The 72,089-nt window shown below is 36.7% G+C and overlaps 1 protein-coding gene across 6 annotated transcripts; it reads right to left on the bottom strand.

Annotated features, from left to right (window-relative positions):
- Window positions 1-20,615: 20,615 nt before the first annotated feature.
- LOC129895723 (probable galacturonosyltransferase 13) lies at window positions 20,616-65,801 on the bottom strand. 6 transcript variants are annotated; one of them, XR_008767835.1, is made up of 7 exons: window positions 65,023-65,801; window positions 63,903-63,958; window positions 63,613-63,771; window positions 62,609-63,202; window positions 57,341-57,643; window positions 56,276-56,680; window positions 20,616-20,823 (listed from the first exon to the last, which is right to left on the bottom strand). XR_008767835.1 is itself a non-coding variant. In XM_055971477.1 (6 exons), the coding sequence occupies exons 1-6, from the start codon at window positions 65,240-65,242 to the stop codon at window positions 56,399-56,401; spliced, it is 1,614 nt and encodes a 537-aa protein (XP_055827452.1). In that variant the 5' UTR covers window positions 65,243-65,801; the 3' UTR covers window positions 55,765-56,398. The 6 variants fall into 6 exon arrangements, 2 of the variants coding, with proteins under 2 accessions (XP_055827452.1, XP_055827453.1); XR_008767837.1 differs by lacking the exon at window positions 20,616-20,823 and adding an exon at window positions 22,562-22,634; XR_008767834.1 differs by lacking the exon at window positions 20,616-20,823 and adding an exon at window positions 55,765-56,093.
- Between the last annotated feature and the right edge of the window lie 6,288 nt (window positions 65,802-72,089).

Here is a 72,089-nt window from a genome sequence, read left to right as displayed (position 1 = left end):
CTTATATATTCAAATTGCAATAAGTTTAGCTAGGGAGCTTTATTTTGGTTGATTTTCATGGCGTATTTTTGGTATTTTGCATGGATATTTAGTGAGATCATCGGGAAAGTGCAGGGGACTCATTTTGAAGGTTATTTCTCATTCCAAAGACCTTTCTTGCCTCTTTAATGTTGAATTCTTGTGAATTTCTTGCATGGGCTATTTTGGCCCATATTTGAGCTCGGATTGTTCTCATTTTTCGGGTACAAGTTCTTTGAGATATTTTCAACCATTTTATGGAGTCAATTTTGGGATTCTCAATGTGGGTCCCATAACCCATTTTTTACCTGGTTTTGGGTATGTCTTCAATTATTGCAAAATGGGTATCAAAATATCTGTATAACGTCGTGAGTAATATTTTGATCACATGACGGTGGTCAGAGGTGTTTTAGAGGTTCATAGCTTTGGATTCGTTGATTTTGGAGAGCGCGTGATCGAGTTTGAGGTAGGCCAACAATCTACTTTATTTTAGATTGTGCTTCAAGAGATAATATATAGTATTAATTGCATGTGGGTTAGGATTGTATATGGCGGGTATAGGATTGCTTCCTTGAATCTCGCAGAAGCCTTAGGCTAGTATGGTATTGCGAAAACCTTAGTCTAGGGCGGAAACTCCTTGCTTATGGATTAGTTTGATGTTGGTAGCCTCTTCGGAGTTGAGGTTTGTGACTTTAGAATAGTTTGGTGATCTAAGTGCCTTAGAATGAGCTCATATTGATTCTTTAACTATTCTTTAACTATTATAGTTGCTCCTTTTAGTAGTTGCTGTGGTTTGGTGTGCTCCGCTAGTGCATGGGAATGCGAGTTTGCTTTTGTACTACGAAAATTTTTCTTAGTTAGACTTGTAGAATTGACATTGATCCCTATCTTAGACTAGTCTTTGGAACTTCAATTTCTTGTTGCTGCAGTAAGTTCACATTAGCTTTTCCTAGTGTTCATTTGAGTAGCATCGTTAGGTAAAGGTAGTGATCCTTGAGTAATTCTTTCGGTTGTTTTATTTTTTGCAATACCCTTCATTTCTTGAGTAGTTCTTTTCTTATTACAATTTCACTGTTGAGAGTGTTAGTTTACTTTTGGGCTCGAGGTCTTGGTTGAGGACCATCTAGATTTTAGGTTAACTTTCTATCATCTAGGAGCAAGATATTTTCAGTTATGTATCTTAGGTCGTTATAGGCTATTGTTTAAATGCTAGTGATGGCATGCATTACATTGGAACTCATTCTCATGTGTTTTGTAGTATGAACCCGATACATGCATTGGTTAGTTCATCATCATTTTTGGAATTCATACTACCTTTACTACTTGACAAATAAACTTTTGAGATAAAGAGGCATCGAGAATGTGCTCACATTTTACTTGATCGATCAGAGAGTCACTGACCCATTCTATACTATTTTGGTACTATACATATTCGGTCACAATGACTAAGCATATTCAAGCGATCGATAGGAAAATCCTGAATCGGTACTAGACAGATATATACAGGCTTCTCAAGCCACCTATGGATTCATCGGTCCCTGTGATCTACTGAACAGGAGGAGAGACGCACACTAGTCCTACCTAGTATGTCATAGGCAGGATGTAGGTTTATATATTTGTTATGAGGAACTTGTCACTATTGCATTACTGATTTTATTGCATTCATATGCATCGCCTATCACCAGTATAATTGGTTGTTGTTTGCACCTACCGATCATATGAGCGCCCGGCTTGACAAGGTTATTAATTGATTGATTGTGCATTTGTGGAAGTATGATGGGTAGTCATATCATATGGTAGATATTTCCCTTGTTTCCCTCTATTTGATACTTTTAGACTGAGTTGGTTGGTTTAACTTTATTGGCTCTTATGGTATTTTGTAGTTATCTTCAGTTAGTAGACTTTCTTAGTAGGATCTTTCCATGAATAGGTTTAGATTAGCACCTCCAAGTACGTTCTTTTTTCTCAGTTACCTATTTATCCTATGTTGTTATCTCTGTTACTGATAGTGTTGTTCTCTTTTCTTCAACTACTTGTGATATATGTTCTTTTATTCCTTGCTTTTTATACTTACATTGTCTTTAGAGATCATACGACCTATGCCAACTACGTATCATTTATTTGGTACTCATACTATACTTCTGCACCCTGCAGATCATAATACGAGTTCTCGCCATTGACGCATGCCTTGTGTGAAGTAGCATTTGGATTCAGCGATTTGTGAGCTCTTGGCATTCGGATCTCCCTCTTTTTTGACTAGGTCTGGTCTTTATTTTGTAGTCGAAGACAATTCTGCATATATTTGTATTTACCTTGTACTTATGTTGTAATAAGTAGCTTCAGTACTGACTGATGCTAGGTTTTGAGGTATTCTTGTTTATTTGCTTTTATCTCTTCTCCTGTTGCTTTCTATATTTGTTATGCTTTTTCTTTAATATTGGTTTTTTTCCTTACTTTCACTTATTTTATCTTCTTTGGGATATCCCCTTGCTTCGGTTCCCGGAATATGGATTAGTCTTACCTACTGGTGGGATTTATTCAGTGTCATCATGACATGAGAAATAGAGTCGTGACATATATATAACATTTATATTTTGATAGATATCATGGTGGCCTTGACATCCCATACATAACTTATGTGCTAGTTAGTTACTATTTAATATGAAATTTTGGGAGTAATTGTTTTCATTTTAAGCTTTTAGATATCATGGTGCCCATAGTGGCCCAAACAAGACTTGGGTGATAAATGGTTACTGCTTTATATAAACTATTGGGTTATCTAAGATTGTTGATTTGGTGTGATGTTCATATTGTTTCCTTACATACATACATATTTTCATATTTATTCCTTTTTATGATCTTTGAGGCTAGGATCGGGGTGTATGGCTACACCACATGCATTTCATGCTCTTTAGAGGCTAGGATCACGGTGTTTGGCTATATCATATGCATTTCATGCCCTTCTAAGATAGGATCGGGGTGTTCTCCTACACCGCATGTATTTATTTTCTTGAGGCTACGGATTGGGGTATTTGCCTACACCCATTGCATTATATTTAATATTGTTGTGTACTATGGCTTGAGTTGTTGTGGTTACCTGAGTATGAGATCTCTGACTCTTGGTATTTTTTTGGTACTATGGTGTCGTAAGATAGGCAGAAGCAGGTATAATTATATGTGAGTTATCGAAAACATGCAATTCTTGTTGTGTTTTCTAGGGTTGGTAACATGAAGAGGGGGAAGATAAGATCATTTTTTGTTGTAGTTTTTTTTGTTATGATTGTATTGCATTGCATTGCATTAACTATCATGTGATTATGGGTGACACCTGTCTAGCTTCTCAAGTCTTGGGTAGGTGGTTGTGTGACAGATGAACTCCTAGTTATTTATGTAATTTGGAATTGAGGTAGTTAATACAAACTAGTCGGTGGCCTGGTTCTAGTGAATTTTCAGATTTGATTATGTTGTCTCTTTTGTCCTATACCCTCACATGCTTGGTACATAATTTAATACTGATAATTTCATTATTTTGGGAACTCTGCATTCATACATGCAGTTTATCCGGTACACAAGGAACCTCATGCGTCTGGTTATATTCAGCTGAAGATGGGTAGGCTCTGTTCTTTCCAAACTTGTTGAGTTTAGATTCTTCTATAGCTTTACACTTGTAACTGGACCTTTTCCCGACTCTTAAGTAGTAAGTTTTAATATTAGAGGCTTGTAGACATATATTGTGGGATTTGCAGTCTAATTGGGCTTGTATTATACTTCTATATGTTCAACTTTGTTTACTTTGCATTTTTTTATGTTTGACTTGGCCTTAATGGCCCATGTTTGTTGTTGAGTTGGTTTCAGGTGGTAGCTCATTCAAGTGCGGCACCGGGTCGCGCCTACTTGGGTTTAGGGTATCTGTGTAATGTTGTGTCCTAAGGAGTGTACAAGCCATATTTAGTAGAGTCTTGCTTATGGGTCTGTTATGCAGCACACTTATAATGAGGAGGCTAAATGGCATTTAGGGTTGGTTCATATTCTTTCATCTCCATCTCATGCTTTAAAGATGAGCCTTTAGAGTTGAGTTATTATATCGTTTTATAGGAACTCACGATAGTTAGACCCCAACAAGAATTGTGGGAAGGTCGATTTTGACTCCAGACAATAGAATTTTCAAGAATTGAGTTGCTAAGTTAAGGTAAGTTTTGATTCCTGTAATGAGACTGTCTTGTCCCTGATTGGGTGGGGCCTGATGAGTTTCTGGTAGCTGCTAGTGGCCTTATAAGGCATGTGTCTTGTTATCTAGGCTGGTTTGCAAGTGTGGTATAATCGATGTATAAGGGAGTTTTTGTCGTACATTCGAGAAGTTGTCGGTGTTAATCATGTGTCCTATTCTACATTCGAGGGTGAATTTTTCTAAGGGGGGAAGGTTGTAACAACCTGGGTGTTTATGGTTGGGCTTTGTTCCGTGTCGAAGGCTTACAAGCCAAAATTTGAGTTTTTTTTTAATTAACATTGTGCGCGTTTAGAAAAATCATTCAAATTAGAATTTGAAAATAAATATATTTTTATTTCATTCATAAAATGTCTAGTATATTTATGGAAAATTCCATAATTACAATATATTTGCATATGAGTTTATTGTGATAAGAGTTCTATAAATTCTTAATATTTCAGGAGATAGTAAGTCTAGTTATGTTGAATAAATTATTAGTATATGTGATACACTTTACATAAAATCATTTTCTAAATATTATGATTTATTAAAAAAATTATATGTATTTTACCACAACATATGCAATACCCGAGTGCATACGTAATGGGATTAAACAAAGTAAAGTGTTAAAACAAACCCACTTCTACGTGGAAATGCAAGAAGGGGTACAACGCTATACGTCAATAAAGTGATGAGGACATATTCAATCACTTATCATATTCATTAATTACTAACCAAAGTCGTGTAGATATATGTTAGAATTCAGCAAATTATTTGCTGATATTTTTCATTTGTTGCTGCAAGGCATACACCTATATACACGGCTTCAAAGACACCTTTTCAACCATTGTACTTAGTTGGCTGCCATATTGGAATTATGTATCTTGCATTATATAGAATATTCATAAGAGTGTCAAGTTGGTTTAGTACGGGACAATAAGTTGAAGCTGAGTTTCAAATTTTGTCTGTTAAAATAATTACTTTATGGATAAGCTGCTGCAAAGAGAGGATTGTTTTTACCATCATCTTTGTGTAAGTTTAAGATTTCAAATCTCTACCTTCATATAAAGGTAATTCTTATCGCTTGATTATGACGTTCTTTACAAAGTGAAGATAGAATTTTGATTTTATTGTGGTAGCCACAGTGGGTGAGGGAGTGGAGTCGTGGTGGCTTTGTGAAGTGAGTGTTACGGTATGTGAAGACTATTTCTTTTTGGGGATGATTCCATACGATTTGTGATATTTGGGTCTAGTATGATATAAAAGAATTGGTTATTAGATGTCACTAAATGATTGTTGGTGTCAATCTTGTTAAAAACTCTTATCTGGTGGTGTTAGATTCATGTCAAGTCGGTGAGTAGGCAGTGGTGGTATATATTATTGGGATTATCAGATTATAGTGATTATTGGGTAAATCTTGGATTTATGGTTGTGGTAAAGAGAAGGTATACTTGTCGGGTTGCTATTTTGTGTATATAGTATTTATGTTTTTACAAATATCATGATGGCCTCGACGATTCATACATGACTTGTGTGCTAGCTAGTTATTGTTTTATATGAATTGTTCGGTGTAGTTGGTTTTTTTGAAAGCTTTTAGATATCATAATGTCCTCGATGGTCTAAATCATATTTATTTGCTAAATACTTATTGCTTTATATGAATTATTGGGTTAGTTGAGATTGTTGATTTAGAGTGATGTTCATATTATTTTCCTACATTCATACACATGTTCATTGCATTGCATTTCATGTCCTTTGAAACTAGGATCAGGGTGGTGCCACCACATGTATTTCATGCCCTTTGAGGCTAGGATCGAGGTGTTTGTCTACATCACATGCATTTTCATGCCTTTTGAGTCTAGGCTCGGTGTGTTTGCCTACACCACATGCATTTCATGGCTTTTGAGGCTAGGATCGGGGTGTTCCCCTACACTACATGCATTTATGACCTTGAGGCTATGGATCGGGGTGTTAGCCTACCTACTCTACATTACATTTCATATTGTTATGTACAATGGTTGAATCGTAGTGGTTAGCTGAGTTCAAGATCTCTGAGTCTTGGTATGTAGCTGCTACGTGGTGATGTAATATGGAGTAGAATCAGGTATACTTTCATGTGAGTTATCAACAATAGGTTGTTCTTGTTATGGTTTCTATGTTTGGTAATCATAAGTAGGAAAATGTAAGATCGCTTTTTGGTTGTAGTTGGTTATGTTATGATTGTTGTGTATTCAATTGCATTCATTATCATGTCATGGTGGATGACACATGTCGAGCTTATGGGGGCTCAGCTAAGTGGTTGTGTGAAAGATGAACTATTCCTTAACATACACCTTGTGCTGTAAATATGAGTCTTTAGAGATGAGTTATCAAATCTTTCCATAGGGATCAACGATTGTCAAACCTCAAAAACTGACAAAAATCTTTGTAGGAAGATCGACTTTGATTCGAGTTATTAGCTTTTTCAAGAATGAAGTTTCTATGTTAGAGCAACTTTTGCTTCCAGTGATGAGACTATCTTGTCAACAGCCGTGTGGGGTCTGATGAGTTTCTGGTAGTCGTTAGTGGCCTTGTAAGCCAGGTGGTTTGTTATATGGGTTGTTTTGCAAAGTGTGGTATAATCCGATGTATAGGGGAGGTTCTGCTAGATATTCGAGAAGTTGTCAGCATTATCCATGTGTACTATTCTGCATTTGAGGACAAATGTTCCTAAGGGGGGAAGGATGTAACACTCTGAGTGTATATGGTTGGCGCTTGTTCCGTTTCAAAGGCTTACAAGCCTAATTTTGAATTTTTTTTAATTAACATTGTGCGAAAATATCTGATTTAAATTAGAATTTGAAAATAAATATATATTTGTTGTCTTCATAAACTGTCTTGGATCTATATGGAAAATTCGTTAATTACAATATATTTGAATATGAATTTATTTTTTAAAAAAGTTTTATAAATTATAAATATTTTAATGGAGATAATAAATCTAGTTATATTGAAAGAATTATTATTATATAAGATAGGCTTTATTGAAAATAATTTTTTATTAGTTATGATTTATTCAAAAAAATTATATATATTTTACCACGACCTATTCAATATCCGACTTCATACGTAATGGAATAAAACAAAGGAAGGTGTTAAAACACCTCCACTTACACGTGGAAATGGAAGAATGGGTACAACAAATCAATAAAGTGATGGGGCATATTTATTAATTACTAATCAATGTCATATGGATATATGTTAGAATTCAGCAAATTATTTGCTCATATTTTTCATTAGTTGCTGCAAGCTATACACCTATAAGACACTTTTTCAACCATTGTACTTCAAGGTAGTTGGCTACCATATTGGGCTTATCTATATACGTATATCTTGCATTATATAAAATATTCATTGGAGAATCAAGTCGGTGCAGTATGGGACAATAAGTTAAGCCACGATTTCAAAATTTTATGTGTTAAATTAAATACTTTATGGATGACCTGCTGCGAGGCGAGGATTGTTTTCACCATCGTTTTTGTATAAGTTTAATATTTCAAATCTCTATCCTGCATATAAAGGTAATTCTTGTCTCTTGATTATGTTGTTCCTTCCAAAGAGTAGTTAGAATTGTGATTTTCTTCTGGTAGCCACAGTGGGTGAGAGGGGAGTGGAGTCATGGTGGATTTGTGAAGTGAGCACTTAGGTATGTGAAGGCTATCTCTTCTTTTTTTTGACATGATTCCATAAGATTTGTGATTTTTGGGTGGGTCAACACCAGTGACCGTGAAGATCAAAGAGAATGGTCTTCGCAAACGCGACGCCAAGCCTAGATTAAAGCTTACATACGTGAAGAACATAGTTTTGTGCACCAGCAAATGCTGAACCAGCTTAAACTTGAAGTTGGCAAAATGCCCCAATGGGAGCTCAGGATTCATTCGGAATCCGATGCACGTAAATAAACTATGCTATATATCCCATCAAATTTGATATTCCAAACTTAATAGAGATGTCAAAACTTCCATCAAAGGTCATTTCAACAAAATGTGGGTCCCACACCCACTGCTCCATTTTAGCATTAAGCCACAATGTTGCTCCAAATGAGTCGAGAAACATCGAGACCCAAACCAAAGGTCCATCTATACAAATTCAGCATTCTAGAGCTAACAAAACCATTAGAATTGGATTATGAGGTCGTTTACTTAAAGTTTTGACCAAAGTCAACTGTAAAACTTTAAAAGCTTCAAAACACACGAAGTTGCATAAAAATCAAATGAATGATCAGGTGATTGAACTATCAGTCCCAACAAGTCATAAATGACTTGGGGTCGATAGGAAAGCTCTAAATACTGAAAATACCAAAACAACAGAAAAAATGACCAAGAGGGTCATTACACAAATGCATTGCATTTCATGCCATTGAGGCTAGGGATTTGGGTGTTCGCATAAATCACATACATTGGATCAGGGTGTTTGCCAACACCACATGTATCGGTCAAGGAGTTTGCCTATACCACATCCATTGGATTGTGGTTTTCTCCTACACCACATGCATTTATGCCCTTGAGGATAGGGTCGGGGTATTTTCCTAGACCACATGCATATTTACTTCTTTCGCCTTTGAGGCTATGAATCAGGATGTTTTCCTACACCACATTGCATTGCATTGGATTGCATTCCATATTGTTATATACTATGGCTTGAGTTGTTGTAGATAATCGAGTATGAAATCTTTGAGGCTTGGTATATTGTTCGTACTATTTTGACATAAGATGGTGCAAAAATAGTTAGATTTAGCTGCAAGTTATCGAAAACAGGTTGTTCTTGTTATAATTGCCATGGTTGGTGACATGAGGTATGGGACACTTAGATTTTTACGGTTTATTTGGTTATGTTCAGATTGTGTAGCTTTGCATTGCATTTATCATGTGATTGTGGTTGACACTTGTCGAGCTTATGGGGCTTATGGTAGATGGTTATGTAATGATTGAACCGCTAGTTATTTATGTTATTTGAACCAAGAATAGGTTAAGTGGATATGAACCACACAAGTAGTATAGTTTCAGCTTTGGTTAAGTTATCTCTATTATTATTTTGCCTTCTATGCTAGATACATGATTTCATACTAATGTCCTCATTGCTTGGGCGGTGTTGCATTCATACATATAGATTTTCAAGTAGACATGGATTTTCATTGTGCGTGGTCGAGTTTAGTTGATGATTGGTAAACTCAATTCTTTCTGAAGTTGTTGAGTTTGGTGTATTATTTTGTTTTGTGTAGCTGACGAGTATGTCAGGGCCCTATATTGTTAGTGGTTCTGAATCTTAGAGGCTTATAGATGTTTGTTGTGGTTCTTGTATTCATTTGTGTTCTAGTAAGCCATGTTTTTAGTCTTGGTTTTCACATAGAGGCCTAGAAGACCTTATATTGTACTTTAATTATATTTTGAGGTTTCCATTTTGTTTTTTTATTTAGTTTGGCCTTGACAGTCCATGTGTGTTGTTTGGTTTAGTTTCAGTTGGTTTGCTCGGTCCAGTTAGGAACCGGTTGCCGATCATGCCTCTCGATTTTGGGGTGTGACGGTATATACCACTGTCTTGCAAGATTGTTTTAGGCCATAATTAGACTTTAGAAGCCTACAAACCTTTTGTTCGTGACCCTTTTCAATGAAATATGACCCTTTTCAATGAAATATTAGGTTGTTACATATAAATTTCTTCATCTAATTCTCCATTGCGAAAAAGGGTCTTCACATCCATCTGATGTAAGTCAAGATCCAAGATTGCAATTATAGCTAGAATCAAGCAAACAAAGGTAAATCAGACAACAGGTAAGATAGTCTCTTTGTAGTATGTTCCTTTCTATTGTGCGTAACCTTTCTCCATAAGTCAAGCTTTATATCTCTCAATTATGCCATCATCCTTGAGCTTAATATTGATTACCCACTTGCTCCCAATGGTCTTGCATCCTAAAACAAGGTCAACTAGTTTCAAAACATTGTTGACTCTCATACACTCCAATTCATTGCTTTTGTCCATTTATCTGTAGAAGGGCATGAGAGAGCCTCTTTTACACTATTGGGCTCATTTTCATCTTGTAGGAGCATCATAAATAGTTTACTGCCTTTAATGTCAAATCTTTGCTGGGGAATGTTTATACAGGAACCATGTTGGTAACCTCCAAATATACTTCTCAAAAAGAAATATAAACAGTTGTTTGCAATATAGTTGCCCAACTAAGATTCATGGTCGATCTCATAGAGAATATGAAAGAATGTTATAAATAGCATTTATTTACTGGATAGTCGTTATTTAAAAGGAGGGGGAATTTGTTTAACAATCTATCTTTATGTTATTTGAAAGTAAACAAGTATCAAGTAAATATATTTTTAAATCAATAAGAAATGAAACTAGGGTTTTGTGATTCCCATAAATTTATAACACAGTAAGACCATATATTAGTAACTCCATTTGGTGCGTAACATGCAAGATTGGTAAGTTATGTTCACCTAAGTGGTTGGTCCCCTAAATAGATGAATTTCACCATGCAACTTGGTTCGTATAAGGGTGTTTGCCTTACTAACCCTTATTTATATAATTATTATTTTTACTTTAGTTGTGCTCCAAAATTTTTTATCTTCAGACCATTTTAATTCTACACATAACATACTCAATATAAGAATAATTCATAAAATTCAAGCTCAAAACGATAATGAAAATATTAAATGTGAGGCAATAATGATTAATATATATAATTATAGCCTCACATAAACAATCCACACTTAAACTTTTGCTTGCCCTCGAGCAAGTATTAAAGCTCTAAAAAGTATCAAACTTAATATACCACCACTTTGGTTGATACAAACAATTAAACCATGTAATAAATCACAACATCAAGTACACTTTCTGATCATTATGCACAATATTCAACAAAAAACAAATGTTTGACCTTCTAGCCACAAACAAGGACTCTAACTTATCAAATTATGTTTGCTCACCTACTCCATCAAACAAAGCTAATAAAATCACCTATCTATCCTGAAACAAATGCTCTCACAAGAAAAACTAGTCCATGCACTCAATTTAAAGAATTGAATATAAATTAAGGACTTAACATCAAAGAACAACTCTCACTCTCATAAAAGAATTCACATGTATGCACAAATAATCATAGGCTTTTCCATTATGTACATCTCCACTAATTGAACATGCTTGAATGGAATCAAATAGGACTTTAACATATTGAAATGTTGGCTAGGGAACAGGTAGGAACTATATAATAGTGATTAAACTTCCCTAAGCACTTTGTACTTTTTTTTAACTTCATCCACTATTTTCATCACTTTATCTTTTCAGCCCTCTCTTCAATAATTTTTACAAGTAATCCTCATCATATCAAGAATGCTTCAATCATTTTTTTTTCAAGCAATTTTTTCATGTCACAAACTTTCTAAGAGGGCTTTTTCATCACAAGTAACTATCATTGGTTACCTTTTTTTACTCAACAATTCGTTTCTTCAAATTTAATAATTTTATCACAATTTATGCAACAGTGCTCAAAAAAGTAGGGTGCAAAAATTAGGGATTCAAAAAAATGGATCAAGATAAATATAAGGCTACCAAACCAAAGGATACATGCTTAAACGGATTACTATGATATAAGAGCTGAAAAGGTTAAAATTTACAAGACAAATCGAAGAAATTCCATTATCATCTTCTGAACAACGAAATACTTTTTTTTTGATTCAATAACATGTAGGGAACGTTCTAGGCTATGATGAAAAATATGGAATATATGCAAACAACCTCATTACATGAGGCACAACCCATTATAGCGGGAGGCCGTGAATTAGTGGCCTCCTAGCTGGTTTGAGTAGGAAATTTTCCTATTTCTAACATGGCTCCCAATTTTGCAATGAGTTCTAACATATACAATCATGCAATTGCAGGTTTTTACCCACAATGGAGAAGTTAAACTAGGCAGACTAACCTTTTGTTTGATTCCCTTATAACGCCAATCGGAAACAATTTACATGTTGAGGGTCGTGGAGAAGGCACTTACTTTTCATGCCAGGCTGGAGGAGTTGGCCTGGGGCCCACAAGTGGAGGCTTTACCCGCTACATGCTCAGGATGGGTGAGGGAGTTTTATGCCGTCCTCCCCACTGTACATTGGGATGATCCCAACCCTACAATCTATATTTGAGGGGTGGATGTTCCGTTGAGCACCCAAATTATAAATGCAGTGCTAGAGGTATCGAAGGTTTCTAATGCCAAGTATTCTGTAAAGCTAAGGGAGATGAATCTAACATGGCTACGGGACACGCTGATCAAAATGGAGTTTCGAGATTTAGTCTACTAGTCCACCACTGAGGGCATCACTAGCTCGTACTTCTCAATCGATGCTAAGAAGTAGCTGACCTTGGTGGCTTGGAGGATCCGTCCGTTGGGAAATCTCATCGATGTGGCTTATCCGCGGGCTCTGGTGGTGTCTTGTGCCATAAAGGAGTTAGGTTGAATATGGGGGCACAAATAGTGTTCGAGTGGAATATCTTCTAGCGAGGAAACAAGAAGACATTCTTCCTACTAGGGGCGGTAATGGCAATGTGCAAGCAAGTAGGGTGCCACTGAAGAACACTGACGAGATATAGCCTTTGGACCCTCCCTTTCACCCTATTTTGGTCAATATGACCTCTTCCAAAGGGAAAAAGAAAAGTAAGTTAGGCGAGGTCGGAAGCAGCCAAGTAGCGGTAGAGGCAGACAATGAAGAGGATGTTGATACCCCTTCCTCCTAGACACATCACCCATTCTCCAACCGCCGCATGTAGAGGACTTGGCTGCCGTTTAGAGATCTATGGGAGGCCCCTCTACTGGACCTACTGCCTAGGATAACGAGATGCTCTGTAGAGAACTCGCTTAGGAGAAGAATAACCTAGCGAGAAACCGCTTAATAGACCGGATGTGGAAGACCATCAAGGTTATCTTCCGTTACGTCACCCCCCAATAAGAGCTTCCTAGAATTACATTGGAGGACTTCACAAATTTTCCCCACCTGAAAGAGGCTTGGTCAAGTGAGCACGCTCCAGAAGATCTCCTTTCTGACTAGAACATCCCCTCCCCTTTGATTAGTTAGAATATACTAAACTTTGTTTTGGGTTGCCCCGTTTGGGCATTTAAAAAATAATGCTCCTATTTCCTTCTTTCTTTTCTTTTTTATAAGCATGTGGATGCTAGATTTTTTATTCCTTTTGCTATAAATAAATGCTAGTTTCTATTTAATTCTATTTCTACTATTATGCATTGATTTGAATGTGAGACTTAATGGTTAAACATCTGAAAAAACATGGTGGAACAGGGAAAAACCAGACTAGACAGGACTGAGATTTTGTCTCACTCTGTCCTTCTATGGAGAAATAATTCGGCTATAGCAGGAAGTGCTATAATGGAATCATACCGCTAAGATGGCCAGATGGTGGAACTCCTAAGATAGCTATTGACCTCTGTGGTTGCAATTAAGTTCGATACTAAATTCCCTATCCAGGCTCGACGGAGTTCACCCCAAGATAGAACCTATCAAAATACATGTACGAATTTCTCATCAGTATAATTTGAACACAATCATGTACACCCATAAAGTTATTCATCATATCATACTACTCATCAGCAATTCATTCATTAATCACATTGTAGTTTATCACTCGACAACCGCGCACAATCAAGCATGGCTCTTTTTCATACCCCGACGTCACGGAATCCCAAGAAATCATATGTTACGTAATTTCAAGTATTCAGGCAATTGCACTTCACACATTTACAGGCAAATACACTTCACAAACTAGTATATACGAGGCAACACCATGCACCTAATCACGAGCTCAAGCTATATCTCAAGCAAATTGGATTTATTAATTTAATTTTCTTTATGGATGACCATTAGTCGATCATCCATGCTTTTACAAAGTATCAAGGGCCATATACCAATTGAAACCTTCTCGGTTCCAATTTCATTTGCATGTGTTCCTTCAGCCGCAACAACGACATCCAGTTTACTTCGATGAGATACCAATTGGAATCTAGATATATCAATTAGACTCAATCCATACCACAAGCGACATATAACATAAAAGGAGAGAAGAAATGGAACTACTTCCTAGAATGCTTTATATATTTTCGAAGATTAGATGTGGATGTCTACGTACCAAATTGCACAAGTCTATACCATATTTGCTCCTATATTGGGAGACTGGTAACCTGGGCTTTGATACTAATTTGTCAGGACCCAACCCACTAGGACATGAGGGTACCTACTCAAGCACCTAGGTAGGAGAACCCTTAACCACCAAAACAGTTATAACATTCAAAAAATAATGAATCATAAAATAACAGCATGAAGAGTTCTGAAATTACTATATATTAATTTTAAGATGCAAGTTAATTTATAAGAGAACATATTGACACCCCAAGGGACTAGACTAAACAGGTACAAAAGTTTCTAATAATAAAATTTATACAATAAGTAGAGACACAACTCCACCATAAGGAAAGAAGAGTAAAAGTTGTCAAAGATTATCGTCATCTTGACCTATGAAACATCACTGACCCTATAACCAGACTGTGCCAAGTTGTATCAGAGTAGTATCAGTACAAACAACACGTAATGATAGGAATCATCATTCATCCCGAGTCCTAGCGCATAATATAAAGTAATCAACCAAAAGAAAGAATGCAACTAAGAAAATGCACCACCACAATTACCCTAGTTACCACCAACACTCTTGAACTCGTCCCTTATCTTATTTCTCTATGCACTTTGATATTTATCATACCACTCACATGACCTTCCAATGTTTTTCAAGCCTTGCACATATTTGATCATAGCCTAACCCTTCTATCCCATAGAGGAGTTTCATAAGTAGAGGCCACCCCTAACTCTGTCTAACCACCATTATTATAAATAAATGTACGACCACCACATAATCGGCCTCTAAGTTGCCCAAATTTCAAGGTAACGACATGTCAAATTCCCTTCACTTGATCACAAATAAACTCTTACCCAACTATATGAAATATGATAGATAGCCATGACATAGCAAGGCAACATTATATATAATTGTATCATAATTATGACTACTCTTAGATCATTATACATAAGTATTCTCAATCACAATTCAATATCTCTCATGGAACTCACACCCAAACTATTACTGTATCGATGTGGTACCTGATCCTAATATAGTTATTGTACTGGCATAGTACCAAAACCGATTATGTGCCGGCGTGAAATCCGTTCCAATAGTTAGTATATCGGCCGAATTTCGATCCCAACATGAATTCACACTAACAATCACAACCACAATGAATAGGCACACACACTTGCATAATCAAGTATTACATTCATTGTATACAAATTGATCACAAGATGTCACTTCGATTCTTGTTCTTTTCTTTTTCCCAAATCATATATTATACATGCAATACTAGTGAAGTAGTCAACATGCATATATAACAATCATTCCCTGAGTATGTGTTACACAAGTAGTTCACATAGGCAGTCACATAAACACATACACATATATACATATCTTCATGTTTACACATAGCCATAGACTAATAATGGACCCCCTTATAGACATGCCTTTGTTCTCAAAAATTTCCAACCATTTCAGAAGGAGTTATTCATATTATCAATCAAGAACAAATCACTTACTCCTAGTTACTAAGAAGTCATACCTACATAACTCACTCTTGCTCTAAGCAACAATAACAATATATTCATCCACCCATACACTTTGCCAGAAGACCTAGACATGAAATCTCCCATCAACCGATGATGAATTATACAAGGGAAAATAGGTATATACCCACTTAATTAAGCAAACCTATCCCACCTCGGCGCCAAGAAGTTGATAAAGAACTCCAACCTATGTTCTGACTTCCGAGAGGCAAAATAATGGAGTTAGGCCTGAAATCTATGGGTTGTAGCCTCCCTTGCACTAAGATCCCTTCTCTCCCTTCTTTCCAAGTCTAGAGAAATTTTTTGAGGGTTTTTGGGGTGAGTCCTGTCTATTTTACCACTAAATAGGAGAAGGAGAATAAAATAATTCGCATTTTGGAGTTTCTACCCCCAACAACCCCACTATGGCCGCCACCCTCTAGGTAGGACGGTACCGTGATGGATGAAATAATCCCCCTATGGTGGGATGGCTCTGGTTCATATCAAGCTTAATTCACAAAATTTTTGTCCCTTCGTCCCTAGTTCTTTCGCATGAACTCCTTTTTAAATAATGATGGTTTGGGTCGTTACAATTATTTGAAAGTAAACAAGTAACATAGTATCAAGTAAATATATTTTTGAATCCATGAGAGATGAAATCAGGGTTTTGTGATCCCCATGAATTCACAACTCAGTAAGACCTTATATTTAGTAACTACTTTTGGTAGCATGCAAGATTAGTTAATTATGCTCACCTAAGTGGTTTGTCCCATAAATAGATGAATATCTCCATGCAAAATGTGATGTCTATAGTTGTTTGCTTTACTAAACCTTATCTTTGATCTCAAATTAGCTATTTTAGGACAAAGTGAAGCTATTAGATTAGGGTTGATAGCCTCAAATCTCCATTATATAATCCATTTTTCCATTTGTTACCTCCTTGATCTAGAAATTAAGAATAAGATGATTTCTAATGTTTGCAACTGTTAAAAAGCATTCAAAGCAAAGGGAAAAATAATACACGCATGCACACTTTTAAAGAATTATTAGATATTAGGTCTACTTTGTTAATTCTTCATGGTTAGCACAACATTAATTGTGGGTTTAACTACTCATTATTTGAAAATAACAATTTAAAAATTATAGACAGAATTTTAATTATGAACTTACAAATTGAATAGATTAGATTCGCAATCTTGAATTCATGAAGAAAATTTCATAAATATAGAGAAAAAAAGAATAAATTAATTTTTTTCAGCCTCTACGGCGGCTCTTCCAAAGTTCCTAAACTATAAAACTTTAAGTTCTAAGTTATGTGTTAATTCTTAGTTCTAAGTTATGGAATAATTATTTTTATGAACTTTATAGATGTTAAAAATCTTAAATAAAATAACTAAATCCAATAAAATTGGAAAACCTAAAACCCAAAGAATTGTTTCTGCGTTTGTTATTTCTGAAAATTTGTTGCCACAACCTTCTATTTTTGTGGATAGCCTCCTCTCCGGCTACGTGTCCTGCTGGACAATTTGAATTCCTGTATTTGTGAATATATATAAATAATAATATTATATTCCAACTTCTTGGATTCCTTGTATGATTTATTGCTATTTATTTTATTTGTGCTTCAAATTTCTTCATATTCACATCATTTTAATTTTGTACATAAAAACCTCAACATAAGAATTATTCATAAAATTCATGCTCGAAAATGATAAAGAAAAAATTAAATGTGAGACAAATAATAATTACCATATGTATCTTTAGCCTTAAATCACACGTCTAATTTTAGATTCATCTTTTTTCCCGTTTGGATCAATGTTGCTCCACTCAGATCAAGAACATTCATCCTGCTCCCACTTGGAACAAGATCAGTGCCCATCTCACTATCACTCAGACCAAGATCAATTTGGTCACTTTCATTATGTGTAGAAGTTTTACTTTCTTTCGCATATGATTACAGAATAAGTTGCTAATGAGAAACTAATTCATCATCTACTAAAATACTCCCACTCAAATGATGCGATCCTTGCACTTTTTGATCTCTTATCTCAAACCAGGACTTGTTTTCACCTCTATCCCTTTCAAGAAACTCATTCTCTAAGAATGTGATATCTCGTGATTCAAATTCAGTTATACTCTCACTGATTTGCTCACTTATATATACATAACCTTTGGAGCTTTCTGATTACCTTATAAAGATACTTTTCTTTCCTATTAGACCTAAATTTCCATATTTATGAGAGGAATCATGTGTATAGGTAGCACAACCCCAAGGTCTTAGTACACTTAGGTTAGGATGTCTTTCGGTCCATAACTCATATGGAGTTGTTGTAGCTAATTTAGTAGGCACTCGGTTAACTACAAATGTGGGAGTAAGAAAAACATCACCCCAAAAATTAATTGGCAGGATGGCTTATGTCATCATTGATCTAACCATCTCTAGGACCATTCTATTTCTCCTATCTGCAATTCCATATTGTTGTAGAGTGTTTGAAACAGTCAATTGATAAAAAAATCCATTTTCATCATAATTGTAATGATACCTTTGGTTGTTATGGGTAGACCCATAGTGAATGATGTTGGGCAAGAAAACCTTTGTGTAGTAACTTAAAAATTTTAGACTAGGTCAGTCTCAGATAGAAACTGAGTAAAGTAAAGTCTAGTTAAATTCGAGAAAGTATTGGGGTTAATGCCTAAGTTTTTTATGGATTTCTATTTTCTAAGACGTTAAGGAATTCATAGGGTATTTTAGGAGTGAATTCGGATGAGTAGAACTCCTAATATCAAACTTGACGTGAAATAGTTATTTTAGAACGTTAAGGTTCAAGAGTGTGTTACAAATTTAGAACTAGAGGAAGAATTTCTAACATTTCATCTCCATGCAAGCCGTTATGGCGAGGTAAATCCCGCTATAGCAGGCTGGGAGCTGCTAAAGTTGCTCAGTCATGAGAAAAAGAAAGGACGACCTCTGGAGTTTTTCTTTAGTTTTCAACCAATTTCATTGGTAAAAGTAAGTTAATTATTTTCCTAACTTGTAATTTGACTCTTAGGTCTTAGAATCTGTCATGAAACTTTTAGGGGAGGGGTTTTCCATGAATTAATGGTGGGGAACCACTAGTTGGGTGGGACGATCATGAAATTATTCTGGTTAGGACTAAGTTATCATACAAGTTTAATTAGGTCATTTTTTTATAAATTATGTTATTTTATAATTGTTTTAGACCAAGAACAAGTCAAGGCATTACAAAGGGGGAAAGCTCAAGTTCTTTAGAACATTTAGTCTTGTTTCGAGGTAGGTGATGGTTGTTGTTTTCTGGTTTATGTTATATGTGCTTGTCAACATCTTCGTTAGTATTGCATGCATGATATATAATTAGGGAAAATGAAAGAATATGATTTAAGATGATAAATGTTGTCAATTGCATGCAAAGAATGTGTTTACTTATGTGTATAAGTGTGATTGTTATTCATTGTGTTTGTGATTGTGATGTGTGATATCCGGTTGGATTAGGAAATAGGTCGTATACTAACAGTTTCCTCCTTGGATCGAGTACCATGTTGGTACACTAACAGTTTCACGGTTGGCACGAGTACCACGTCTGGAATAGGGATATCCTTATATTGTTGGCTCGGGTACCACATTGTTACAGTAACAATTTGTGTGTGGGTTTCATCATAGAACCAGGTTGGTTTATTATGTTGTGGTTTTTTCATGCTTGTTGTGCACATCAATTCAGAGTAAGGACTAGGAGTCTAGGCTATGCGATAAATATGATTTAATTGTATATTATATGTTTTACTAAGTTGTGGTTGTCTGTAAATATTTCACATTATTGAAACTAGTCGTGCGATCCTATCAATACATTGTGTTTGTGTTGTGATAATGATCTTGATTTTTCTTTTTTCAATATATGGCATATTCAGGAGACTATTTGGAAACCTTAGCTTTGATCTACGCAACTTCTAAATTCAAGGGTAAGCTATTTCTCTTGGGCATCCATAGATTCCTCTTATTTTTTGTCCATCTTTTCGGACTCAGACATACATATACTTTAGTTTATTATTTTATTATTTGGGGTTACATCCCATTATTCTAGATACTTAGAGTTTTGGAACTATGAAATTCAAGTTCTAGGGAGTTATTTTTTTGCAAATATTTTTGACAATGACTATGTTAATGGAACTTAGTCTTAATTGTTTTAAACATTTTCTTTCGCGTTTTAATAACAAGTTTACTTCTTAAAAAAGGTTTAATAGGTATGGTTTGGGTTATTAACTGATTCTTCCACCGAAAGGTTAGTATGGGTTACATTCACGACAGCCTAGATCTTGACAAAGTTATTATCAGAGCTCTAGGTTTGTTGGTCTCATCATACCAAAATAAGTCTTGTTGAGTCTTGTGGTATGATATCGAGATGTCAGTACTTTTCTTTGAGAGGCTATAGGACTGTAGGAAAACTCACTTCTTTCTCCCTTAGTGATGTGACTATATGTCACGACCCGATTTCTCAGGTCATGATGGCAACTACTATAACACACCAGTAGGTAAGCCAACCCGTGAACCCAAAACGACAAGTAATGAGTTTGAGGGAAGAAACTAATCAAGAATGGAAAATGCCAAAGTAAATAGAATAAATAAGCAGACGTAAAACCAAAATACGATATATGCAACTAAAGATTCCTCCCAAAACCTGGAGGTCACAAGTACATAACTATTACAAAATAAAATACGAGTACAAGTCCTAAAAGTGGACCGAAAATATATACATCAACTGGATAGTCTCAAAAAGGCAAAAGACGTGTCATCCACACTGAAGAAGACAGATATGAAATGTCAAGTGCTCACCCTAGTCTCGAAGCTGATTGCAACAGGTTTGATTTATCCGAGATGGTAGCTGATGCTCGGTCCTACATCACGAAAGGAGATGCAGAGTGTAGTATGAGTACCAAGACAACAGGTAACCAATATGCATCATAGGCCGATTGAGCAGAAAAGGTAAAAACATTATGAAAAAGAAGAATAAGCCAAAATAGGGATCATGACAAGTATCTAAGTAGAGACAGTACTACCTAAGAAGACTATAGCTAACTACACCTAGCTGGGGCCCCATAAGCCCAGTTAGGAAACTCGTGCGCAAATTTAAATAAAAATTCAAACGAACCCCCATAAGTCTGTTGGATACACAAAATAGCTACAACTACCAAGAATCTGAGATGCCCAGAATTAAAGAACCGTGTCATTTCTGACCAAGAGTCAATGAACCAGGAATGCTTTAGTGATCGAGGCCGGGACTAGGACCCAAATGCTCGCCCGAATAATCATTGTGGTTGAGGCAGGGCTGGGTACCCGGATGCTCGCCATAAAATATTGGTAAGGTTGAGGCTGGGCTGGGTACTCGGATGCTCGCTGTAACACACCAGGACGATCGAGGATAAGGCTGGGTACCTAGATGTTCGTCATACTAGCAAGTCGGTAGTGGCCGGGGCTGGGTACCAAATGCTCCACGATGGAATTTCAAATCGAAGGCCGGGACTAGGTACCCGGATGCTCATATATAATTTATCCCATGTTGCCGAGTATTCCCCATCCCAACTGGACGCTAATAGTTCCAAGAATCTCCTTCCCAATGAGTCAACAGATAACCACTAAAGCTTGAACCAGAGCCGAAAAAAATAATCATAAGGTCTAGTATCGCCGACACATTTCAAAAGTCACAATTATGCTGAGTTATGGATAAGGCTATTCATAAGAGAAAACCTACCACCTAGCTAAGGCAAAACTATCAGGCACTAGCCCGCTACATAATTTTACAAGGATTTAAGCCCGCTGGAGTAACGCCGGGGCAACTAAGAAAAGTTTACAACTTATGCTAAGGCCAACATACTCCATAATATCAACAACATAATCATTCAACTCCTCTGAAAATACTAACAAATATAAGAAAGGGTCACATACATTCAATTACCCAAAAACCAAAATAAAAGCCTAAAACATGATTTATAACACCTAAGATATAAAACCAAACTACCCAATCCCAATTCCAACAATCTCAACATGTTTTCACACATTTTAGCTCAATCTAAAAAAAAAAGAAAATCGTAGCCTGCCTGTAGGCTGAACACGCGGGCTTGAAATCACTATGCTAGAGCTTTTCCCTTCTGAACGGCCTCGGAATGTTGTCACACTGAAAAATAGAGTCACAACATTGTTACAGACTTTTAGACACTAATTTCATAATTTTTGGAGATGGGCAAATTTTGGGATCTAAAACTAGAAATGTGGGACCTGCGTCCAAAAATTCTAGAATTGACTCCAAAAATAGGTTCTAAATAGTACCCCAAGCTCAAGGATCAATTTACAATACAATGCGGGATTGGAAAAATCAAACAGTCTATCATGCAATAAATTCCTAAATTTTAAGCTAAAAAGATGAATATGGCAGCATCTATGATCAGCAATTTCTGACAAACGAAACCCCTACGACTCAAACAAAACATACTTTGATGTTCCTTGCAAAGAAAAACCACAACTTAGCCTCAAAAATCACTAAAAACAGAGCTAAAATGGCCAAGATACAATCCCCCACAATTCAACATAAATTAAATCCAAAAATGACTAAAGGCAACAACTAGATTCGAAACTTTACCTCACACAAAGCCTCCCCTCAATTTTTGAGCTAACCAACGGATTCCCCATGAAATTCTCTTGAATTTAGACCCTTGAATCACCAAAATCAGGTTTATATAGACCAAGAAATAAATTCTCAAAGTTCTTCAAAAATTTACTCAGAAAATGGACATTGCAACAACTAGAATCAAAATTTTACCTCAATCAAATGCCCCAATTTAGTTTCTGAGCTCCCCCATGTATACTCGAAATATCTCACAAGTTTTTCTTTTGAATTACCCAATTTGGAGCTCTAGAACTCAAGTTTTGAGGTTTTAAAGTTGAGAGAAACACCCAAAAAGGGGATAATAAAGTTGCACCAGCACCTTGCTGCAACATCTAATTTTGGAAAAGTCCAAAATCTCCGACGGGGTGCTCAGGAATCGTTTGGAACTCCGTGCACGCAAACAAAATATGCTACCCCAACAAATTTGACGTTTTGGGCTCAATGGCGCATACAAAATTCTCATACAAGGTCATTTTAACAAAAAGTCGATCCCACACCCAAGTGCCATTTTAATCCAAATTCCATAATGGGCCACGAGATTAGATCGAAAGCCTTAGAAAGTGAACCAAGGGTCGTTCTAGATCAAACTCGACATTTTAAAACTTACTGCGTTGTTAGAATTTTCATCTGAGCACATTTTCCAAGTATATTGACCAAAGTCAATCATAGGCTAACTTTTAAAGTCAAAAAAACTAAATAATCCCAAATTCGTATCAATTGCCTCGAATCTCATGTCGACCATGCTTCGAGCATAATTTGAATTTGAGGTCTCTTTGACGCGAAATTTAAAAAGTCTCAATTAACCCAACTTAGGCCTTCAAAATACCCAAAATGGTCTAGGGACTTCTAAAATTCAACCATCACTTCTTCTAGACCAAAAATCATCCCCCGAATCCAATGAAGTCGTCAGAATTCCATTTCGAGCATTGGATATCCAAAAGTAGACTAAAGTCAAACCTTAGCCTAAAATTCCTCAAATTCCCAACTCAAGTCCTCAAATCTTTGTTACAACTCAAAACTGATTCTGAAAACACTCCTAGGAAAATTTCCACATTTCGGAGCTACTAGAATTGACGAAATTTTATTCCGAGACTCATAGCTCTGATTTACCCCAAATACCACTTTGCAACACTTAAAGTTTTATGAAAACTAAAATTTCCAAAGATTCAACTTTTCATAGGATTTTCTAAAAACCAACACCCGATACCAATCAGTAACGACTCGGGGCAACTAAAGGGAGGGGTAAAATGGTCATTTTAAGAAAAAATCCAAAAATGACCTTCAAGGTCATTACATCATCCACTACTAAAAAAACTTTCGCGCGTAAAAGTAAAGTACAGTCACGGCCTGGAGGAACGAAAGGACGAGGATTCCGAGCCTGCATGCTTTGTTAGAACCTTGGACACCCTCTTGGGTCGAACAATACCATCAGAGCACTCACGCTGAGAAGAAAATCCTCAAATTCACTTCCAACTCCCAAAACTCCTCCAGTCATTTCTTGGGCTCCAACTCTCGCTCGCTTAGCCCAAACTTGGCCAAAAACACCCGATTTCAACAAAGGATGACCAAACTAAACCAAAACCACCAAAATGAGCAATGCAGGACCATAGCGGATACAACTCGCTCAAAATTCCACATACTTGTCCTATACTTTCAAATCTTTTTTTCTAAGCCACTAAGGGCGTTCTGCTAGTCCTTAGCTATCCTGAAAACCTTCAACGCCATCCGAAAAATCGTCTACTGAACCATACAACACCAGCCTCGAAGGAGTTACATACTCTATCTAAACATTAAAGGGTGAAAACAAACAAAACAAGGAAACACCCCAGGCAAAGCCCGAAATCCCAATCTCAACATGAAAAACCAAGAACCCAAACTGAAACTCATCTTTTAGAACTGAACACTCTGCTCCAAAGGATGATGGTACCGTGAACGACAAAACTCCACTGAGTTCAACCCCAGTGACTCACTTATACCATAGAAACTTCAAAAAAACTGGCATTGTGTGCCCACAAAACACTCTGCCGCCTTAAGTCTGAGTCAATCATCCTAGTCCAAGGGAAACCAATCTGGTAGGAAGCACACAAGCATGGACTACCAATCAGTAATAGTCCAAGGGGATCTACTCCCACTCACAGAGTTCTACATGGGAAGAGAAAGCAGATATGATGAAGTTTTACCCTCATCTCTTTCATTCGACTCAAGCCTAAGGTACTAAGTGATTCATGCTCAAAATGTTTAGGACTCCTATGTTTCAGTTTTCCTGAGTATTCATATGCATGCATGTTCATGAAGTTAAATTTTAAAGTCATATTTTATGCTAAGTTTAAGGATCTCATGTTTTATGCATTTCAAGTATCATTGTATTCATGATGGGTTGCTAGTCCTCGTGCCATGTCCTTTTCTATGCTAACGATTCTCATTTGAGGATGAATGTTCCCAAGGGGGAACCCCCAAAAGTTGGAAAGTCCTAAAACAAGGGACAGAGGATGAAATCTCAGGAAAATGCAGAAACTGGCACCAGTGATGACCACGTAAGGACATCATGGGCCATGGTGAGAATCACGGACCGTGGTGAGAAACCGTGGTGGAGATTAAAAGACTCAAACCTATAAGTAAGGGACTACGATGAGGGACCACAGACTATGGTGAGAACACAAACCGTAGTACCCTTCGTGGTGGACCCTCCCCTTAGGCCCAAGAAACTTCTAAGGCAAGGACCATCTATATCAAATGATTAATGACTTGGGTCTTCTTAACGTGCGTCATTTGACGACTCAGTGCGTACCCGATGAAAAAAATGGGATCACTTCTTATGTTCTCCCACGGGGCAACCCTGAAACAAGTTCTCAAATCAATCTATTCGAGCCCTTGAAAGCTGTATAATTTCATGTGTGAAGCATAGTGAGAGTGACACAGATCTCCTTTTTTCAAATAGGGAAAGCAAATCCTAATCATCAGGTAAGACGGGATCATTAGAATACGAAACTGCCTAAAAAGACCATGGTGTGTTTTCCTGGTGGTCACTCTGTAGGCCTCCTGTAGGACCTGCACCACATTCGACGTTCACAAACTATGATGCCCTCCATGGACTGTGAAAGTCTATGTAGAGGAAGTTCAAAGACTTTTCCTACAATCCCAAGAGTTTTTCCCTCCAATACAATCATTATGGGACACGACTGTGGTGGGAACCATGGGCCATGAAGGGTCCCCATGAAGCCCTTTCCAACTAGATTTAAAAGGGGCATTTGGGTATTTTCCTATGTGTTAATATTGAAGTGTGGTCATTTTGGAGACTGAATTGACCCTATCTAAAGATCTTAAACCTTCTAAAGCCTTCATTTCTCACATTTAGACTTAAACACAAGATTCTCTCCTCTCAAGTTCTCCCAAGGGTTTTCATCTTTAAGACTTAGGGTTTCATTCAAGGATCTTCAAGTCTCCATTACTTTTAAGCTTGCATTAGGGTTTCATTCCTCAACGTATGTAGGTCTCATTCATTGGTTATTCCACCCATGGAGCCCAAATATTTTTCTCAACTTAATAGTTCAATTTCAAATGGTGAAATCTTAGGGGTTTCTATATTATGATTCCAAATGCATGGTTTGATGTTTATTTAAAGTTTATTTAACCATCTTAGTCTATATTGACTCTTAATTTCATGAAATTGATGATTTTATTAAAGGTCCTTATATGAAGGAATGAAAGGGTTTCAAGGTGTTTTGGTGGGTTGTTTCAAAGACATCTTAATTGATGCATTTTATTTCCCTCATGCATGATAGCATTGTTTTAAATAATTTAAAGGTTTAAGGAATAAAACCCACCTAGAATTACTATTATCTCAATGAAATTGAATTGAAAGCTTTGACTCCAAATGAAAGTTTATGAAAGCAATATTTATGATCAAAAGAGAGTCTTATGAAATGAAAAAAAATGATTGAATGATGATGAAAGGGATTCTTAGCCAAAGAATGGATTCTTTATGTGATAAGGACAATTCTCACATAGTTGAATCAAAGATAGGTTTTAATGAGATATTCTACCCAATGATGCTTGATGATCTAAAGTTATGTAAATGATGATATTCTAACTATATGAACTATTCCGTGGGATTTGACTTAGCACCGAATGTAGCATGTAGATGGGGACTCAACCTAAGGAGTCCTTAAGTAAAGTCTCATGTTGCATTAATTATGCGCCAACATAAGAGCCCTTGTAGGCTTAGGCTAGTGGATCCACAAATAGCCCTTAAAGTTAAAGTTAAAGAAATGAATGAAGTTGAAGGAGTTCTACTTGGCAAGTAGTCTCCTCGTGCCAACGTAGGGCGCTATGTTGGATTCCATGTAATAGCTTTCATTGTCTTAAATGTCGGTTACAGTCATCTTCCCACAAAACTGAATGTTTAAAGGTTATTCATATGAATGATTTTGCATGCATTGCACTATGTTTCATATTACACAAATGTTCTAATGTTTATTTAATGTTCATACATGCCTACATACTTAGTACATTTAAAGTACTAAACGCATACTCTATTGCCTGTAAGATATTAACATGTAGGGACCGGTGTTGCTCCACACTCACCTCCATGTGGCTAGTTGATTACGTTGAAGGCTACTTTGTTGGTAAGTTCCCATGGTTCGGGAACAACATCCTTCCTTTGTAGCTTTGTTATGTAAAGTCTTTTGGGATACTTATCACAATACTTATTTCTATTTATTATGAGGTTGAGCTAGGGACATATATTATCCCCCGCCAAGTCTAAAGTAATAGAGGTATTGTTAGGAAAATAGACGATGTTGATGTTGTTAATTACTCTTATGCTATGTTGTTTTACCTTAGTCACATTCCCGTCTTATTTCAACTTGTTGTTGAATGACATTACCTATGAAAAGCTAAATTAATTCTAAGAGACTTGGGTGAGGTACCTCCGAGTGTCTCATTCGTCGTGTCACGTCTAGGTCCTAGGCTCGAGTCATGACAAAAGGGTTGGTCTTGATTGTATTTTGATGCAAATGGTAAGGTGATAGCTTATGGAGTTAGCGGCATTTGTATTTTCTTTGAATATTTGGAGACACTATCTTTATGGTGTCCATGTTGATGTATTTACCGGCCATAAGAGTTTGCAATATGTTTAATCAAAAGTACTTGAACCTTTGATAATAGAGATGTCTTGAGTTGTTGAAGGATTATGATATGAGGATGTTGTATCATTCGGGTAAAGTGAACATGGTTGCTGATGCTCTTAGTAGATTGTCCATGAAAAGTGTTGCCTATGTTGAGATGAAAAGGAGTTAGTCTGTGATGTTCATAGGCTAATTGGTTTGGGTGTTTGCTTGGTTGATTCAAAGGATGGTGGTATTGTTGTTTAGAATGGTTTTGAATCATCTCTTGTGGTGAATTTTAAGGCAAAACAAGATAGTGATCCTACTTTGGTTGAGTTGAAGAAAGTGGTTGCCGAAAAAGCCATAAATGCTTTCTCCTAAGGGGGAGATGTTGTACTTAGATACCAAGGTCATTTTTCTGTTCCCAATGTTGATGGCCTAAGGGAAATGATACTGTCCAAAGCTCATAGTTCATGGTATTCTATTCATCTGGATTCCACAAAGATGTATCGAGATTTGAGGGAAGTGTATTGATGGAATGTCATGAAGAAAGATATTGTAGAGTTTGTGTCAAAATGTCTTAATTGTCAATAAGTGAAGGTTGAACATCAAAAACCGGGAGTTTAGCTCAATATATTGAGATTCCTCCTAGGAAGTGGCAAGACTTGAATATGGACTTCATTACAGGTTTGTCTTATACCCATAGGCAACATGATTCAATTTGGGTGGTTGTTGACCGAATTACTAAGTCGGCTCATTTTCTTCCTGTTAAAACTTCTTATTCAGTCGAGGACTATGCTCAACTTTACATTCTGGATTTGGTTATACTTCATGGTGTTTCATTATCTATCATTTCAAACCGAGGTACTAAATTCACTCTGAGTTTTCTTATAATAATAATTACCACTCTAGCATCTAAATGGCTCCATTTGAGGCCTTATATGGTAGGAGGTGTAGGTCTCCTATTGGTTGGCTTGAAGTTGGTGAAGATGCCGTGATAGGACCCCAGTTGGTGCATGAGGCTATGGAAAAGGTTGTACTCATTAAATAAAGATTGAAGACTGCCTACAGTCAACAGGAGTCCTATTCAAATATGAGGAGAAGGGTACTTGAATTTGAGGTCAATGATTGGGTTTACTTAAAAATTTCACGTATGAAGGGTGTGATGTGTTATGTAAAGAAGGGAAAGCTGAGCCCCCTCTATGTAGGCCTATATCAAATTTTGAGGCAGATTGGTAAAGTGGCATAAGAGTTGGATTTGCCTTCGGAGTTGGTATCGGTACATCTGGTGTTTCATATGTCATTGTTGATGAAATGCGTGGGTGATCCTAGCTCCATTGTGACCTTGGACAGCATTGGTGTGAAAGAGAGTCTATTCTATGAGTAGGTTCCTATTGAGATTCTAGATCGGCAAGTTAGAAGGTTGAGGGATAAGGAAGTCGCTTCCGTTAAGGTGTTATAGAGGAACCAAGAGGTTGAAGGTGTTACATACGAGGCTGAAGCTAATATGATGTCACGATATCCTCATCTCTTTTCTTCCATTCCTAGTATAGGTATTGAGTTCCTTCATGATTCCCTTCTTCCAATCCATGTGTTCCAGTCATTCCCATGTTTTCATATGGATATGTTCATGAAATAATTTTTATAGTCATAGTTTAGCTTAGGACTGAATATTCTATATTTTTATGCATTTTTGATATGTTTTGCATTCATATTGGGCTACTATGTCTTTATAAAACCATTCATGCTAGTTTGATTCTCATTCAAGTATGAATATTTACAAGCGGGATATATTGGAAGACCCCCAAAAGCTGGAAAGTAGGAAAATGAAATTTAAAAGACAATTCTCAGAAAACTCAACTTTTGCACCGGATGGATTTTACAGGCCATGTACACACACCGTATAACTCACCATGGACCGTGAAAGGCACCATAGGAGTGAGTTGGGGAAAAGAGGAATAGAGGGAAAGGTCCACGACAGGGTTTATAGGTCATGGAGGTCTCCAAGGACCATATACCCTTACGTGAACATGATTCCCCAAGATCCCAAGTTCAATTCATGACCACATTGGGTCTATGAGTCGTAGAGCACTTCATGCGTCGTAGTCGCTTCCATGGAAATCCCACTCTCAGAGGCATGTCTAAGTCCCTCTTTACGAATCACACCACAACTTGTGGAACAGTTCACATGGCATGATGAGGCTCGTAAAATATGACTCCTCGGGTTAGTTTTCCCCTCCAGGTTCACGAGACCCTTCACGGACCGTGAAGAGCTATACCATCTGTGAACACCCTCTGTTCAGGTGGCCTATTCAGTTATTTTAAAAGGGTATTTTGGTATTTTCCCTATTATTTCATTACTATACTTGGACGGGTTTTTGGGAACAAATCATATTCTATTAACTACCCTAAACCCTCCTAACTCCCTCATTCACCCTAAACACAAATCTTCTCCCTAAAATTTTCATCTAGTGTCTTCTTTTTCCTCAAGCAAGGTTTCAAGTGAATTCAAGTTCAAGTCTCCAATTCAAGTGCATTTAGGGCTCTAATTGTCTAAGGTGTGTGGGAATTCATCCATGGAATCCCAAGGTTTTTCTTCAATTCTTATGTAAATTCTTCTTCTAAGCCCTAATTCTTATGAAATTGCATTGAGTCATCTCAATTATGGTTTGTTTCATTATTATTGATCTAATTATGCATAATTCAAGTTACATTGCATGATTTCAAGTTGATTTTCATGGACCCATGCACTATGCTATTTTCACGTATGAATTTAAGAATTATGATTATGATTGATAAAGGATTTCTATGAATAATTTATGAACGATTATCAAGGTATTATGAATGACTAGTAAAGGTAATGAATTATGATTCCAATGATGTTTCAACCGAAGTATAAAGGTTGTGAAGGATTTTTCTCACACACTAATGTTTAAGATGGTGAATGATATTTTCTCACCTAGTCATGAATTCATAAGGATTGAAAGGTTTTCTCATTTGTGTATGAATCAATCATGTTAATGAGTTACTCTTATGACTATTTTATGATGTTGGATTGGTATCTATTATAGCATTTCCTAAAGATGTTAATGACTATATTTTCATGAATTCTGTTGGGATAATGACTAAGCATCGAGAGGACTTTAAGGTGGGGTTTGTTCCGGAAGCTCAAGTAGCGACCCAAGGGGAGTCCCTAACCGTGTTGTCCATGTAGGTTTGTCTTTATGGCCTAGCTAGTTGATCCACAAATATATCAAGTTTATGATGTTCTCACGGATCTCATTGGCAAGTAGTCTATCTCTTCTTGATGTAGGAGTTACATCAGATTCCATGTTATAGCTCACATGGTCTTATATGCCGGTTAAGTTCTTATCCCACACAAAAAGGTATATGTAATGATATAAGTTCTCATGATGTTTATGATCCATTCACCATATGATTATGATTATGATATTTAAATGTTTTCAATCTATACTCATATTTTCAAGATACTGGTCATGTGTCTCATGCTCATATTGCCCATGTCCTATAATCATTGTCCATACATGCTTCTAATATACTTAGTTTTTCCCATGTACTAACGCATACCTATTACCTAATATTGTATCATAATGTAGGGACCGATGATCACGCACCTTCCACTTGTGGCTAGAGTTTGATTGCTACTTCCATTGTTGGAGAGTCCTCATGTTCTAAGGATGTGGAACTTCATGACCTCTTATATTCCTATGACTTTTATTTTCATGTTGGTGAGCTAGAAGCATGCCATATTCCCCTTCTAGACTAGTAGACGTATGTTTAGACATTCATTGACTATGTATCTCCGATTATTTGGATGCACTGTTTTAAACTTTCCTTCTATTCAAGATTTTAGTTTGAGACTTATCTTTAGCTTAATCTTTTATTTATGTCTTTCACTTACTTTATGTATGTGATGTATTGTAACACCCCAAAAAAAATCTACGCCAAGACCCGATGCATTTTTCATATGAGTATAGGATCGAACTCGATGACTTCTAGTTGGATATATGAGTTAGGATCAATTCCTAAGTATTTGAAATGTGTTTGATGTGTTTAGGGGTCATAAGAGATCTCTAACACCAAGCCGAGTCCAAAGAATTTCTATCGGCTAAGTTTCTGAAAGAGTTCGTATAAGGGTAACCTTCAAACGACCATATCTCTTAGTATATAATGAATTGGGTGTCCCAAACCTATCAAATTAAAGATTTTTGAGTCCTCTGTCCAACGCCATCAAGTTTGCCTCATTTCGAGTTCGAAGTCAAAATTTATGATCTTTTTACCACAGACTATCGCTGCAATGGGGTTTGGCGCGGCGCGCCAGCAGAGCGCCAGAAACTAGCCTCAGTAGTTTGGCCCCTAGCGCGATGCACCACTATAGCGCCAGCAGGGTTTTTAGCCCATTTTCTAGATTTTAGGGGAATTTTAGTCTTCTCTTGTGTTATAACCAAAAGTGAGGTCGTTTTGTAGGTATATTTCACCTATTAAGATGCTCCCAAGTCTTCTACTTTCATTCACTCTCACTCACACTCTAAGAACAAAAAAGCCCTAACCTCCCAAGTGCTTTCAAAGACACCTTCTTCCTCCATCTCCAAGAAGATCAAGCCTCCATTTCTTTTCAAGTTTTTTATTCAAGAGTTGACTCATCGAGGTATGTGGGTTTTCATCCATGGGTTCTTCAACCCATGGAGCCCAAATATTTTCTCAACTTGATATTTCCAATTCTAATGGTGAACTTTCATGGGATTTTACACAATGACTCTTAATGTTTATATTATGATATATTTTGTGCTTATTGACATATATTGATGTATATTGACTCTTAATTTCATCAAATGAATGATTTGTTAAAATGCCTATATGAAAGTTTGAAAAGGGTTTAAGGCATATATGGTGGGTTGTTTTAAGATGTGTATCTTGATGCATTTTCATCACCCTTATGCATGCAAGTATTCTTTAAATGTATTTGAAGGTCTTTATGAATTGAACTCACATAGTCTTCTCATATTGAATGATGACGAAAGGGCTTTTAGTCAAAGAAAAGATTCAATGTGAAGGGATAATTCTCACATATTTGAATCAAAAGAAATGTTTTAATTAGCTATTCCACCGATGAAGATGTGATGTCTAAAATTATACAATGCCTATGTCATTATGATACTTAAATGTTATTCCATGAGATTGACCTAGCACCGAATGTAGCATGTAGATGGGGACTCGACCTAAGGGGTCCTTAAGTAAAGTCTCGTATTGCATTAACTATGCACCAACATAGGAGCCCTTGTAGGCTATTTAGGCTAGTGGATCCACAATTAGCCAATATAGTTAAAGTTAAAGAACGTTAAGTTGACGGAGTCCCACCCGGCAAGTAGACTCCCCGTACCAACGTAGGGGGTTATGTTGGATTCCATGTAATAGCTCCATGGTCTTAAATGTCGGTTAAGGTCACTTCCCCACAAAAATGAATGCTTTAAGGTTGTTGTTTTTTATATTCAATGCATGCATTCATTATGCATATTGCTTACTCATGTCTCTCTTATGTTCTTCATTTCATATCATACTCACATACTTAGTACATTCAAAGTACTAACGCATACTTTTGCCTACATGATATCACCATGTAGGAACCAATGTCACTCCTCGACCCCCTCCACGTGGCTAGCTCGAGTTAGTTTGAAGATTGCTTGTGGTGAGTTCCCATGTTTCGGAAACAACATCCTTTTTATTCTAAGCTTATGTTATGTAAAATAGTAAAACTTTTATTAAGGCATTTCTTGACACTTATTTTGAGGGTGAGCTAGGGACATGTCTTAGCCCCCACCAAATCTATTAGTAGAGGTATGTTTGGACACAAAAATGAAAAATATTTTTAATTTCCGCTTGTTATTATTTACCTTTACCAATGAAATACTTAATGAAAGCTAAGAGGCTTGGGTAAGGTACTTTCGGGTGTCTCATTCGTCGTGTCACGTCTAGGACATAGGCTTGGGTCGTGAAAAACTTGATATCAAAATACGAGGTTTTGAAATGGTCCTCGGAGTCCAATATACCGCGTCAAATAGGTCTTGTTCATGGTTGTGAAGCGCACCACAATTATGAATAGGAGACTTTGAGGCATTTAGGAAAGTTTTTCACTTCTTTCAAATTCATGTCGTGCCTCAGAGTCTCCTAAGACTTCCTTTAACTAATGACTTGTTTCGTGTTTCCTTAGATGATGCCTCGTGGAAGAACACCTCGAAGGGCAAAGGTACCACCTCGAAGGGTAAGGGTTGATGATGAGGACCAACCTCATCTGGTTCCGGATATCCCACATTATGAGGAAGGGATATCCTATGCCGAGTTCCAAAATGTCATCACGTTGTTGGCTCAAGCTATGGACAACCAAGGGCGTCAATGTGTTCCCCCTACCCAAGTGCAAAATCCAGCCACTAGGATTCGGGAGTTTCAAAGGATGAATCCACCGGATTTTGATGGTTCTAAACTAGATGAGGACCCTATGGAGTTCATCCAGGAGGTGTATCGGATTGTGGAAATCTTGGGTGTTCCATCAAATGAAAAGGCCGAACTAGCGGCCTATCAACTCAAAGGTGTGGCTCGAGTGTGGCACGAGCAATGGGTTATGGACAGGGGTGAGGAAGGGGGACTGATTAAATGGGAAGAGTTCAAAGGTGCTTTCTTAGACCGTTTCTTTCCATTGGAGTTAAGGGAGGCCAAGGTCCAAGAGTTCATCAACCTCCGACAAGAAAGCATGAGTGTGAGAGAATATGCCCTCAAATTTACAAGGTTGTCCAAGTATGCTCCCATCATGGTCTCCGACTCCCGGGCAAGGATGAGTAAGTTTATTTTCGGTGTTTCAAGCTTGGTGTCCAAAGAGTGAAAAACGGCCATGTTGGTCAAGGAGATGGACATCTCCCAGTTAATGACTTATGCAGAACAAATCGAAGAATAAAAGTTGAGGGAAAGGTCTAGAGGTTTCAAAAAGGTTAGAATGGATGGTGGAGGGTTCAACCCTCAAAGGTCCTGTTATGGTGGCATTAGCAAGGGCTAAGATGGTCAACGGTTCATGGGGCAAGGTTCTACAAATGCTCCTACTCCCAAATTCAACAAAGATAAGGGTCCTAACTTAATGGTCCCAAGAGATAACATTGGTACCCAAGCTTTTTCCTTATGTGGGAAGTGTGGGAAGACCCACAAAGGGGAGTGCTTGGCGGGCTCAAATGCGTGCTTCAAATGCGGCAAGCCGGGTCACCATGCTTGGGATTGTAGAAGTGGTGGTGGTGGTAGGCCTCAAGGCAAAGTTTCTCATGGCCAACAAGTTCAAGGAGGTGGCCAACGCACCAACTATTTCTATGCATTGCAAGGGAGGCAAGAGGTTGAGGAAGCACCAAATGTTGTTACTGGTATGTTAAAGGTCTTTAATTTTGATGTATATGCATTATTGGATCCCGGTGTGAACTTTTCATTTGTTACCCCATTCTTAGCGAATAGGTTTGATGTGTCACCCAAAATGTTATTAGAGCCTTATTTGGTGTCTACTCCCATGGGTGAATCGTTTATTGCTAGAAAGGTCTATAGGGGTTGTCCCATGTTTATCTCACATAAAGTTATTCCTTGTGATCTCATTGAGCTTGACATGGTAGATTTCGATGTCATTCTTAGGATGGATTGGTTACATGCATCTTATGCTTCTATAGATTGTAGAACTCATTGAGTCAAGTTCCAATTTCCAAATGAGTCCGTTATTGAATGTGAAGGTCGTGATTCGGTGGTGAAGAGTAAGTTCATTTCTTATATTAAGGCCCAAAAATTGATTTCTAAGGGTTGTATGTACCACATTATGAGGGTTAGGGATATCGACTCCGAAAGTCCTCCTCTTGAGTCGGTTCCCATAGTCAATGAATTTCCTGATGACTTTCCCGGTGTCCCTCCCAAAAGGAAAGTTGATTTTGGTATTGATCTCCTCCCCGATACCCAACCTATCTCTATTCCTCCATATCGGATGGCCCTAGCAGAATTGAAAGAGTTGAAAGAACAATTAGAGGACTTGTTAGAAAAGGGGTTCATAAGACCAAGTACTTCGCCATGGGGTGCTCCCGTGTTATTTGTGAGAAAGAAGGATGGGTCGCTTCGTATGTGCATAGACTACCGAAAATTAAATAAGATGACCATTAAGAACAAATACCCACTCCCTAGAATAGATGACTTGTTTGATTAATTACAAGGGGCAAGTCACTTATCCAAGATCGACCTTCGGTCTGGCTATCACCAACTACAGGTGAGGGAGTGCGATCTCCCCAAAACGTTTTTCGAACAAGGTATGGTCACTTTGAGTTTGTGGTGATGAGTTTTGGGTTGACGAATGCGCCGGCGGTGTTCATGGACTTGATGAATAGGGTGTTCAAACCTGACCTTGATACTTTTGTGGTGGTCTTCATTGATGATATCCTGGTTTACTCTCATGGTGAGAAAGAACATAAAAATCACTTAAGAGTTGTGCTTCAAACCTTGAGGGATAGACAATTGTTTGCAAAATTTAGTAAGTGTGAATTTTGGTTGAAGGAGGTGGCATTTCTTGGTCATGTAGTATCCGGTGATGGGATCAAGGTTAATCCTAAGAAAATAGAGGCAGTCAAGAATTGGCCTAGACCATTGTCTCCTTCATACATTAGGAGCTTCTTGGGTCTAGCCGGGTACTATAGAAGGTTCGACAAAGGGTTTTCTTCCATCTCGTCTCCTATGATGAAACTAACCCAAAAGAAAGCGAAATTCATATGGATGAATGAGTGAGAAAAGAGTTTCCAAACCTTGAAGGATCGACTTACCTCCGCTCCTATTTTGACTCTACCGGAAGGATTAGAAGGCTTTGTGGTTTATTGTGATGCTTCAAAAATTAGTTTGGATTGTGTCTTAATGCAAAATGGCAAGGTCATAGACTATGCTTCTAGGCAACTGAAGGTGCATGAGCGTAACTACCCTACCCATGTTCTTGAATTGGCGGCCATTGTTTTTGCTTTGAAGATTTGGCGGCATTACCTCTATGGGGTGCATGTGGATGTGTATACTGATCATAAGAGTCTTCAATATGTGTTCACCCAAAAGGACCTTAATCTAAGAGAAAGGAGGTGGATAAAACTCCTCGAGGACTATGACATGAGTGTGCATTATCATTCGGGTAAAGCCAATGTGGTTGCCGATGCACTTAGTAGAGTGTCTATAAGGAGTGTGGCCTATATTGATGAAGGGAAGAGGGAGTTGGCGAAAGATGTTCACCGGTTATATAGATTAGGGGTGAAGTTGTGTGGTATCGATAATGGTGGCATGGTTGTTCAAAACGGTTCTGAATCCTCTTTGGTGATGGATGTTAAGTCAACCCAAGATCTTGACCCGACGTTTGTTTAATTAAAGAAGTTGGTGAAGGAGAAGAAGGTAGGGGTATTTTCCCAAGAGAGGGATAGGGTTCTATACTACCAAGGTCAATTATGTGTTCTGGATGTGGATGGCATAAAGAGCTTGATTTTGAAGGAGGCCCACAATTCTTCATACTCCATTCATCCCGGTTCAATGAAAATGTACCGAGACTTAAAAGAGTTCTATTAGTGGGGTGGAATGAAGAAGGACATAGCGAGGTTCATGTTTGAATGTCCGAATTGCCAACAAGTGAAGGCCAAACATCAAAGGCCGGGTGGCCTAGTCCAAGACATTGAAATCCCTACTTGGAAGTGGGAAGATATGAATATAGATTTTGTAGTGGGTTTGCCTCATACCCGGAAGCGTCATGATTCGATTTGGGTAATTGTTGATAGAATGACGAAGTCGGCTCACTTTATACCGGTTAAGACTTCCTATAGTGCCGAAGACTATGCCATGTTGTATATTCGGGAGTTGGTGAGGTTGCATGGTGTACCGTTGTCCATTATTTCAGATCGTGGTACCCAATTCACTTCTCACTTTTGGAGATCATTTCAAAAGGGCCTCAGTACTAAGGTAAAGTTGAGCACCGCATTCCATCCTCAAACTGATGGACAAGTCGAAAGGACAATTCAAACACTAGAGGATATGTTAAGGGCTTGTGTGTTGGAGTTTAAAGGAAATTGGGATAATCATCTACCGCTCATCGAGTTTGCCTATAATAATAGTTACCACTCAATTATTGGAATAGCGCCGTTTGAGGCTTTGTATGGGAGACAATATAGATCCCTGGTTGGTTGGTTTGAAGTAGGTGAGATGACCTTGTTGGGCCCCGATTTGGTACTTGATTCTTTAGAGAAAGTGAAGCTCATTAGAGAAAGGTTGAAGATGGCTCAAAGTCGTCAAAAGTCATACTCCGACACTAGAAGAAGGGATCTTGAGTTTAATGTGGATGATTAGGTGTATTTGAAGGTTTCACCCATGAAGGGTGTGCTTCGATTTGGTAAGAAAGGAAAATTGAGCCCTAGGTATGTTGGGCCGTATAAAATCGCAAGATGTGTTGGCAAAGTTGCTTATGAGTTGGAGTTACCATTGGAAATAGCGCCCATTGTTCCTTTGAAAGTAGCAAATGTTGAAGAAAACTTGACCTATGAAGAGGTTCTGGTTGAAATTTTGGACCGGCGAATTAAGAGGTTGAGGAAAAAAGAGGTTGCATCTGTTAAAGTCCTTTGGAGGAATCAACAAGTTGAAAGTGCTACATGGGAAGCGGAAACGGATAGGATGAAACGTTATCCTCACCTTTTCCATTATACTCAAGTCTAAGGTACTAAGTTACTCACACTCAATGTTTAAGACTCCTATGTTTCGGTTCTCTTAAGTCCTCATGTGCATGCATGTTCATGAAGTTTAACTTTAAAGTTATGTTTTATGCTTAAATTTAATGATTTCATATTTGATGCATTACAAATGTCATTGTATATATGTTGGGCTGCTAGTCCTCGTGCCACGTCCCCTTCTATGCTAATGATTCTCATTCGAAGACGAATGTTTCCATGAGGGAGATAATGTAACACCCAAAAAAAATACGCCAAGACCCGAAGCATTTTTCATATGAGTATAGGATCGAACTCGATGACTTCTAGTTGGATATATGACTTAGGATCAATTCTTAAGTATTTGAAGTGTGTTTGATGTGTTTAGGGTCATAAGAGATCTCTAACACAAAGCCGAGTCCAAAGAATTTCTATCGGCTAAGTTTCTGAATGAGTTCGTATAAGGGTAACTTTCAAACGACCATATCTCTTAGTATATAACGAATTGGGTGTCCCACTATCAAATTAAAGATCTTTGAGTCATCTTTCCAACGCCACCAAGTTTGCTTCATTTCGAGTTCGAAGTCAAAAGTTATGATCTTTTTACCACAGACTATCGCTGTAGTGGGGCTTGGCGCGGCGCGCCAGCAGAGCGCCAGAAACTAGCCTCAGTAGTTTGGCCCCTGGCGCGACACGCCACTATAGCGCCAGCAGGGTTTTTAGCCCATTTTCCAGATTTTAGGGGAATTTTAGTCTTCTCTTGTGTTATAACCAAAAGTGAGGTCGTTTTGTAGGTATATTTCACCTATTAAGAGACCCCCAAGTCTTCTACACTCATTCACTCTCACTTACACTCTAAGAACAAAAAAGCCCTAACCTCCCAAGTGCTCTCAAAGTCTCATTCTTCCTCCATCTCCAAGAAGATCAAGCCTCCATTTCTTTTCAAGTTTTTCATTCAAGAGTTGACTCCTCGAGGTATGTGGGTTTTCATCCATGGGTTCTTCTACCCATGGAGCCCAAATATTTTCTCAACTTGATCTTTCCAATTCTAATGGTGAACCTTCATGGGCTTTTACACAATGACTCTTAATGTATATATTATGATATATTTTATGCTTATTGACATATATTGATGTATATTGACTCTTAATTTCATCAAATGAATGATTTGTTAAAATGCTTATATGAAAGTTTGAAAAGGGTTTAAGGCATATATGGTGGCTTGTTTTAAGATGTGTATTTTGATGCATTTCCATCACCTTTATGCATGCAAGCATTCTTTAAATGTATTTGAAGGTCTTTATGAATTGAACTCACATAGTCTTCTCATATTGAATGATGACGAAAGGGCTTTTAGTCAAAGAAAGGATTCAATGTGAAGGGATAATTCTCACATATTTAAATCAAAGGAAATGTTTTAATTAGCTATTCCATCGATGAAGATGTGATGTCTAAAATTATACAATGCCTATGTCATTATGATACTTAAATATTATTCTGTGGGATTGACCTAGCACCAAATGTAGCATGTAGATGGGGACTCGACCTAAGGGGTCCTTAAGTAAAGTCTTGTATTGCATTAACTATGCGCCAACATAGGAGCCCTTGTAGGCTATTTAGGCTACTGGATCCACAATTAGCCAATAAAGTTAAAGTTAAAGAACGTTAAGTTGACAGAGTCCCACCTGGCAAATAGACTCCCCGTACCAACGTAGGGGGTTATGTTGGATTCCATGTAATATCTCCATGGTCTTAAATGTCGATTAAGGTCACTTCCCCACAAAAATGAATGTTTTAAGGTTGTGTTTTTTTATATTCAATGGATGCATTCATTATGCATATTGCTTACTCATGTCTCTCTTATGTTCTTCATTTCATATCATACTCACATACTTAGTACATTCAAAATAATAACGCATACTTTTGCCTACATAATATCACCATGTAGGAACCGACGTCACTCCTTGACCCCCTCCACGTGGCTAGCTCGAGTTAGTTTGAATATTACTTGTAGTGAGTTCTCATGTTTCGGGAACAACATCCTTTTTATTCTAAGCTTATGTTATGTAAAATAGTAAAACTTTTATAATGGCATTTCTTGACACTTATTTTGAGGGTGAGCTAGGGACATGTCTTAGCCCCCGCCAAATCTATTAGTAGAGGTATGTTTGGACACAAAAATGAAAAATGTTTTTAATTTTCGCTTGTTATTATTTACCATTACCAATGAAATGCTTAATGAATGCTAAGAGGCTTGGGTGAGGTACTTTCGGATGTTTTATTCGCCGTGTCACGTCTAGGACCTAGGCTTGGGTTGTGACATGTATGCTAAATGTCTTGGTTGGAGCTCCTCGAGATTCTAATCACCTGTAACATCCCTCAAAAATTCTCACAAGTGCCTAAGAATGCCTTGAGATTAAGCCGCTCAAGTAATGCATCATCCTTAATCTTTTTGGAAAATATGAGTTCGAAATATCGATCAGGGGGTCAAAACCTACGAAAAAATAGTTTTGGTGGATTTTTAGAACCCGTAGATCGAAAGATAGATTTCTCAAGAAACTACACAAAACAGAAGGGTCCGCGAGCATCGCGGACCTGGCAGGGGTTTTCTAGCCGAGTTGGATTTTTAGTAAGGGCATTTTAGACTTTTCTCAAATTGTTAGCTACTGAACCTAGACGTTTTTAGGACCTAATTCAACTCTATAAATTAACTTAAACCTCTAATTCTATCAATTCTTCTACAATTCACCTACTCAAATATTTCTCTATACAAAAGAGTCTCAAGGACTCCATTGAATACTTCAAGTAAATTCACTCAAGCTCTCCATCAAAACTCTCAATGTCTTTCAAATTAATTGGTCTTCTTACTTAAGGAATGTGGGTATTGATTCATGGATCCTTTCATCCATGAAGCCCAATCAATTTCTCAAGATTTTCTATCAAATTAAAGTATGGTATTTTATGGGTTTTATGATCTCTACTCCTATTGCATGAATTTTGATTCAAAGTATGATCATGAGCCTATTTTTATATAAATTGATGGTTAATGCATTAAATTGAAGAGTTTTTTCATGAATACTCCTATTCTGATTTCTAGGGTTCATGATGTAAATTACGAGTATTTTCAATTATACTTCCTAATGATACTATCTACATGAATTATGTATGGGCTGATATAAAGTTTATGATCATGCATGTTTTCAAGTCAATTTCATAATTTTCAAGTCAATTAATCATGCATTCATGTCTTACCCTAATTTCAAGTATAAGTTATGATCATGAATCTCTAAGTATGAATTATGTCTATGTAAGTATGATTGTAATGATGAAAGGACAATTCTCCCATTACAAGTATGTTATGAAAATGAGCTACTCTATGATTTTCAAACCTATGATCATGACTATGATATATAAAATTATGATTTCTATGCTATGTATGCATTTTGTGGAATTTGACTTAGCACCGAATGTGGACTTGAGGTAAGGGCTCGAAGTATGAGATCCTTATATAAAGTCTCTTGTCTCATAACTACGTGCCACCATAGGATTGCCTTTTTGGCCTAGCTAGTAGATTCACATATAGCATATGCATGACCCGCCTAGTGGGGTAGAGTCTACCTTGGCAAGTAGATTCCCTTTTCCTCCAATGTAGGGGCAACATTGGGATTTCATGTTATAGCTCGCATGGTCTTATTGTCAGTTATGGTTCCTATCCCACATATGTATGGTCTTTTTTATGCTTTAAATGACTAATCCTATCTTTTACTTTATATGATACTCTTATGGTTTATTATGCATTGATCCTTCTTAAAGACTACTTATGATTTTTACTACTTTCCCTATCATGCAATTTAAAATGGTCATTTGTACAATCATGGTTTTCTATACATTGCATTGCCTCATACTTAGTACATTTCAACATACTAATGCACACTTTTTGCCTACATTGTCTCATAATGTAGGGGTTGAGGTTGAAGATCATATTCGTCCATGTGACTAGTTAAGCTTTTCTATTCGGCGGTGTTTGTGGTGAATCCTCATTTATTGGGGACTAGTCATCGAGTTGGTTATTGTTTCAAAGACTTTTGTTATGTTTCATTTTGAGGGTGAGCTAGGGACATGTCTTAGCCCCCCCCATACTCATGTGTAAAGGCACCTAGTTGGACAAATGTTTCGAGTCTATGTTGTCATGTGACATTCTTAAATTTCTATTCATAGTTTAGACTCTCTTATGATGTTTTCGCTTTATTTTACCTTGTGTATGCTTATGATATGTACAAGAGGCTTGGTTGGAGCCATTCAGGATTTCGATCATCGTGTTACGACTAGGCCCTAGGTCGGGTAGTGACATCACCGTGTCACATCTAGGGCCTAGCTTGGGTCATGAGAATAGTGGAGCTTTGGTTCCATGATTTGTACGCTTCACAATAAAGAAGTTTTTCACATAAATTTGGTGTCTCGCGTGGTTGATTTGATTTTAATTTATCATATTTTTTTGATTGATATACGTGTTGTCCAACAAAAAAAAAATTGATTTTATTTATCTCCTATTGGTTTAAATATAAGAAGAAAATCTTAGATTTGGGTACTCTTTCGCTACTACCCTATCATGAATCAATGTTAGTGTTTTAGTTTTCTAAGAGAAGTGATATCAAAGCTTAAGATTGTTGTTGTTGATTGTCTATTTAAATGATGGAGGCAAATATGATCAAGTTGGTATGTTTTAATGGTAGTAATTACCATATTTGGAAAGACAAGATGAAATATCTTCTACTTTTCAAAAAAATGTATTTATCTATGTTTGTTTCTAATAAACCTCATTTAATGAATGATGAGGAATGAAAATTTGAGTACCTACAGATTTGTGGCTATATCAGACAATGGCTTGAAGATAATGTTAGATATCATATTGTGAATGAGACACGTGCTAGAAGTTTATGGGGTAAACATGAAACACTTTATGATTACTGGCAATAACAAGTTATTCTAATTGAAAAAATTTATGAATATCAGGCATACATATATATATATATATATATATATATATATATATATATATATATGTTCTCATACGCAGGAATACCCCCATTAGCCGGCTTTTGTAGCAAATTTTATTTGTTCTTCGCCGCTTTGGGTTATGGGGCTTACTTGCTAGCCCTAGTGGGAGTAGTGATTAGTGTTATAGGTCATTGGGCGGACAAAAGGTTGGCACGAGTAACTATGTTTGGGGGACCAAAGGCAGTTCTCCGTACACTAGACACGTAGCTTATCGAATCAGTTGTGAGGAAAGGGTTGTCGCTGCCTGATAGAGGCAGAAGAAGTGGCCACCGGAGCTATTTGCATCGAGTATTTCGATTGAAAGAGGAAGGGAGAGAAGCCAAATGCCAGCACAGAAATAGAAAGAGTCATGCGGATAGCCGTTATTCCCCCTTTTACAATGTTCTTGTGAAGTTGCTCACGAATCATAATGTGAATGTCCCTTCGAAGTCTCGCACGCTCTTTTTGATTGGGAGAGGGGTAGGCAATTTATGTTGGTGTTGGCACCTGTGGCAGCGCCTCTGGAGCCCCCACCCCCCATTCTGAAGCCAGCGAGTTCTGAATGACCTCCATCTCCCTTATATATATAGGGCAATCTTATTTTTGATCATATAAATAATTCTTAGAATGTCCTTAACCAGCTATCTAGAATGGGTGTAAAGCTTCGTGAAGAAATATAAGGACTCTAGGTTTTTAATATTCTGCCAGACGCCTAAAAAAATCTTCATTGGCAATTTTTTTTTATTGGTGTTGTAATTATGGAATATTCTAAGGGCAGTGTCTAAAATAAGGAGATGAGAATAAGATTTCAAGGCTCATCTTCTTTAGTTTCACGCTCTGATATTTTATTTAATAAAAACAGGGAGAGATGCAATTTCAAAGGTCAGAATGACAGAGATACTAGTCAAAATATAAACACAAGAATATTACATATGACTATTGCCAGAAGGATTTGGCATATCAAAAGAATATTGTTACAATAACAAAAGAAATATGAAACAACAAAAGAAAGATGGCGATTATGAAAGTTGTGTTGCTATTATTGCTAAGGATGATCTTTTTGTTCCTAGTGGTGAAAATATCATTAATGTTGTTTATAAAGTCTAGCTGGTTTGTGGATTCTGGTGCTACTTCTCATGTCATGAGAAAGAAGAAGTTATTTTAGTCTTTTACTTTAGGTAATTTTGAAATATTGAAAATGGACAATGATGATGATATTGAGGTACTTTGCATTGGCACAGTTTTTTTGAAAAGTAACAATGATTCGAGACTAGTTCTCAACAATGTCAACCATGCTACATATGTTCGGTTGAATTTAATTTTTGTATGAAACCTTGATGATAAGGGTTATTTTAACACCCTAGGTGCTAGATAGTAAAAGCTTACTAAAGGTTCAATGATTGTGGCTCAAGGTAACAAGTTATCTAACTTGTATGCATTTCAAAGCTTCATTTCTATAAGCTTAATAAACTTGGTTGAGTCATATGAGTGAAGGTGATTGATAGCTAAGAAGAATTTTTTTTCTAGAGTGAAACAAGAAAAGTTGAAGTTATGTGTTCATTACTTAGCTAGTAAAACAAAAAGAGTTTATTTTTAGGGTCATCCACTATCAAGAAAGCTTGATTTGCTGCAGTTGGTGCAATCTCATTTTTGTGGTCCTTCTAAAGTAAGGGCTAATGTGGTGGACTTTACTTTATGATTTTTATTGATAATCATTTTTGTAAGTGCTTGCTATTTTATTTGAAGTCTAAAAATCAAGTAATTGATGTGTTTAAGAATTTTCATGCATTGATTGAGAGACAGATAGGGAAGAAATTGATATAATAATGGAGAATACATTGGTCCTTTTGATAAATACTATAAACAGCAGAATATTCGACATCAGAAAACTCCTTTAAAGACTCCTCAGTTAAATAGTTTATCAGAGAGATTGAATATAACTCTAGTTAAGACGGTTAGACGTTTGCTTTCAAATGCTAAGATGTCATATTTCTTTTGGGTAGAAGCATTTGATACTGCTTCTTATATAATCAGTTTATCTCCTACTGTTTCTTTGGATAGTAATGTCCCTTACAGTGTTTGGTTTGGTAAGAATATTTGTTATGATCATCCTAGAGTATTTGGGTATAAACCTTTTGCGCATGTTTCTAAGGATTACATGTCAAAATTAGATGTTAAAACTAGGCGTGTATCTTTGTTGGTTATGGTCAAGTTGAATTTGGTTATCATTTCTATGATCCAAATTAAAAGAAACTTGTTAGAAGCTGTGATTTTGTATTCTTTGAAAACCAAATAATTGAAGATTTTTGCAAAGCTGAGAAAGTTGATTCTTAGAGAAGTGAGAGCTTAGTTGATGTTAATCTAGTTTCTTTAACTACTACACCAGAATAAAATATTCAAAATGACGAAAATCAAGTTGATAATGGAGATGGTTATCAAATTTAGAATGATCAGTAAGATGTTGGTTCTTCAGTACAAGATGATGTGGTTAGCCAACAATCAACTATTATTAATGCTCCATAGAGTTCTTGCGAGAGAGCAAATACTTTTGTCTTATTAAAAGAAATATGGTTTAATGCTATAGAAGATGAGATAAATCCTTACATTATAATTCTATCTTTGATTTGATTAAGCTACCTAAACACAGAAAAACTTTTAAAAAGGTGAGTATTCAGGGTGAAACATGAAGGTAATATATCGGTTCCACAATACAAGGCTAGATTAGTTGTGAAGAAATTTAACAAGAAAATGAAAGTTGATTTTGATGAGATATTCTATTCAGTTTTGAAAATGTCATACATTCGTGTGGTTCTAGGCTTAGCTACAGGTCTAAATTTAGTCATTGAGTAAAACAAATGTTAATATTGATTTTCTCCATTATTAGATGAAGAAATTTATATGGAAAAGCTAGAAGGTTTTAAAGTCAAGAAAAAAGAGAATTATTTTTGTTAATTGAAGAAGAACTTGTCTAAAAGAAGTCTTCATGCAGTGGTACAAAAAGTATGGTTCTTTTATCAGTCAACAGTGCTTCAAAAATACTTCTTCAGACCATTATGTTTTTTGTACAAAAATATTTTGTGATAGAGGATTTATTATTGTATTGATTTATGTTGATGACATGCTTGTTGTTAGTTATATGCTTGCAAGATTCAAAAGTTAAAGCAACAAAAGTCTTTTGATATGAAAGACTGAGGACTAGCAAGGAAGATTCTTGACATCCAAATTGCCCGTGATAGAAAAGCCAAGAAGTTATGATATCAAAAGAGAAATATGGTCAAAAAGTACTTTATAGGTTCAATATGGATAAAGATAAGGTTGTCAGTACACCTTTAGCTAAGCACTTCATATTGAGCATGAAGTAGTGTCCTTCTAGTGATGGTGAGAAGCAAGATATGAAGAAAGTTTTTTTATGCTTCACTCGTTGGTAGTTTGATGTATGTAATTGTGTGAACAAAACAAGATATTGCTCATGTTATTGGCATTGTTAGCCATTTTCTTGCTAATTTAGGAAGAGAGAATTGCAATGTTATGGAGTGGATTATGAGATATCTTTGTGAGACTTCTAGTTTGAGTTTGCGCTTTGGGACAAGAAAGCACATTATTTGTGGTTACACTAATTCAGATATGATTGATGATGTTGATACTCGTAAGTCTACTTCAGGCTACTAATTTTACAGGAGGAGTTGTATTTTGGCAATCTAGGTTGTAAAAACGTGTTTCTTTATCTACTATAGAAGCTAGGATTATTGCTACGATTGAAACTTGTAAACACTTGCATTGGATGGAGAAATTCTTGGGGAAACTTAATTGTATTTAGGAGAGGCATATGCTTTATTGTGACATTCAAAGTGTTCTTTACCTTGCAAGAATTCTATATTTCATGATCAGTCTAAACACATTGATATGAGATACTATTGAATTTGAGAAGTGTTTGATTCTAACTTGTTTGAACTTGAGAAGATTCATACGGGTGATAATGGTTCCAACATGATGACTAAATCTTTGCCAAGAAGGAAGTTTGAAGAATGTATCACTGGAATGGTGGTCTCCTCCACACTGTCAAAAGGAGGAGAATTGTTAGTGTAACACCCCAAAGTATCCTAGATTAGATCCCTTAGAAAAAGCTCAGAAGAAACTGAGCAGAATTTGTCAAAACTGGTATCCCCAACCAAGCACCTACGGACCATAGATGGAGCTACGGATCTTAGGTGAGGTTTGTAGATCACTCCAAGACTTAGAGAAAAATTAAGCTTTCTTTAACTCTCCCTACAATTGGATTCTATGGTCCGTAGGAGTTCTAGCGGTCCATAAGTGGTGCCCGTAGAAGAGATTTAGAGACTTAGAAATTCAAACCTCCAAGTGTACAGGATAAAGGGACCCTATGATCCGTAGAGGGTTCAACGGACCGTAGAAGGTCCCGTAGACTAGGGTCCTGAAACCCCATCCTCATACCCTTCCCACAACCAGGATCTATGACCTACAGAAGGTACCCGTAGACCCAACCCTGTAATTCGAGAGAGATCCTTAAGTGTGCCAAGTCTCTATAAAACAGCTTTTACAGCCCGTAGAAACTTCTACGGACCATAGTTGGTACCCGTAGATGGCTTCTACCGATTTTAATGAGGAGTAATCTCGTCAATTCCCACCCTTTCAAAGTCAAATCTTAGACGTTTTAGGAAAATTTTAAGTCCATTATCAATACCCTACAAACCTTTTACCCCTCATTAACACTTCAAAGACATAGAGAAAGGTTTGGAGAGGAGAAAAGGCTAGGATTCAAGCATATTCATTGAGTTCTTTGAATTTCGCCAAGAACATTATTTTTCCATGTATGTAAAGCTAATCATACGTTGGACTGAGTTCGTCCTCATGCCCGACATCTTAATTGAGTCATTAAAGAGTTCAAGTTTAAGTTTTAGTCCGAATTGTATTGAATTTTGAAGTAGTTCTAATTTCCTTTCGTGGAGTTCTTTGTATATTTATTCACATTATAAATATTCCTATGATTCGAATTCTTGAAGTTGTTTTTCATTATTACTTCCACATGAACCCGAATTGAATTACTACATTACTTACTATTATGCACTGTTTTAGAACAAAGAAGGAGTATTTTCATGCTTCGAGAAAAAGAAGAGTTTTTGAAGAAACATGAGTGTCCCAAGTGCACTACATTACTTTAGTTTGTAAAGTTTAACCCAATTGATTTTAGGCATGATTTTCAGAGTTTAAATGTGGTGGAGTAGTATGCATAATTGATATTTCGAGAATGAGTTTAGGGAACACGAGTAGTCCCAAATGCATCTTGTTTTAGAAAGAGAGAGAATAAAGAGTTTGAGGAAGAGTTGAGTTAATCAAAGTAAAGTCCAACAAGACTAAATGAGATGTATTTCGGGTACCTTACTCACTTTATTATATGAGCATTATTGCATGATTTTGGGAGTAGTATTGATCACCCATTTGAGTAAGAGTTTAGATAACTCAAATTCCATAATCTACGTAGCCAGTATAGGATAGGATCATTCTGTTGGTTTGGGTGACTACTCACTTCAGTCTCTGATATGGACTTTTATATGAATCCATGAGTTGAGATTGCATCTCTTATCCTGACAAGTTAATGGACGGCACTAGCAACATGAGCAGTATGTTGTATCATCACGGGGCTCATAGTGATGGTTGTAGGTTAGAGAAATTTCCCAAGAGAAAAAGTATATTTTTATGAGTTGCAACTATTTTTTTATATATTTTTTTGTAAAGTTTTAAAGTTTTCATTATACTTCCATGAACTTTCAGTCAGTTACACTATCCTTCCATTCAGTCAAGTATTCTATGAGTATAAATTTCATTTATTGACGTTTTTTGATGCTGCATCATCTTATGATGCAAATACAGGTGTTAGAGATTTCTCAACAGGCGCATCGTTGAAGATCATACTTCTCTAGCTTTATCTAGTATCTATCTATAGTAATTTAGAGGCTTCATAGACGGATAGAGAGTTAGTTCAGTATTTTCAGAGATTGTGTTTTAAACATTACTTTTATAAAATCAGACTACTTTCAATTATGAGTTTCTATTTTAAGTATTTAAAATGCCTACTACCTTTATACTATTATATCAATTTAAGTCTTCCACTTAGAAGTCAGCCAAGCCAAGGATTTGTTTGGGACCAACAATGATTTTCGAGCGTCGATCGCACCTAGGGTGTATACTGAGGGTGTGACAAACTTGGTATCAAAGCACAAAATCCATGAGTCCTAGGATGTTTATGAAGCCGTATCTAGAAGATTCCTTCTTATCGGTGTGAAGTATGCCACATCTATAATAGAGAGTCTACAGGACATTAGGAAGTATTACCCTTGTTTCATACTCTAAATTTGAGCGCTAGAGTCTAACTCCATAAAAGTTTCTTCTAACTTATGCATTTACACGTTTTCAGATCATGCCTCCAAATTGCACCATCAGTCAAAGTAAAGGAACTTCTCCAACACTAAGATCCAAGCAACTACCATGCTTCCATTATCGAAAATGCGGACTAGGAATACAGCTCGTGTGTCTGACCAAGCTGTTGATGATGGAGCTCAAGAGGTTTCACAAACACCTGCTCCACATCCTTCCCTTACTTCTGAGGCAGATTTCAGAGAAGGGATCAATACGCTCACTCAGTTGATGTTGACTCAGTCAGGTTGTTAAATCAATCTAGTCGCAAGCTCTAGCTCCCAAGAGTCTTCAACTGCTATGAGGATCAAAGATTTGATGATAATGAATTCACCAATCTTTACTGGGTCCAAGGTTGAAGATGATCCCCTAACTTTTATTAATAAGATGTGGAAAATTTTCAAGGTCATGCATCTACTGAGGTCGAGGGAGTTGAGCTTGTCTCTTATCAGCTCAAAGATGTAGCTAACATTTGGTACAATCAGTGGGAAGAGAGTTGTGGTAAACATATTGATCCAGTTGCGTAGGATGAGTTTAAGAGTGCAATCCTAGACAATTTCTTCCCAGAGAGTTGAGAGAAGAGAAGGTGGAAGAGTTCGTGAACCTAAGAATAAAGGGCTGACAGTAAAGGAATATAGTCTTAAATTCATTCAGTTGTCCAGGTGTGCTCCAGAGATGGTTCCTGATGTGAGGTCAAATATGAGAAAGTGTGTCTTTGGGTTAGGTAAACATGTAAAAAAGGAGAGCAAGGACGCCTTGCTAATTTCTGATATGGACACCTATAGGCTTATGGTGTATGCACAACAGGTTGAGAAGGATAATAAGAAGGATAGAGAGGAGCAACAAAGTAAGAGGGCAAAGTCAGCAGGACATGAGCCCAGTCACTAGAAGAATGGTAATGGTAATCGGTCATTCTTTCAGAGAAAGTCTTCTGGCTATGCACCATTATCAGCAAGTGTATCGGCATTGAACAACATGAATGATCAGAGATCACTAAGTAACCAAAATTTTAGATCTCAGAGTTCTCAGACTCAAGGAAGTGTGGCCCAAGATTCTTTATGGAAGTCGCCTTGTGGTAAGTGTGGTAGACTCTATTTGGGAGAGTGTTGTGATGGCACTAGCGGTTGCTAAAGTGTGGTCAGATGGCTCACTATATGAGAGACTGTCTGACGAAAAGACAAGGTAATGGGGTAACAATGCCCATCTTCAGTAGCAGCACCATCTGATAGAGTTTCCCAAAGGAGTACTACTTCAAGGATAGGAGGAGGTTCAAACCATCTATATACCATGGCTAGTCGCTAAGATCACGAAAACTTGCCAGATGTTGTCACTAGTATTATTAAAGTCTTTTCTCTTGATGTTTATACCTTACTTGATCTAGGTGAAAATTTGTACTTTGTGACTCCACATATAGCCGTGAAGTTTGGGATGTATCTCGAACGTCTTCTAGAGCCTTTTAATGTTTCTACTCCTGTTGGTGAATCTATTCTAACACACAAAGTCTATATAGATTGTATAGTTCCCATCTATCATAAAAACACCACAGCCGACTTAGTTGAGTTGGATATGGTAGATTTTGATGTCATTCTAGGTATGGACTGGCTTTATACTTGTTATGCCTCGGTCAATTGTAGAATTTGAGTTGTCAAATTCCAATTTCTAATAAGCCAGTCATAGAGTGGAAGGGTAGTCCAGTAGTGCCTAAGGGTCGTTTCATTTCATACCTTAAGGCCAGAAAGTTAGTTTCAAGGGGTGTATCTACAACATTGTTCGAGTAAAGGATAATAGTGCAGAGACGCCATCCTTTTTGTCAGTTCCAGTAGTGAATGAGTTTTCAAAAGTTTTTCCCAAGGATCTACCCAGAGTCCCTCCCAACAGGGAGATAGACTTTGGGATAGATGTTGTTCCTGATACTCATTCTATCTATATTCTTCCATATAGAATGGCTCCAGCCGAGTTGAAAGATTTAAAAGAGAAGTTGAAAGATCTTGCTAATAAGGATTTCATTAGACCGTGTGTCTCACCTTGAGGCGCTTTTGTCCTATTCGTGCGAAAGAAAGATAGTCCCTAAGAATGTGTATTGACTACCGTCAGTTGAACAAGGTCACCTTAAAGAATAAGTACCCTCTACCAGAATTGATGACCTATTCGACCAACTCAAGGTGCCACTTGTTTCTCTATGATAGACCTCAGAACCGGTTATCATCAGTTGAAAGTGAGAGAAAGTAACATCCCGAAGACAGTCTCCAGGACCCATTATGATCATTATGAGTTCCTTGTTATGTCCTTTTGTTTTGACTAATGCTCTTGCAGCATGGATCTTATGAACAGGTTGTTTAAACATTATCTTGCTATGTTTGTTATCGTGCTCATTGTTGGCATCCTGATCTACTCTCGAAAAGAGGAAGAGTATGCCAACAATCTAATAATTGTTCTCCAAACTCTCAAGGATAGGGAGTTGTATGCTAAATTTTCTAAGTCTAAGTTTAGTCTTGCATCTGTGGAATTGTTAGGCCACATTATTGGTGAAGGTATCCGAGTTAATTCGTAAGAGATAGAGGCAATAAAGTATTGTCCTAGACCCATATTCCCAATTGAAATAAGGAGTTTCTTGGGTTTGGCCCGTTACTACAGAAGGTTTGTAGAAGGATTCTCCTTCATATCATCTCCATTGACTAATTTAACTCAGAAGAAGACTAAGTTTCAATGGTCTGAATGACAAAAGCTTTTAGGGGTTGAAAACCAAATTGACTATTGCTCTAGTGATGTCCCTACCTGAGGGAATAAATGGTTTTGTTATTTACTGTGATGCGTCCAGAGTTGGAATGGGTTGTGTGTTGATGCAGAAAGGTAAAGTCATAGCTTCTGCCTCTCGACAACTTAAAATCCACAAGAGAAACTACTCGACTCATGACCTCGAGTTGCGGCAGTGGTATTTGCTTTGAAAATATGGCGTCACTATGACTATGGCATACATGTCGATGTGTTTACTGATCATAAGAGTCTTCACTACGTTTTCAGTAAGAAAGAGAAAAACCTGAGATAGAGGAAATGACTTGAGTTTCTCAAGGACTATGATATGAGCATCCTCTACCACCCAAGTAGAGCTAATGTTGTTGTTGATGCTCTTGCAGGTTATCCATGGGGAGTACCACTTATGTAGAGGAAGAAAAGAAGGAGTTGGATAAGGAAGTGCATAGACTTGCACGTTTGGGAGTTTGCCTTGTGGACTCAAAATAAGGTGGTGTCATTCTTCAGAATGGGGTTGATCTTCACTAGATGTAGAAGTGAAGGAGAATCAATACCAAGACCCTATCCTATTTCAATTAAAGGAATATGTTCATAAGTAGAAAAGGATTGGCTTTTGCACAAGGGGGAGATGGTGTGTTGAAATATCAAGGTAGATTGTGTCTTCTGAATGTTTATGATCTCCGAGACAGAATCATGGCAGAGGCCCATATCTCCATATATTCAATTCATCTAGGCTCCACCAAGATGTACCATGACTTGAGAGAAGTCTATTGGTGAAGTGGCATGAAGAGAGATATTACAGACTTCATTTCTAAGTGCCGGAATTGTCAACAAGTCAAGGTTGAACATCAAAGACCTTGTGGTGTAGCTCAGAAAATAGAACTTCTAGAATGGAAATAGGACATCATCAACATAGACTTCATTACATGTTAACCGTGATCTCTTCAACAGCATGATTAAATTTGGGTGATTGTGGACTGGATGACTAAATCAACCCACTTATTGTCGGTTAAGACTACAGACTCCGCTAAAGATTACGCCACATTATATATTCGTGAGATAGTTAAGACTTCATGGAATTCCTTTTTCCATCATTTAAAATAGAAGGTCTCCTTTCACCGCTCAGTTTTGGAAGTCATTCTACAAAGGTCTAGGTTCAAAAGTGAATCTTAGTATCGCATTCCATCCTCAGACAAATGGTCTAGCAGAGCGTACGATTAAGACTCTTTAAGACATGTTGAGAGCTTTTGTTATTTAATTTAAAGGTAATTGGGATGATCACTTGCCTTTTATAGAGTTTGTGTACAACAACAGTTATCACTCGAGCATTCAAGTGGCCCAATATGAGGCTCTTTATGGGAGGAGATGCAAATCACCAATGGATTGGTTCAAAGTTGGTGAATTGAGTTGATAGGGCTAGACTTGGTTCACCAAGCTATGGAGAAGGTGAAGATCATCCAAGAGAGGTTGAAAACCGCCCAAAGTCGTCAAAAGTCCTACACTAATGTTAGGAGAAGAGACTAAGAGCTTGAGGTGAATGATTGGGTATATTTGAAGGTTTCACCCATGAATGGTGTTATGAGATTTGGAAAGAAAGGAAAGATTAGTCCCCGTTACATTGGTCCCTACCAAATTACAAAGAGAGTTGGTAATGTATCTTATGAGTTAGAGTTATCATCTCACATTTCTATGCTTAAGAAGTATTTGGGAGATTCTTCGCTCATTGTACCTACAGAAAGCACTAGTGTGAAGGACAGCTTGTCTTATGAGGAAATTCCAGTTCAGATCATTGATCCTCAGGTTCACAAGTTTAGAACTAAAGAGGTCGTTTCAGTCAAAATTTTATGGATAACCCAATTAGTTGGAGAGGTTACATTTTAAGCCGAAGATGATAGAAAGTTAAATATTCCCATCTATTCATTCCTCCTAATGATAATGTTGAAGGTAACACTCCTTTTTCCTATTTCAGATTTAGTGTCTTCTTAAGTGCTTGAGTATTGAAATTCGTGCATTGCATTTGTACCTTGTGTAAATACTTAGCTTGGTCATCGTTCGAGGATGAATAATCCCAAGGGATAGATATTGTAACACCCCCAAACTAACCTAGCTCAGACTCCTTAGAAAAAGCCCAATTTCTAGAAGAATTCTTCAAGACTCTGATCCACGACCAAGCACCTATGGACCGTAGATAGAGCTATGGGTCGTAGGTGAGGTTCATAGATCACTCCTAGACTTGAGAAAAATTAAGCTTCCTTCAACTCTCCCTAAGAGTGGCTTCTAGGGTCCGTAGGAGTTCCTACGATCCGTAGGTGGTGCACGTAGAATAGCTTCAGAAACTCAGATATTCAGAAACCTCCAAGTGTATAGGAAGAAGAGACCCTACAATCCGTAGAGGATTCTATGGACCGTAGAAGGTCCCATAGACCAGAGTCCTGAAACCCCATCCTCAGACCATTCCCACGACCAGGGTCCACGATTCGTATGAGGGTCTACGACCCATAGAAGGTACCCTAGACCCAACCCTACAATTCCAGTGAGCTCCTTAAGTGTGCCAAGTCTCTGTGAGAGGGATCCTACGGTCCTTAGAGACTTCTACATACCATAGGAGGTACCTGGAGACAGCTTCTGCCGGTTTTAATGAGGGTAATCCTATCATTTCCCACCCTTTTCAAGTAAAATCTTAGACGCTTTAGGACTAATTTAAATTCCTATGTTTCGAATTCTTGAAGTTGTTGTTCATGCTTATTTCCACATGAACCTGAATTGAATTACTACATTGCTTACTATTATGCATTGTTTTACAACAAGGAGAGAGGATTTTTATGCTTCAAGAAAAAGAAGAGTTTTTGAGGGAACACGAGTGTCCCAAGTGCATTATATTACTTGAGTTTATGAAGCTTTACATTATTGATTTTAGGCATGATTTTGATGTCTCATATGATTTATTTAATTTTGTCTTATCATATATATTTTGGTTGATGTACTTGTTACCCAACATCGTTTTTGCTTGAATTTGTTTGCCTCGTATTGGTTCAAATAAAAGAAAAAATTTAGACTTGGGTATTCTTATGCTACTACGAAAAACATAGAAACAATTGAAATCTCTTGAAGAATCAGAAGTCTAAAAGAATTTTTGTGCACATAATTGTATGTCATAGTTCCCAAATTCTAGGGGACTTTGTTACCAGAATCTCCATTACTTTCAGTCTGGTGTAATAGAGATAATTTAATCAAGTAATAAAAGTTGAATGTGGGTGATGACCGACAATATAAAGAAAAAAAATTAATATTTTAAGATAAAAGAATCATCTCTATATCTAAGGGGGTCCAAAGTAGGAGAGCTTTCAACATGGCCTGCAATCTTGGGGTTTTCTTCTCAATAACAGCTCCTACCACCAATGGCAAATGATAAGTATTTTCTGCCATGCACCAATATGCCCCTAAACAATACCAACATCTAAGAGGCGCAAAAGAATGTCCTTTTTCTCTTGACAAAAAAATTTTTAAAAAAATAGATGAACTTCTTACAGACTGAAAGAACGAATCTCATAGCCATGCTAGTAATGCAGGTTGTCTTCATAGAAGTGAGCTAAAAGCAGCAAATCCGAAAACCTGAATATACCTGATCAAATTCAGCCAGTCTGAGAATCTCCTCTTCTATTCGATTGTGGAGTTGCATAGAATGAAAAAGGTCTGTAACTTCTGGATTCCTGCTTTGTGGTGTTGTTGAAGTGCAACCTATAGATTACTCCAATATGTGGCAATTCTTGATAAAATCATTAGAGTAGTCTACATACTTGGTCCAATAAGGACGGAGATGCTCGAAGCCCAACTCCAGCCAAGGTTTGGACTGGCCATTGTAATGAATTACAGCAGCCTTCTTCACTTTATCAATGTTGGACTTATTTTGATAGCCCAAGCCAAGCATGTGCCATGAGGGATCGATTGGGTGAACATGACCCTTGAATGCAATCAAAGCAGGAGGTAGTGTTCCAAGTTTCCACATTGTCAATTTTGACTTCAGATTCTACAAAAGATCACAAAGTTGAAGGGTTTCGATTAATAACACATGGCGTTCTATTCTCAAAAGAAAAAGAGATATTTGTCAAAGACTAGTTATTGACGTCTCTTCAACTTGAATCAGCACTATGTCAGCCATCCGAAGTATTGAACTCTTTATGGAGCTACAATAATTGATCACTGTGCTGCTTGCTTAAAATGAGGGGATGGCGCATAATACAAGAGAGTCCAATCACCCCAACTCTAAATGTACACCAACCCCATTTAGGGGGTGATATGTAATTTGAAGATTGCATGTCCTGATTTCATCAGCTTGTATTTTCAATAGTTAAGACAGCAAAAAACAACAAAACTCTGAAACATACAAATTACAGCTTTAAACTTCTTAATCACTACATTTCTGACGTCAAACAGAAAAGTGCAATAGTAAACTTAATAGCATCCAAAGCAACAAGAAAATGCTGAACTAGGACATGCTTGTGTGATCTAGAAGAACATTCAGAAGAAAAAGCTTAATAAGTCGCACATCAGACAAAAGACAAACATAAGCAAGAAGCATACAAGCTCAGAACTCTTGCATGATTGAAAAATAATCCCATAGATGTAGGAACACATAAAACTGCAAGATTAGACCAAAAAAACCATAAACCATGCCAAATCTGACTACCTCTTTAAGCCATGAATGGTAAGTTTCTCTTATATTTGTCTTTCTCCATGCATGTAAGTCAAAGATATTCATCCCATAAGCCCACGCACACTCATCAGGGTTCAAATTTTTTGCTATGAGAGGATGAGAAAAATTAAAGTAGTTTCTGAATCGCTTTGACATCACCCACTCATCATCTCCTTTACAGGTCTCAACAGCTCCATTCACCTTTCCCTTAAGGTCAATGTCCCACAATGGAGACAAGTCACGCTGAATCACAACATCGTCATCCAAGAAAACCACTTTATGAAGGTTTGGAAAGAGCTGCATACAACACCATAGAATCTCAGGTTAGTAAAGAGTATATCAACACAGACAAGGTGAGTAAATGTCACATAAAAGAACTAAATGATAAAACTTGCTAATAGCAGGTAGAAAAAGGAAAGATGATAGTGTCAAGACACAGTCTGAAGATGCTGCTTTTGGAGGGATCTTTAGAGATGATCACAGAAAATGGGTGTTGGGGTATTCAGGTAAGGTGAAATCTATGACAAGCCTCACAGCAGAATTATGGAGCATAAAAAAAGGGCTAACTGTACTAAGCTAATGGGATACTTGTTGTCAAGCTGATTAAGGATGAGGAAATACTACACCATCCTCTTAAGGCTATTAGTGAAGACTTTGTAATATTTATGATCAACAAGACCTCTATTAAACACATCTCGAGAAAGGCGACTAGTGTACCAACTTTCTGACAAACGAAGGGCACAAGAATGCTGAAGAAATAATCTGGGGAAAGGCACTCAAAGGTATGGAGTTTCTTCTCATGGCGAACTTTAGCAGTGTTTCTTTCTAAAGACTCTAATCATTTTTAATATTTCCAGTGTACCCAAAAAAAAAGGAGAAAAGAAAACAAGAAAGTGTTGTTGAATGCCGCATAAAAGTGTAAGCTTAGTTGAATAAAAGAGCACTTGGGCTGCAACACTTGTAGTAATACAACAACATACCCAGTGAAATACCACAAGTGGAGTTTGGGAGGGTAGAATGTATGCAAACCTTACCAATACCTCGTGGAGGTAAAGAGGTTGTGTCCAAAAAACCTCAGCTCAAGTGCAGCAAATCCAGGTAAAAAAGGAGACAGTGAAGAAAATATAGCAGGTAACAAGGAAACGGTGCCAAGTCTACTAGAAGACAACAAAAAGAATAACAAAAAGTGCAATAATCGAAACACAGTAAACAACATACTTAAATAGGGTATTGAAAATTGTAAGAATAGCAATAGGAACAAGAATAGTATATCGAATCCTACTTGGAATAGGAATGGTATATAAAATCCTACTTGGAATAGGAATAGTATATACAATCCTACATGGAAAAGGATTGTAATATATGTGCATAAATAGAATCTCAATGTAATAATGTGAAACACAATTTGATAATATTTTTGCATATATTTCTCACATGGTATCAGAGCTTCTACGATCTTAGTAGAGAATCAAAGAGCTTCGGCAACCGACAGACGGCTATGACTCATATATGTCATCCGTCTGGCCAATTATTATGTTAGCTATTAGCAAAAGTTGGAGAAATGTTATATGTATGAAAAATAATCATGTTTAGAAAGACTAATTTGAGAAGCATCTGGGACAAAGAAAATAGTCACAGTACTTCTTTCCGATGGCTTCTTAGTATGATTTGTGTAGCATCATGCATCTCTCTAGTGACTACTTTCTCATATTTGATTTGCGTAGCTTCGCCCATCTTTTCGGTGACTACTTTCTCATATTTTATTTGCATAGCACCGTGCATCTTTTCGGTGACTACTTTCTCATATATAATTTGCGTAGAACCTATGCATCTTTCTGGTGTCTATTTTCTCATATCTGATATGTGAAGCACTATGCATCTTTCCGAACTACTTTCTCATATCTGAGTTGCATAGCATTGTGCATCTCTCTAGTGACTCCTCATCTCTGATTTACGTAGTTCCGTACGTCTATTCGACGACTCATCATAGGTGACTTACTTAGTTTCCCTTTTCGGTAATGTTGTGCGAAAACCAACACCACCAAGAGGTACAATGTCTCCGGCAACCAAAGGCCAACCAACGTCGCCGATCGCAGATCCTTCATGCGCAACTAGATCTAGGGTTCCAACGACCACATCAGTACCATGGGGTGGTGCGTGAGCCTATTTTGGCCAGTTGTCCAATGACTTTCTTGTTCAATATCGACTAGTCTCTTGATTTCGAGGCGATCCATATACTTTATACTAGATTTTGAACACTTTTCGGCGGGAGATGCATTGTTTTAGACAGATCACTTTTGCCAAAAAGGTATACTCAAATATTTGGGTTGGGATTAGAGTGATACTTTCTCTCCCATGGCTGAAATAGCATTTTTCCGCCTTTTTTTAATCTATAGTTGTCGTTCGCCATTGGCCTCTTAATCAGTGGACATTAAGAATGTTTTTCTCCACGTGATCTCGATGAATAAGTCTATATGGAGCAACCACCTGATTTGATTGCTCAGGGAGAGTTTAGTAACTTTGTATGTCGATTGTGCAGGTCACAGTCTTTCCAAGCTTGGTTGGGAAAGTTCAACACAATAATTTAGGAGTTTGGCATGACTCATAATGGACTTGGTTGGGAAAATTCAACACAGTAATTTAGGAGTTTGGCATGACTCATAATGGATTTGATCACTTTGTGTTTTGTCGACATTCTGCATCAAATCCAGTATTGCATGAAAGGACTACGCACGACGATTTTGATTGTAACTTTGTCAGAGAAAAAATACTCTCAGGAAATATTGTTACAAAATTTGTGAAGTTGAGTGATCAACTTGTATATATCTTCACCAAGTCTTTCATCAGTCCTCGTATTAATTACATCTGTAACAAGCTTGATAAATATGATTTGTATGCACCAACTTGAGAGGGAGTGTTAGAATAGAAATAGGAACAAGAATAGTATATCAAACCCTACTTGGAATAGGAATAGTATATAGAATCATATTTGTAATAGGAATAGTATATACAATCCTACTTAGAAAGGTATTGTAATATTATAGTGTGTATAAATAAAATCTCAGTGTAATAATGTAGATACATAATTCAATAATATTCTTATTTTATATTTCTCACAAAAACAATAATAAACAATGATAAATATCAAAAACAAAAGCTACAATAATACAACTAGTACAATGGCAAACACCAAACACCCTAAGCAATCCAACACTACACTACCTACTAACCTTCTACTCTAATACGTGTCCTCCAGACCTTCCTATCCAAGGTCATGTCGTCGGTAACCTGAAGTTGCGTCGTATCTTGTCTTATCATCTCTCAATACTTCATCGGTCTACCTCTATCTCTCGTCGTCCCCTCTATAACCCACCTCTTGCACCTCCTCACTAGCACGTCTATGCATCTCCTCCACATATCCAAACCATCTCAGTCTCGCTTCCCTCAACTTATCCACCACGAAGGCCACTCCCACCTTATTCCGAATATTCTCATTTTTAATCTTATCTCTCCTAGTATGACCACACATCCACCTCAACATCCTCATCTCCGCAACATGCAGTTTTTGGATATGGGAGTTTTTGATTGCCCAACACTCCGTCCATACAAAAATGTCGGTCTAACCATCATTATATAGAACTTACCTTTGAGTTTTAGTCTATGTTGCCCGGACTCTTCAAAAATGGCAATGGATACGTGTCAGATTCTCCAAAATTAGTGTATTTTTGGAGAATTTGACACGGGTGCGGCACCGAAAGTGAAGGGTCCGCGCAACTTAGGTTTTAGTGGTACTTTTTTATCACACAAGACTCCAGAGACAAGGCTCCACTTCATCCATACCGCACCAATACGATGTGTGATATCTGATTATGTCCCCACTCTCCTAAATTATAGACCCAAGATACTTGAATTTGTCTCTCTTGGGGATATTTCATGTCTCAAGCCTCACTTCCACACCTACCTCATGTATCGCATCACTGAATTTGCACTCCACATACTCTGTCTTGGTCCTATTCAACTTCAACCCTTTAGTCTCCAAAGTTTGTCTATACACCTCTAACTTAGCATTAACTCCATTGCGCCTTTTATCAATCAGTACTATGTCATCCACAAATAACATGCACCAAGGCACCTCATCTTGAATGTCTCGCGTCAATTCATCAATCACCAAGGCAAATAGAAATGGACTAGGAGTTGATCCTCGATGTGACACCATCTCCATAGAGAAGTGCTCCGAGTCTCCTCCCACCATTCTTACCCACATTTTAGCTTCTTCATACATGTCCTTTATCGCCATAATGTAGACCACTGATCCACATTTTGCCTCCACGCATCCCCACAAGACTTCCCTTGAGACTTTGTTGTAGGCCTTTGTAAGGTTTATGAACGCCATATGTAAGTCCCTCTTCCTATCCCGACATTTCTCCATCAGATTCCTTACAAGATGGATGGCTTCTATAGTTGATCGTTATGGCATGAATCCAAACTGATTCTTGAAAATAGACACACCCCTCCCTACTGATAATAGAAGAGTAAAATAAAGAAAAAAAAAGGATGATAATAGATGTACTTCACACTGAAAAATTAAAATAACAGCTGAACACAAATTCAAATCTGAGGGTAATAGTGTTTGCTCATACTGCTTTGGTATTGCATGCTGACAGAAGCCTTGAAATTGCTAGTTGTAGCTATGGTGCTATGTAGTTCTACACAAAACATGGAAATTTCAATCCTATTGGCATGCATGAAATGAGAATGATTTGCGGAGCACAAAAAACTGAGCCCTTTAGCAATACAAATTGGATAAGCATTAAACAGACTACTGGCTCCAGTTATCTATCTATAACATATATATAATAAATAAAAAGTATACTCAAATGTCGGATAACCTCTGGAAATAAAATAAACAAGAAAGTCTCAAATGTCAGATAAAATTAGCTAAAACCCATTTTATGCTAAACTGATCAAATTATAGCTAAGGTTGATTCATATAACAAAGAACAGTCAAAAGACAAGTCCTTGGCAACTTGCTTAAGCAATACAAACTTTGACTCCGTTTTCACACTTATGCCTATCATTTGACTCTACTTTTATCTTGGAAAATCTTTCCTGGGTATATTAGACCAAAACCAGTGGCCATTCACCAAATAGAGTAAACATTTGCATGTGTCTATGAGAGACTGTAAGGCTTTGGACATTTCTATTTCATTTAAATAAATTTAATGCTACCAAAGTGGAAGGCAATTATGTTGTAAGTGTTACCTCTGGCAAATATATGCGAATATGATTGAGCAAGGAAATGTATTTTGGGCTTCTAGCCTGCAGTTTTGAGGCAAAAGATCGTGGAGTAGTAGTATCACTGAGATTGGCACCAGTTACATGATTTCCATGGTAGTATTTCCGAATCCCATAATGACCCTCAACTGCTTCAAGCACTGGAATATTTTCTCTGGTTAACCAGTCAAACTGATGAATACCTCTAACTTCCACAATCGCTGGAGAGGCAGGATTCAGAGCAAACCAGGAGTGCATCCCTGCATATGTTTTCTTGTCAGTGATGACATGGAAAACAATTTTTTCAGGCCTTAAAGATGACTGCACGGCAGAATTGACCACGACTGAAGCAGCTAGGATGTTATCAGTTGACAATACAAAATGGTGCAACAAGTTCTCGGAAAGCAGAGGGAGTAGTTCTGGAGAAGGCAACTGTCTGCGTGCATGAGCATTAGAGGAGTACTCATCAGTCAACCGCAGTGAAAGACAGTGAATGCCTTTAGGAACTGCACTTGCAGCAAAGTGCTTATTCATCAGCTCTGCAAATTTTGATTCCCTGATCTCCCTTTCAGATCTCTCCATCTGCAAAACAGCAGAAGCAAACAATGTGAAGCAAAGTTTAGCTAAGAGGTACAAGTGAACAACAAGCTCATTGTACAACAAACAAAGAGTACAGCATGCAAGGAATATGACATTATGAATCATTTTCTTCAATTGCAAGAAACAACAAGCCCATGTGTAACAAGAAGAGCGGACTTTCTGCAAATATTGTGACACTCCATGCATTTTCAATCCTCATCCATATTTTCTTAATTAATTTTGGCTAAAATTCAAAGTGGGAACGGGAATTAACTCAACGAAGCCCTCCTAGTGAACATAACGCTCAAAACCAGTAGGCTAGTGTGACATAAAAGGCATATGCACAGACCAAGTTAATATGTCTAGAAATCAATTGTACACAAACAAAAGAGAGAGTGGTTATTTGCACTTACCATTCCCTTCAGCATCAAAGCAAATTCTTTTGCACTGTACTTGTTATTTTTTATTTCAGAAACGAGTTGAGCATAAGACTCTGGGAGCTTCATAACAGATGACGCTTCCTCAGAGTTTACTTGATTGAGGATCTTAAGAAAATCCTTTACCAGTTTCTGCTGAAACAAAAAGAATGACAAACACATTGATTTATAAAAGTAATCTGCATCATTGCATAAATGCTTAATACAAACTGGAAAACAATGGCACGACAAAGCAGCAATAAATAATATAGAGGATTATTATTTACTTTTGAATCATCAGTTCGTCCAAGAAGCTTTGGTCCCAATCGTCTGCCTAAACAATCTGAATATCGATTAAACAAGATTAAAAAGTTAAGGTTTGCCAGTACTTTAGCTAAATTGTAACAAATGAAAAGTAAAGTGTGATTTAACAATAGTCAAAAGTAAAACTGAGGAACCAAAAGAAGCAGCTATTACAAGCATCAAAACAAAATTCAACAAAACAGATTGAACAGAATCCTTATACACACTTGTATTTTGAGGCAGGGTTCCAAACCCCAAAAGAACCTGACCAGGAATAGGGTCTTCTTTTTTGCCACGGAACAGAAAGAAGACCACTGAACGACATCCAAGAACAACAGAAAGACATGATCAGGAAATGTGATGCAAAGGTCCTTGTGCTTCAAGATAACTCTAAGTTGCATGTGCCAACAATTAACATTTTCTAGACTATGAAATACAGATAGTTAGCATTTCTTACATACGTAAGATGAACACAGTACCCTACACACCTAAGCTGGCGTTTACTAGATACCACAGGTTGAAACAACTAAAAGTATAACTAAGCATCCCCCCACCCCACGCCGGGGACCCTCGCTCTGACATGCATGCACATCCATGAATTGAATTCAATCATGTATCTGCTACCAAAGTTGAATCAAAAATATGTCAAGGATTGCAATAAGTTGTTATAACTCATTTATCAGTATCTCCGCCCTTCCCTTTTTATGAGGGTACTTGCCATCAAGTTGAAGACATGACTAAGCTAGGGAAAGAAAGAACTCAACGTCCCCCAAAATATTACACAATCCAGATGTCAAATTAATCAACACGGCTTCAATAACATTGGCAACGATCCAAACTAAGAAATAAAAACACCTTTACTGCATTATCGATGAAGCAATAACAAGAAGAAGTTTGCCTCAATCCCAAACTAGACGGGGTTGATAACATAATTGATGAAAGTAAAAATAAAATAAAATAAAGGAATCACAATACAAAATATAATCTACAGAAAAATAACCAGAAAAGGAAAACATCAACAATGGTGTAAAATACATCAGGATGAGGAAGCTAAGTGTAAGGTGAATGGTGTAAAGGAAAAAAGGAGAGAGAGATTTTTAGTACCAAAAGAGGAACACTTGTTGACACCTTCAAGGGTAATAAGAGCAGTGAGAATGAAGACAAAAGGCAACAAAAAAGCTAGGAAAAGTATTGTATGAAAGAGTGTTCTATAGGAGAAGTGGCGAGGTGCGACTTTGATCTTCATTAATTCACCAAACCCTCCATTGTTATTGCTGCTCGATATTGTAATACTTCTCATGCTAGGTGAGAAGTGCAGCTGCATCTTCCTCCTGTAACTCCAATCACCACCCAATCCCAATTCCAATCCTCCACATTCCCAGCACCCCCAACAATGCCACTACCCTTTTCTTGATTCCTTAAACAATCCGAATACAATGGTATTTTTTTCACCATCAGATCCAACAGGAAAGAAATTTAACGATCTTGATCGCTTCAAATCTGAAGTTTGGGGTCTCTTCCGAGAACAATGGCATTTGAATGGGAGACCCTTTATTCTTCCTTTTACCTCAATCAAGAAAACTAGCTGAGACCCTTATAAATGGAAAACGTTTAGGGATTCTTGAATCAGTTTCAAAACGAAAACACACACATATGTGTGTGTAATGAATTCATCATATCTATGTAAGTGGTAATGAATCAATGAAATTTGAAAAATGATAAACCTGACGATGTTTTAATGGAAGATGAATTGCTACTCCCTCCCAGTCTCTGACATTGGAGGAATTGAACAGAAAGAAAAAAAGAAAGAAAGAAAGAGAGGGGGAGAAGGTATTTTGGAATTTCCTATTTCTCTGTGTTAGTGTGTTCTTTCTAATTTTGATTTGGTCAATGGTAGTACTATTTCCTCTCAAGGTTACAAAATAAGTAAAAAGAGAGGAAAAAAAATCATTAAATTCTTATACTTAGAATCTATTGAGTTGATTAATATAAATTTGTATTGTTTAAATTTTTTTCTTTGTTAATTGGTTGTCTTTTTTTCTTTTGGTTAATTGACTGCATATTATATATTGTTAACTTCATAATAAGGATACACAAGTAATGCATCTTAGATTATATGCATGGTGATATAAATATCATCCTAGCCAAAATCATGTTCTTCCCTCTTAGCTTCTAATTATGTTGTTTCATTTATTTTTTTTCCTCTTCCACTCTTTTAGGTGTGAGCTCAATGATTTTGTTAAGTTTTCATACAGTATTTCTTTGTTTTTTTGCATTATATCTTGGCAACAATTATCAGAATTTGAACTTTGCTTTTTTAAAATTTTTATTTTTGTGTACTTTAATCTGATATGAGCTCTTCGGTTAGGAAATCATTTGTGCAATTTTTCTTTGTCTATTCTACAAGTTATATCGGTAATCAATTTGATGTTAGTTTTCATTGTTTTGAATAATTTATTGTTAGAATTTTACGTGCATGAAAATAATTATACTTGTAATTTTTTATACCAACTAATTAGTTCAGAATTAGTTGTTATACCAAAAAAATTATGTCTCATATAGATTTTTTTAAAATAAAATAATTATAATTATAGATTCAAGTCTAGATAGGGAGAGATGAACAAGGAAAGAGGAGAATGGATGATCTATGATTGCTGCTAATAAACGGTATAATTGCTTTACCAGCTTATGTGTAAATCTCCTCTCTTGAAAGAAAAAGTTTTGTCGGTCCAATTCTCTCACTTTCTCTCCCCTTTTTAATTTTTTTTTAAAATGTGAACATTATTAAAAATAATTATAGAACTGAACTATTCAATCAAATAAATATGCCTAATTCATCTTATTTGGAGTAAACGAAGTCCACAAATTTTATTTCAAACTTGCCGATAATAAACATGTGTTTTTTTATACTCAGCAAGCTAGAAATAAGATTAGAATAGCAAATACGGGTTTTATCGAATTACAAGTAACTGGACTATGAAATCAAGATGTCCATATCTCGTATTCATGTGATAGTATTGTATTGATAAAGTGTCGAAAAAGTCGCAAGATTGACTCTCTCACACGAAAAATCGTTCATTACATCGAGAAATGTGAACAGATGAATTTCACTACCATATTATGACTTGTTTTGTAAAATCATATGTGAGTTTTTCTAAGAACATGAATTTGAGGATCACTGAAGAAAGAAACTCATATTAGACATTTAGAGGTGTCTAGCCCAAGATCTGTATAATGTTGAATGACTAAAAGAATGAAACAAACGCTTCAATATAAGTTGAAAACGCCGTAGCATGTGTCTCACACCACGTGTGCTTAGCATTCAATGGGTTAATGAAAGAATGGTTCCCTACTTCTTCATTGTGTGAGACCCTAAAAGTACATTAACTTCTCATTGAAATATCCTTTGACCTTTGATTGTTTCTTAAAGTTTCAATCGGTGTTGCTACTTTAGCATATCAATAATATACATGAATGATTCGACAATGCAGTGTATGTCTAGGAAAGCGGTTGATTTGGAATAGATAGATTCAAGTAGAAAGGGAAGACAATTGAAATGAATAAGTTAACTTGTATATACAAGCTGAATTTTACGCTAATCATATAGGTGTCGAGAATATTTGTGTATATAAAGTTAAACATGATCTCGAGTTTACCTCTTTAAGAGGATGAGGAATTAGATAAGTAATAAATAAAGCAGTGAATGAAGTCTGGGTCATTGAGAGTAATAGTATCCTCATATTCATAGTAGTTCCTTTCCGCATGTGATTGAATTCCTATGTTGAAATCCTGTAAAATCTCTAAACGTTAAAAATGCTTAAGTTGTTGAAGCTTGCACGTCGCACAAACTATTTGTCGATATGAATTATGTATTTAACTTGTATGGAGCTAACTTGGGACTAATCCATTGAGGAAAATGAGAGATGTTGGATATTAATTGAATCGTGTATCGCCCATGTGGGTTGACCCAATACGATCCATTGAAAGAGATAAGGTAAAGAGAAGTTGTAACTTCTCTCACAAAAGTTATAACTTCTCTAAGTGATCACTTCTTTATAAACAAATCAATGTCAAGAAAAAAAGAACGATTTCTTTGATCTCTTAACGAATAATAACACACAGAATAAAAAGTCTCTTAAATTTGTGAAGTATACTTCATTCCAAGAAAGACGTAGTCGTTTTGGATAATTCCTTTTCTTTTTTTAATAGCAAACTCAATGATTTCCGCTGCAAAAATAAGGTACACCATCCAATTTTTTGTTCTATTTTTATTTAGCAATGGTATCAGAATCAAGTTCTTATTTCTAGTGCTTGTGGGTTATGGGCCCACCGCGCTTCTTAAGGTATTAGAGCATGGTTATTTTCTCTAATTGTGCATCGTTATTTCTAAATATAAGAGCCTAATTATTTAGATCTGAAACTACCAAAAAAATTAAAACAAAACTAGTGTGAAAAACTGTTGATATTAATTGTTTCGAATTTTTTTGTTAAACGAAATCTACAAGCAATTAAAGAATTGAATTAGTACTCACATGTGAAGTATTTTGTATTAGCGATTTATCTTACAGGCCGTCTAAACAAATTTAAAACAACGCAAAAAGGCGGGACAAACGTGATTGTCAGCCTTATAAACATAATGTATTCAAAATTAATCAAGTCAAGCCAAATATAAGTGAAGAATCTAATCAAACACACAATTTGCAGGATCATTGAATTTATTTTACTGGTCAGAAAGTGTAATCACATACAAAGACGAACTAAACCATATAAAGTCACAATCTATGAATCGTACCTTGTCACAGAATAGTTACAACGTTTTTCGTAGAACAAAATCTTCAAAGAATCTTCACTTGAAACTTTTCTAGAATTGAAGAAAGAAAAAGGAGAAGAAATAGAAGAAATGTCTATTCTTTTGAATTTGCGAAGAATGAAAAGATGCATTGATTTCTCGTGTGAGAACCCTTTTTTATAATCCTAAAGGAACATAACTATTCAAATAGTTGTGTCTTTTTCCTTCATATATATATATATATATATATATATATATATATAATACATAATTATATATCTTTAATCTCTCATGGATCCGAGTTGACCCACATGGGTGACCTGTCCAATCTCCTTCATCTCCTACTCACACATAGTGGATCAACTCTTATTCCTATTTTTTAACTTTCATACATTAAGACTGTGTGACCAGTGCGTACTTTGAGAGCTTCGTTGTTATACATCTGTTAGAAATATACAGCATCTCGATCAATGAAACTTAGAGTAGGTTTTAGTATGCAGTACCCTAGATCATTTATCACATTCATATTTCTCATCATCTCTTTCTCTTAATTTTGAGTTCATCATTATGTACTTGTCTCATAGACAAACATAAAGGACGTCAATGAATAAAATTGATGTGATAATATCCAATGATCTTCCTCATCTCATAAATCTCTTAATCTCAGCATGATATGATTTTCTAGTAATGTCCGCTAGACCAAATAAAATATGATCTCTTGGAAACCTACTAAGATAGCAAACACCAAATTGAATCTCAAGAAACTGATTAAAGTCATGAGGGTACAATATGAAAAATTACTTATAATTTTCAAGGCTTCACACGATAGCAAGTAGAGACTAAACTTGTATTGCCCTTGTGGGTCACTATATGCATACATGGTACTCCTTTCCCATGGAACGTATATTTTTCATTAATAAATGCTGTGCGGATGATAGTTCAGACAACTCATGTCTAACTTTGAGTTCACAAATCGACTCATCATTTTATTCTTCAGAACTCACATCTGGCATTAGAAACAGAGTAACACATTTTAATCACATATGATTAAATACAATCTAACAAACAACATTCTTATTATAAACTTTCAGCTCTCTATTATCATCACTTCTGATAATAACTAATTTATAATTGTCTCATCTCTACTTGTCATTTAGACAATAGAGGTGATTTCCTGTGCGAATAGGCCAACCTTTTTGTCTGTTTGACATATTTTTTTATCCTCAAAATTTTATGTACACGACATTTAAAAAAAATGATATATGTATATGAACCAACAAGAATGAAAATTAGGCATAAATCAACATTAACTTCAACAATGTGAATTTACATGAACATGTTTGGGAAAGACAAATATAACCTTAGTATCTATGTAAACCTAATGACTTCACTTGTCTCTCATAAGCATCACATGCTATGGGTTTCGTTGAGGGATATGCTATCATTTGATGTGTAGATATGTATTTCACATTCACTTCTTTTTGTGCTATCATGTCTTACAAAATTATACTTTATATCAATATATTTCGTATTTCCATAGTACTTTGGATCTTTTAAGACATGATAGCACAAAAAGAAGTGAATGTGAAATACATATCTACACATATGCTTTACTTTAGCTTCCATAGTAGACAAGGCTATGCATGACTGTTTCTTGCTACTCCATGATATGGCACCATTGTTAAGTAAGAATGCATATCCATAGGTGGATTTTCTTTCATCTAAATCTCCTCCCCAATTAGCATCAGTGTAGCCTTTGAGTTGCAAATTATTTCTTTGATAACATAAGGAAGAATCGATTGTACCTTTAAGATACCTCAATATCCTTTTAACTACTTTCTAATATTGTGGTCTTGGGTCAAATTGATATCTGCTAACTAACCAAACGACATAAAAAATATTCGGCCTTGTACACATCATAGCATACATAAGACTTCCGACTGCATTGACATAAAGAACTTTTCGCATTTGTTCCTTCTCATGTGGAGTCTGAGGGCACATCATTCAGTTCAAAGCTTCACTTTTAGAAACTGGAGTGTTTATGAATTTGCAGTCTTGCATATTAAAGCGTTCAAGAACTTTCTTAATGTAAGGTTCTTGTGAAAGAGATAACAATCTCTTCGAACGATCTCTTGAAATCTTAACTCCAAGAATGTATGCCACTTCACCCATATCTTTCATCTCAAAAGTAGATGATAACCACTCTTTTGTTTCTTTTATAAAATCAATGTCACTTGTAGCTATTAGTATGTCGTCTACATACAATGATAAGATCACAAACTTATCTTTGAATCTTTTAGTGTACACACAATGGTCCTCATGAATCATAAAAACATCATATGATATGATCGCATTATGAAAACGTAAGTACCATTGTCGAGAAGATTTTTAAGGCCATAAATCGACCTTTGAAGTCGATATACTTTATTTTCTTTGCTTTTTTTCACAAACCTATAGGTTATTCCATATAGATTTCCTCTTCTAGTTTTCCATTAAGAAATGTAGTTTTCACATCCATTTGATGCAATTCAAGATCCAATTTAGTCACTACAGACAAAATTAATCTTATTGAAGTAAAGTGTACAACAAGTAAAAAAGTTTCTTCATAATCAATTCCTTCCTGTTGTGTGTACCCCTTAGCTACTGGCGAGCTTTGAATCTTTCGATACTACCATATGCCTTTAGCTTGATTTTGAGAATCCATTTATTTCCAATAGCTTTTCGGCTATAGGTAGATCAACCTATTTCCACACTTGGTTAGATTCCATTGACTCCATCTCCTCATCTATTACTTTTAACCATTTTTCTTTAGCGGGGCATGTAAGAGCCTCATTTATATTTCTTGGTTCTTCATCATCCTGAGTAACTATAAATGCTTCCCCTTCGATCTCAAATCGACGATGGAGAATTTGTGGATGACTTGTTCATCGAGGTTGAGATTGACAAATTGATTTATCAGTTGATAAGTTACTCCCACTCGGACCAGCAATATCAATAGGATTTGAATTAGACGACGTATTTATGGAAATAGGAATTGATCCATTATCATTAAAATGATTCCCACTCAAATTCATTTGAACTTCGATAGCGGAAACAGTTTGGTCCGTAGTTTCATAAAGAGATAAGTCTTGACTTATCTAGCCCTGCTTAAAAAAATCATTCTCTATGAATGTAACATCATGTGACTCAATTTCAGTTACAGTGCCACTATTTTGTTCACCTATGAAGACATAACCCTTAGATTGTTCGGAGTATCTTATAAAAATACATTTTCTTTCCCTTGAACCTAATTTTTCATATTGAGAAGACGGATTATGAATAAAAGCAGCACAACTCCGAGGCTTCAAAATGCTCAAATCGGGCTTTTGTTTAGTCCATGACT

The sequence above is a fragment of the Solanum dulcamara genome, chromosome 7 (assembly GCF_947179165.1).
Source record: "Solanum dulcamara chromosome 7, daSolDulc1.2, whole genome shotgun sequence".
NCBI classification, from domain to species: Eukaryota; Viridiplantae; Streptophyta; class Magnoliopsida; order Solanales; family Solanaceae; genus Solanum; species Solanum dulcamara.
Note: the sequence above shows the minus strand (reverse complement) of the source record. Positions and strands in the feature narration are given on the sequence as shown.

Excerpts from the sequence above, each read along its gene's own strand:
- LOC129895723 (XM_055971477.1), bottom strand. The coding sequence starts at position 65,242 with ATGCAGCTGCACTTCTCACCTAGCATGAGAAGTATTACAATATCGAGC. Across the intron at positions 63,772-63,902 it reads GACGAACTGATGATTCAAAA|CAGAAACTGGTAAAGGATTT; the intron begins GTAAATAATAAT and ends TTTTTGTTTCAG. Across the intron at positions 57,644-62,608 it reads TTCGCATATATTTGCCAGAG|CTCTTTCCAAACCTTCATAA; the intron begins GTAACACTTACA and ends TGTTGTATGCAG.